The following is a 71,038-nucleotide window of genomic DNA, read 5'->3' as shown; positions in this document are numbered from 1 at the left end:
ATTTGCAAGCTCATTATAAGTCCAGATATCAGCAGTTGAAGTGTTTCCTTCACACCAAATTAATTGAATTCAGATCGATGGATTAGGACTCTGCAGAACGTGATCCACTAAATCAAGGATTGACTTAACCTATTTTGTCTCCATGCTGCATTTGGCTCGCATGATGGTATAATACAAAACATAATTATTATCATAGAATACGTATGTAGATTTTTACCGCCTAGGTGATACCCGGAAACTGTTTGGGAAATGAGGCCTGACCCACACTCGAGAGAAAGTAGAGCCTTCAAAAGAAACAAAACAAAAGAAAAAATTCACTTTACCATGACGATGCAAATTGCGTTCGAAGAAAAAGAGTTCTTAAAGATGGAAGACAATGCTGCACAGAGTCACAACTCATAGAAGCGTTTAGTGTAGACCGAGCTACATGTTAAAACTGGTGCTTTGTAGATTAGTTTGTCCCATTGGAATAAGGATCACAAATCAAGCCACCTGACCACACCAGTCTTGGCTTACAGCTTGGGATGTTGTTCGGTCATCAGGTCAGAGAGAGACAAGGTAGAATCGGGTTATCAGATTTCACATATCGCCCCATGTAAGGTAATCCGGATTCCGGAATCCAGGAAATTTTTGCTTGTGGAGTCCCGAATACTGGGCATTGGAATTCAGAATCCTGCTAGATAATCAATCCAGAATCCATTTGCTGAAGATCATTTTCAAATCGTATTAACGGCTTTCATGTGCATCCATGCAACCACGGTCATGCTAAAACGTAGACTGCAGACCGTGCAGATCAAGTAGAGTGCGCTTTGTTCGCTGCAGAATTTTGACCGCTACAGCTCGCGTGACAACGACAAATTCAGTCATGACCTATCACTCAGTCGACTTCGATACTGTAATGGCCAAAGTTCTTTACTAGCTATTAATCAGTCTTCTACTCCGATTCAAAAATCTTATTCCTAGTAAAGTTCAATTTTAGCTTGCAGCACTTTCTTTACCGTAAAGTTCTTTGGGTTGTCTTGTGAAGATCCTGGTAATCATTTGCTTCGTTCATACAGCGCATTCCATACCTCTAAAACAGCTTCACTGTCCGCAAAAATAACATCTGCAATACACCTAGCCGTGTGGGGCTAATCTCCATGAGCTCGAGAAACTTGAGCCTGTGATTTTGCTTTGCTAGGTAACGAGAGTTCGATATAAACTCGTAAAATTTCGTCATGTGGTGTCCAAAACTTGGAAAAACGTTGCCAAAAGAGCAAGAAAGTGGTGTATACACCTTAATCATATGTAAATCACAGTTTAAAAAAAGCAAACAAAAAATAGCTCAGCCCGCACGGTCTGCGCGGTTTGCACAGTCTGCATGGTCTGCAGTCTGCGTTTTATGATGACTAATGCAACCGCTGTGGAGTGCAGTTCACTCACGTGGTCAATGGGTTGGCAAATTTGGAGAGACAAAAGAAATTGTTTACGTGACAAAAGCACTCAAATTCCCCAGGATATGCTTGGAACACCAGCGTGGCAACGGACCACACGTTTCCAGTTACGACAAACTTTGAACAAAGATATATATGGACACCTATGGGAGCCGGGAGAATTTTCGCTATTGGAACGTAAACCGCTTTCTTTGATATTTGGCATTCGGAATAACAAACTTGAATATTTAATAAAACATCTTATCTCAGTGCGAATAAAATAAGATATTACCAGATTTTAGGGTCAAACTTGAAAAAAAAAAAAGCGACGAGCCACCTTAAACCTTTATAGAATCATTTTTCTGGAGAATTCATAGCCGAAGTAATGTGACTTGACTTGGTTAACCTTTTAAAGAAAAATGAAGTATAGGAAAGAGAACCTGTTATTCTTGGAAAGTTTGTGTAAATGCAGATCTTTTGCGATTTTGCAAAGGTTTGAGTATAGTTGAGCTGGTTGAACATCGTTTTATGCACAATCTCATAATGTCGAACATCATCTCTAATTACACGTAGGAAAACAAGCTTTTCTTGGTCATAGTCTGGGATTTATTTGCAACATACACGGGGTAGTACAAAACTTGTATTTCAGTTTAAATTTTTCCTCAGTCTGGTTTTTGTTTAAAAGGAAAGTTAAAAAGTAATTTGAGAGGGAACCGGAATCTAGCACCTGGAATCCGGAATCCACAGGATGGAATCCAGAATCTAATACTGTCCCGGATTACCTCACATGGGGTGACACATACGACTAAACCTTACGCGTATTCACGTCAAATCGCCAATTTTAACCCAAGTGTGGAGTAGCACACATATATAGTAACATATTTCCATAGCATCGATACCAAAACATCATTCACTCGTTAACTAAACGGCCAAGATACAAGGGAAGTTTAAAGTGAACGAGTCTTGGGGTGAATTCTCAGCAAATGAATTATTCATTGGAAAAAGGATTATTCTTCAAATCTCCTCAAGTAACTCCATGCACACCTACGTGTACTTTAGCCCTCTTACAATAAAAATCTTAGCAGAGTCTTCCAACAATTTCTCTCACATTCTGGGGTCTCAATACATTTAACTCTCGCTAAGAGTGGTCCTCTCAACTTCCCGTGGAAAAAAAAGTTTCTTTTTATTTTTTGCCCATGAAAAGGGTTTAAGACACAAGTTTCAAAAATTGTTTAGTTTTTCTCCAATTCTCTTTTTTTGCGTCGCCACAAGCCAAAAATGATTTCTGGCCAGACCACCCCTGTGGACAACGATCGAAAGCGTAAGTTTCAAAGATTTTGTCCAGCGCGCAGCGACTGCAACAATGTAGCTCACGGAATTCTATCTTGCTCCAAGTTACATGATGTATTCATGAATGAAAGTGATCCTCGCAGTGATGTGCACTACTTAGGCAGTAGTGAAAATAAGGCCAGAAAAAAATTTCAGGCCTGTACGGGATTTGAACCCATGACCTCTGCGATACCGGTGCAGCGCTCTACCAACTGAGCTAACAAGCCAACTGGGAGCTGGTCATGATAGTGGTTCATTTAACCATTCATGGTTGAAAGTCATATATTTGAACTGCGGATAAAGACATGAATGAAAGTGATCCTCGCAGTGATGTGCACTACTTAGGCAGTAGTGAAAATAATATATTCATAATATATTCATAATATATTCATATATTCTTAACCGCATATTCATCACTTCACGGGTTTATTTAGAACCACTATCATGACCAGCTCCCAGTTGGCTTGTTAGCTCAGTTGGTAGAGCGCTGCACCGGTATCGCAGAGGTCATGGGTTCAAATCCCGTACAGGCCTGAAATTTTTTTTTTTTCAGGCCTTATTCTCACTACTGCCTAAGTAGTGCACATCACTGCGAGGATCACTTTCATTCATGTCTTTATCCGCAGTTCAAATATATGACTTTCATATATTCTTAACCGCATGATGTATTCAGTTAGTTCACAGCAAAATATGGAAACTTCAGCTGAAATAGTTTTCAAACCAGCGTGATCAGAGGAGACCCTTCTCTTCGACCTTAATTTGCATTACAAAAATTCACTACTTTGTACGAAAGAATTCTCAAAATGCAGGCGTTAATCAGGCTGAAAAGGCATGTCAGTGCATAGTTAATACACCAATGAGGTTCGGATTGCCTCATCCATCCAACAACTTCTTAAAAAACAACGCAGATCCATGTGTTTGCTAAATTGCGTTCGTGTCAAAGATCATTTGCATGATTCTTAAAATTGACCAACATCTCCTTTTGACCGTTCAAACTTCGTTCGTTTATCTTCTACGTTGAGGATTTTAGGTTTTTACAGCAACTGAATGGAGAATAGATGCCGAGTTGTCCTAAAACGTTGCGTAAACGTGATCGGTCGTAACGCTTGCGCGCTTGCGTGACTTACAAAGCAGACAAAGGTGATCGGAAGGCGCCTTCTCGATAATTTACGTTGAAATATCAGTTCATGAACTACGTAGTGTGGAGAAGATCAAAATTAAAGAATAAAATTTGACACTCTGGTCATAACAGACATATCGCGTCGCTCAGAAGGACACAAAAACAGGTTAAAATAGGTTACAGTGTTTATATTTACAAAACAACCCGCATACACTCTGAAATAATTCTTGCAGTTTCTCTCGAGATTTAGTATACGGAACCCGATGAACTAACCCTCCTTTCCGCAGATTTGTTTCCATAACTAATGATATTACGCTCTTATGGACCACAATGGTTTTAAGCGAGAAACTCGACATTTCCCTGCGATCATCAAAATCAACTGGACAAACCCGGCTTGATATATTGCGTGACGTGATTATGCAAATTTTTCCCCTTGCCATATGGCCTGTTTCGCGGGTTCTACAAATTGAAACCAAAATTAGTTAGTGTAACGGATTAGAATCGAAAGTTATTAACATGGACTGAATTACATTTTAATGAGAATTTTAACTCTTAAGAAGGTTTACTTGATTCATGGAAAGCAAAGATTGGAGCTTTGGGTATTTCAGCCCTGATTTAAGTTCAACCTATACAAATTAGGATTGTAATACTCTGAACAAAAGGGTTTTTATATACTTTGCTGCTGAAGGGGTGTAGATAAAATAAATATTTCACTCCAGAATTTGGTACCACAAAACAATAGAATTTATGTTTGTAGGGATGTGTTTCAGTGCTGACTCATTGTCATTCAAGCTGCCTAAATCTATTTAGGCTACAAAATCATGTTTCCCAAAAAAAATGTAAAAAATACTTTCCAAACAAGAGATAGGTTTACCTTCTGCTCCATTGAAAAAAATAGTATTGAAGGCTCAGGAGACAAAATTGACTTGGGCCAATAAAAATAAAGTAATAATTGAGTTTCTAACAATGGGAAATAGAATCTAACTGTGGAGATGACTTCCAAATTGTCAATTTAAGTACATAAAGTTACCTCTAAAGATGAGTGTTTTGCAGCCTGTTTAGGATGATTTTTTATTTGTTGCCCCAATTCTCTGGTTGGTGTCATTATCAACCCCAGGAGTGGTTTCTTGAGCTTGGATGTTCCATTACCAGTTTCTGTGGCTTCTGTAGCATTATTTTTGGTAGTATTTTCTGTAGTTTCACCTGCTTCTTGACTGGACTTGTGGCCAAGCATATGGGTGAGAATTGGAATCCCAAAGGCTAGTGTTTTACCTAAACCCTAGTAAATACACACAATTTTTTTAAAGTAATACCCTTAAATAATAACCTCCTCAAAAACCAGCCATTCCTGAAATCTAAGCTTCTCCCAAGTGATTTTATCATAACTTCAACAGACAATTTCAAGGCATTATCCAACAAATGATATGAGAACTACAAAACTTGCAAGCTGAAGGGACTTATCTTGATAATCTTATTGTAATGCACATTTTTGTATAAATAAAGTTCCATCAACCAACTATAGGAAGATAGATTACACCTACATATAGAGAGAAGAACTATCAAGTTAGTTCTTAAGATCTAGCAAAATTTAACCTCCAGTTAATCAGTCAGTCAGAGCTCTCTCTCAAGAGGTACACTATACACATAATTTCAGCTCGACAGCTCTCCTCAAAAGTGCTTTCACAAAAGTCATATTTATAATTATTCAAAACTCATGTAGTACCTACTTTAGACATTAATTCAGGTCAAAGACCAGCTCTAAAGTAACAGAAACTGTTTGCTATAATGTGTGGGAAAGTCTTCTTACACGTAAATGAGCTAGGTGTACATCATAGTAAATACATGTACATGTTGAAAAAGTATTTTTTTCTACTCTCTCTCTCTCTCTCTCTCTCTCTCTCTCTCTCTCTCTCTCTCTCTCTCTCTCTCTCTCTCTCTCTCTCTCCCCCTCCAAAAAAAAAAAAGAATTCTTCAAAATAGTAGTAAAAAAAGTAAACAAACAATGCACATAAAAAAAGAGACCTACACCAATCTAACTGCTCTGATTGAACTCACTGTTTCTGCTGCACCAATGATGTCCCTGTGGTGGAATATTGCAGGTGGAAGGGAGAAAGTCTGTATAGGGGTTGGTGTAGTAAAACTTTGTTCACTGAGTCCTCTCTGAACTTCTTTGGGAACACCAAGGACTTCCCAAGCACTCATATCTACCATGGGCTCTAAAGTTTAGTTCAGTCAAAATAAATGATTTAGCTATAAATATAATTGCATCTTAAACTCATAGTGTTAGTAGGAAATATCATTTTATTACAGTTGAATGCAATAAGTTATTTGTACCTGCATAGATATGACATATGTTTATAAAGGTTTTATAGTCTAACTTAATGAATTCTTTATTAATAAATAACAATACAGTAATATAAAACTTATCAGTAAAATTACATTATTTATAGAAAATTATATCTTTGCCAACATAATATTATCTACACAAAATGTGTTTGATTCTCTTCTTAATAATAAAATTCAAGGACAATCGTTGGAGTAAAATTGTACTTTGTTTTGTGCATTTCCCATCCATAATTCATGAAATTAAATCTTACTTGGAGGATCTTCCACCAGTCTATTGTCAGTGACCATTTCTACTCTGTTTTGCTCTTCTGACTGGGCTTTACTTTGGGCCTTGTTTTTCTTTTTCCTCTTCTTTTTTCCCTTTGTCTGTTGGTCGTTCTTTGTGCTTTTCTCAAGTTGTGTAGATGGTGTGGTAACTGTTTGTTTTGGATAATCCATAAGATTTAAATAAAAAGAGAATACTATGTAGCTTTTTTTTTCCTGTGAGCCAAATTTTTGGAGAAAACCGAAAAAAGTGCGGTCTGCTTTCTTTGAAAAATTTAGAACAAATTACTATCAAAATGATTTTGATCACTTGATGTAATTCCATGAAGTTCTTATGAAGAGTGTTATTCCTGTTGTTGTTTTCTTTTTAAATGACTGTGAATATATGAAAGTCATATATTTGAACTGTGGATAAAGACACTACTTGAACAGTTTTGGAAATAAGACCTTGTTAGCTCAGTTGGTAGAGCGCTGCATTGGTATTGGTGAGGTCATGGGTTCAAATCCCATACAGGCCTGAATTTTTTCAGGCCTTATTTTCACTATTGCTCAAGTAGTGTTCATTACTGCAAAGATCACTTTCATATTCATGTTTTCTTTTTGTTTGTTTGTTTGTTTTCTTTTTGTTTGTTTGTTTGTTTCTTTTTTCATTAAAGGTATGACTGGCAGTTATCTTAGTTTTGATTCTCATATCCAATACACCCAATCCAACTCAGGAGATGAGTCATTCCATTTAAGTCAAATCGAGTCAATTGTACAACATTTTCAAGCCTGCCTTGTAACAGGTTGAGAATTATTTATTAAGCATCTTAAAAATCCACTTTTGGTAAGACATTTCCTCCTTAAGAGGCACAGTTTATTCAGATTTCCAGTATCACAAGATGACTTAACCACTAATTGACTTCTGGTGGGTCGATTCGTAAACGATTCAACCAAATGTGGATGTATTGGACAACCCTCAACATTTAATAATTAAAGATGAGTTATGGTAAAATTTCCGCACAGCCCCATACTACATTATGCATTCAGTTCTTGGATAGAGAAAACAATGACAAAATTTGTTTTACAATAGGATAGGACTGTGCGGAAATTTCACCGGGTAATTTCACCACGTGCTTGAAGTGAATCTTATCTTCTGAATTTAACCATGCGGTACGTTTTAAAGCACTTTAAGCAATTCACCTTCTGCAGCGACCGTTCTTTTATTTTCTTCTTCCGAGCTGGTCCACCTGCACCAATTCCTGTTAGTTCTTTTAGATCATAGTCTTCCATGACTTCAAGGGACACAAATCCATCCATTTCGCCCGCAAAGAACGAAGGATCGTCCAATACTACTGGTTCCCATTTTCGCTTCTTCCCTTTCGAATTATCCTCTGCCAGTATAAAGCTATGAGCAAAGAGCTTTAATTGAGAGACTGAATGTGCACGCTCTTTTAAATAACAACAACCGTTCTGGTTTATCCCTAGAGAGTTAATAAAGACACTCTTACGTCGTCCGCCATCTTGGATTACCTGACAGAGAAAGACTGGATATGAAATCGTACTGCGCGCGACCACTGCGCGCATATTCAAACGGGACTCATGCGCTGAGTTATTGCTACATGGCTTTTCTCCCTACGCTGAGTTTGCTGAAACCTTTGTGAAACGTGAATGAAAAGACTAACATGGCGAAAGAACACCGTACATTCAAAGAGGAGTGCTCTTGTATTGAGCGCTTAAATGGAAACTCGTTTCTTATCAAGGAAGGCTTTGTCTCAAACATGAAGGTAAGTGAACGCGCGCCAAACATCGGATCGGAAGCCCAACTCCAGCTGACTAGCGTGCGCGTCAAAATACATGTCCAACGATTTAATACGTGAGAGTGATGATGATAAGCTATGTTCATCGAAATAAATCCCCGTACATCTGCCATATCCGTCAAAGTAATTTCCTTCTTTGAACTAAGTTTTGTTTCAAGAAAAATTGTTTCTGGGACAACTAGATTCCCCCCCCCCCCTCCACCTTTTCAACCCACGTTACGATCAAATGCTATCCCCCTGCCACCCTCTCTCATGTCAGGAATATTTTAATTTTTTTTTTTTGTTTTGATCCAGTCAGTCAATTCACGAACTACAGTCAAACCAGTCTTCAGTGGCACTGTATAATTTTAAGCACTCATCCTGTATTGAATGCCATTCCCATTGGTGACGGCTTAATACAGGTTTGACTGTAATGGAGAATTGTATTTGTCCTCACTTCCTCCATCAAATCCAAATTATATCCATGATTGACTTCATGACCCCTAATTTCTCTCATTTTCCTCAAGTTACTGACTGTGGCATTTTTCTGGAAATTGTCAATGTAAGAATGTTCTAATTAATTAGTACCATGGACAAATTTTTACATACTGTTTCAGATATAAGACTAGTAGAGGTGTACGTTGCAGCTATTCAACTCCAAAGTTTAAACTATTCTTCTTTTTTTTTCCTTTAAAGGTTGAAGGTGTCTTCTATAAAAATGAGTTGCTTGAAAAGCTAATGTTTGATGAGCTGGAGAACTGGGCTGGAACTCAAGGTACAGTACTCTGAACATTTGGAATATAATACTGTTGTATTAGCTGCATTTGTCGTATTTCTTTTATACAATTAAATGAAATTCCTCTCCATGTATTGGTGGTTTCCTTCTTGGTGTAAAGCAGATTGCAAATATTGCAGCTTTGCCTGGAATTGTTGATGTAAGAATGATCATAACTTTTTCTTGTTGAAATTACAACTTAGTTTAATTGAAACTTGTTCGATCCTGGACCCAGTTGTTCAAAGGCTGATAAGTGCTAACCCAGGGTTAAATTTTAATCAGGGTATGTTTAATTCTTTGCTTAAAAGCCTTTTTAGAAAAATTTGCTATAGTTTTTCTAGGGCATCCAATCTTCAAATTGCAGACTAAAAGAATTGTACATACTGAATTTTATTTGAAAGCTTTCAGATATGAAATCAGATTTCACACTGACTATTAGTTATCTTAACTCAGCTTTTAACAAACTGACCCTGTACTCTTGGGAAGCAGAGAAAGTATAAAGTGGAGATGACAGAAGAGTTTCTTGTTATACAGTTTGTGTTTCCATAGTATTTTTACACAAAGATTTCACTTAAAGTGGTGCTAAATAGAGCATCCAGTTATCCAGTCACATCCAGTTATCCCATTATTTCAAAGTTTGGGTTTGCTGAACTCTGTCTGTGGGAAAATTTTATTTCTTTCTCAATACATCTAGAAAATTCTGAAATTGAATTTGTCATCTCTGAAAGAACTTGTCATCTCATCAATCAAACTTTATGAATGACAATATACCCCCAGCCAGAGCAATTTTTAATCATTCTCTTTTGTTGAAAAGTACTTAATTTTGATAACACGCCAAAACAATACCACCAAACAACAATATCAAAAAAGGCTCTGTATCTCAGTTTCTATTCTGAAATGTTTATTCATATTTTTTTTTACTTGGCCTTCAGAGATCAGTTGGACTACCAGATGTTCATTCTGGCTATGGGTTTGCTATTGGTAAGTTACAATTCACACATTTGTGATAAATAAGGTGACATTTTGTCGTGAATATGTTTGTTGATTGTAGTTGTTTGAAGTATGGTGTCATGTTATTAAAAAAAAAAAATCATACTCAATTTATTTGTCAACAATGAAGTTTCCTCGTCATAACTCAAAGTGAGAGCCCTTTGATGAAGTTTATAGTTTCTTTTCAAACTGGTAATATGCTTAAAACAACTTCGGTTGTTCATCATGAAAAATTCACTTTCTGAATTCAGTATAGTTGTTTGTCTTGCTATTAAGTCACTTTGGATGTGGAGCGTGACTTTATGACTGCATATCGTGTCTTCTTCATGCTATAAGGTTGGTAGAAATGCATGACATTATGGAACTCTCTGTTTGGCTGTGATTGGCTGGAATCCCACACAGTTGCATGGTGAGGTTATCGCTATAACTCTCTAGGTGGAGATTAGCAATAACGGCAGAGACCATACTCCTCACAGCTGCGCCTTCTGTCTTTCGTAAATTGGTCCAAGATAATAAGAGTATGTAGACCTCAATGCAAGGTTTGAAAAGTCTGCAATCTGACAAACGGTTATACTTCATATCAAGCGCTAGTGTCATCATCAAACGTTCATTTAGTTACAGCATCTAATGTGTTCAGTGTAAATGATATTGGAATACCTCCGATTTTCCATGGACAAGTTATATATTTACCTCTTAGTTCAACCAAATGTGGACATTTCTGGAGCAAGCAATCTCATCACAGAAGAAATATAACAAAGGAGGAGGAAGGGTGGTACACTTGTAAGGCAAAGAATGCAGCTGGCTTTTCCACCAAAGACACTGAAATTTCTGTAAAGGGTGTGTTTGTAAAGCTCACAACTGTATTATAAATCAATCATGCATTTGATATGTCTAAGGAGTGTGGATCAATAGTCAGTGGGCCTGACTTTAGATTAAGGGGTCTGGGTCTGAGCTAAGGGTAGGGTTGTCGTAGAAAATTATGGGAAAAATTGAAAAAATGCAAGGGCTTTCAACTATTACCTGCAACTGATTCACCAGCGAGGACCAGGTCCTGGATGAGTAATTTGTCACACCACTTGATTAGCTTTTTATTGCAAAAAACTGGAAAGTCTCTAATTACTTGTTCTTTTGTTCATGTTATAAAATATGATGGTTTGATGGGTAAGTTAGTAATATAGCAGCCTGACTGACATGGCTTTTGAAAGCATTTGTTTGATATTATCAAAAAGTGGTCCATTGTCTTCTTCTTCTTCTTCTTCTTCTTCTTCTTCTTCATTTTAATTGTTATTTATTTATTTATTCCTTTTTTTAATATTACTTTTTTTCTTTTTGCATGTGGGAGGGGGGGGGGTGGCTTCTAATTTTGCAATTTTTGTTCATGTGCTTACTTTGCAGCTCCACCCCGTGTTAGTAATAATTTTGTAACTCTTGTTCATATGCTTACTTTGCAGTTCCACCCCGTGTTAGTAATGAGTCTAGAAATCTCACCATTGCATTGAACTCCACATTTACAAAAGAGTGTTATTTGAGAGGTGATCCACAAATCACGTCTGTCAAATGGACCAAGGATGGAGTGCTCCTTAGTAAAAACAACACCTTGGTTATTAGACAAGTGATGTTTAAAGATAAGGGCAATTATGAATGTACTGCTAAAAATGATTATGGCGAATCAAACTCTTCCTTCTGGATTGATGTCACAGGTAAACTTTATATTGTAGTTTATGTCATTTATCAAACTTTTAACTTAACAAAGCTTTTGTTTTAAAGTTTAAGCCAAATTTTAATAGACCTATTTTTTTTCTCTTTTCATCCATTTCCTTTGAAAATGTTGACGACCAAGGAATTAAGGAGTCATGATCTTATGATACATTTTCATTAGAGTTAAAGGTAGTTCATCAACTTGGATATGAGTGTATCATTGCCTAAATATTAATGACTGAAGTTGGAAAGAGATTACAAAGGAACATTCATATAACTTGTTTCAAATTACCAACTTTAGTACTCTTTTTTCTAGAAAAAGGTTCCTGGTCACATACAGTTGATTCTGACTTACACACACCCAGATTGTAAATGAAGCTAAATCCGTAACCAAAGAAATGATTAAAAACACCTTCCGCTTTTAAGAAATTGCAAATCCTGTGGTCCACTCTAACATTTTTATCAGTGAACTCATGTTAAAACGCACAATTTGGATATGTCAAATGACAGATTTTCTTTCTTTCTTTTTTTTTTTAATGCAGAATGCAAATGTTTTACATTGTTTTGATCATCAATGCCTAATAACTTTTGGAATTCAATATAAACTGTTGAAGAAAGGAAACTGGTAGTCATTGACCATGTGAGTTAACATCACACTCAACAACCAAAGAGAAAACGATAGATGTTATTGGGACAACTGGGACAAGTTAAGGTTAAACAGTATCTCTTTATGCTAAGCGCGGAGAAAAACTTTGGAAAAAATTCACCATGGTCAAAAATAGGCTTGAACATCGCGTTTTTTTGTGACTATGCAAACCTTATTAATTTTGGATTTTTTTTTTAAAATTTAAGTCTCTCCCCAGACTATAGAGCCTCCAATAAACCAGTCTGTTACCGAGGGAAACTCTGTGAACTTTAGTTACCGAGCTTCAGGTGTGCCAACACCAACATAATTCTGGGTTTTTAATAATGCTGACCTGCCATCTGGTATCAATCAATTCAATCACGAAGAAGAATCATTCCTGGAATTTTCAAGCGTCACAAAAGGGATGCAAGGGACTTACAAGTGTAAAGCGAAACATAAAGCAAATACAACTAGTTCCTCTGCAACACTGCGTGTATACGGTAAGTGTAATGAAAATGACGATAACGATGACGATGACGCCGACGATAACCATGGCGATGAGGGTGACGAATGTGAACCAGGATTTTAATCAATTTCCTTTTTCTTAACGTAGGAAAAGCTTCTGCTCAAGTTGTTCCAGATCAGTATCCAGCACTCACAGGAGACAACCTGACATTGACCTGCAACGTCAACGAAGAAACAATAAATGTAACTTGGAAAAAAGATGAAGACTCACCACCCGAAAGAGCAAAGATTGATACACGATTATGTGACAGAAAGAGTAAACTTGCTATAACTGAAGTTGTGAAGGAGGACAGTGGTGTGTATTCTTTTGAGGCACATAACAAGCTCGGTTTTGTTGCCCTTTCCTCTTTAAAAATAAACGTCAAAGGTAAGCTGGTGTTACTATTGTGTCTTAAAAAACATGAAACTCTACTGATTAAAAAGTATATTTCTGAGTAGATTGAAACTATTTTCTATTTAAAGACGAAACAACTATGGGTCACCTGACCATACGCATGAAATTACCTTGCCTCGCTCTATAAATTTCAGGTATTTTGCTTTTAAGAACTGATGTCAATCACGGGTTAAAGAATGTGCCAAGCTATTCCAAAGCTATTCCAAAAAACTTGAATTTTATTAGTACTTTTGCTACTGTCGAGATTTGTCTAATGGTCATTTATCTATCTCACAAAAGTAGCTAAGCAAGTGCCACGAGCTATGCAAAGTTTCAACACTTTGTGGTATTACATCGGTGGAACAGTGGCGGCGGCGATTGTCATTTCGCCAATTGCCTGGTATTTCTGCAAGCGTCGAAGGACAGGTGACGTCCATTTTTCTGTGTTATTTCAGATTTCTTTGTCTGAAAGTAAAAGAAGGAGATTCTATAAGAATAACTCGCGTTTGGCCAAAAAATGCCAATTTTTTAGAGTTTTCACTTGTGTATATGGTGTCATCATGATTATCATTTCTGTTATTGCTTGCGGTGTTTTGATAATAATTACAAATTAAGAAAATATCACGTCTCTCCTAATTTGTGCAACTTCGAAGTACGCTGCCTTTACACAGAAATTTTATCAGAATATTCGATTTAATAAATTAATGCAAAGTTTTACCTTCTTTGCCCCCTTTAATTCATCATTTGGAATTGCAGCTATGGCTCTGTAAGGCAACTATTAAATCATCGAAAAATAAAATACATCATTATTACCTTCCTCATGGGTCAGCAGCTTGCATGATGACGATAACAAAAATCATATCGCAGTGACTTTACTTTTATCGTGTGTATGATGCATTATTAACATTCATCAAGTGCTGTTAGAATCGGCTTCATTAGTTCCTTTGTTTAATTTTTTTTATCTCTTTAGTATCTTCTATCTATTTTCGGTTTGATTAATTCATAGATTTAATACTTTGAAAAAAAAATTGAAATACACTAAGCAAACGACGAAGCTATTGTTGAACTTCGTCCAGTAGACAAAGTGTACTTAAATAACAATAATTAATGATATGTTTTGTAATAATTTATGCTCCTGGTTTAGTAAAAACATTGTTTCTCACTATCGGCAAGAGAGATTATCTCGCCAATCAAGTTATCCTGGCAAATCAATTTTTCCTCCTGATTTCTCTTTTCTTTTTATCATTTTTCTTTCTTTTGAACCTGAAAGAATACAATGTTGATTACCTATATTTCGTTCTGACCAAGAGCGGTGAACCGTGTCCTGCTTCAAGACGTTATTGGACGAGGGGCGTTCGGAGCCGTATGAGTTCACCAAATAGACAACCGGGAAATCGGACAGTGGACGCTAAATATTTCACGAGTAAGCCTCCTTCTATTCGTTGTATTGATACATATGTTGATCTCAGGGGCGGTTATGAAAATATTTTATTTGGGGAGAGGTGGGGGGGGGAAAGGGGGCGGTCCCCTCTTCTTCACTCAAGGTTACGCGCGGAAAAAAAAGAAGAGGAGCCGGGGGGACAAAGAAATAAGATAACAACCAGTATGGTAGTAAAAGTGATCTTGACATTGCAGTGATCCTGCAAGTAATTTAAAAGGCCACAGGCATGGCATGGGTTAGTAGGGTGGGGGGGGGGGGGGGTGTTGCGGATACCCTGCATCCTCCCTCCATGCATATCCGCTGCTGAATCCAATAGGGTTTTTTTCTCCCTTTTGGGCCTATTCCCCACTTACCAGTGACTGATTATCCCGGGTTGAGGTGGGCAGTCTAACAGACTGACTACACTGTGGTTTTCGCTGGGAAAAGACATTTACGGAAAAAAAGATCTGAAGCATCTGCAGTGATGGTAAAACTAAAGAAAGCAAGAACTATTGGTAGGATTTAAACCTCAACTGGATCCAATTCGGCCGTTATACTCACGGTCAACTCAGCCATGGCAATCTGCTTGCTGTGAAAATTATCATCCAAACGGAAATAGGAAGATGCAAGGTTTTTAACTCTAACAGATTCTTTCTGGCTTGAACTTGCACGGAACAAATGTATTAATCAGAAGGTGTCTCCATCAATGTATATTTTTGTTGTAGCCACTGCTGGAGAGGAAGGAAGGAAATGTTTGATGAGAGAAATTGAGCTGGGGAAACTTATCGGTGAAAACGTTCCGCCAAACACTGTAAAGTTCATGGGCTTTGTTACGAGACTAAGTAAGTAATATACGTACAGCATCTTTTGTAGGTATAATTAATAACATATTATGTTATTAACGATACTACGAATGCTGAATGAACCCTCTTAGGACCTTTTAATATAAGTTCCGTAACTCGGATGTTCACGAAAGGAATTTTGTCTTTGTCTTCGAGAGCATGTATCCATCGACAGTTCACATGAAGATGCAGGACCAAGTGAGAAAGTTGCAAAGAAGGCCTCAGCTAAGAGATTGGGAAAATGGGCCAGTGACCGTCGTTAGGGTACATAATCGTCACTTCTCGGTGCTAAACTAAGTGTAGGTTTGTGTTAGTTAAATTTCTCTCTATATAAATAGTAGAAGAATATGCGAAATCTTTGTCCTTGAGTAATAAAATAATAATAATTAAAGCACTAAAAAAACAGTTAATTAATTCATAAAGAATGTCAATAATAAATAATTTAATCGGTTTCAGAATAAGGGAAACTGGATAGATATGAATTAAAATTCCGTCATCGATTAAATCAGAAGAGAAAGAAAGGAAGAAACAAAAAACAACCTACTTGAAAAACGGCTCGTTTATGTCGATAGCTGTACTTGGCGAGCTTTCAGTGTTGTATTGTAAAACCATCTAGTAAATTTGTTTGTAGCAGACCTAGTAAGAGATCTCCTAACGGCGATATGAAATTTGGTAAAATTTTGTAGTTTGGTAATGAATTAGTCGTGTGGTATTAACTAGCACTGGGGTATTCCTTAACGAAGTATCTTCTTTAAATTATATATTGCATTACTTCTAGTGATTTGCTTAACTTTCAAGTTACCTTTATTTGAAAACAAGCGATTGCATTGTTATTGATATTTGACGTTTTGCTGTTAGTATCGAATGCTTTTGTCATAAACGGAGAGAACAGTCTTAATAGAGTGTGAGTTAATTCAAATTAAGAATTTTCTTAAGTGTTTTCGATTCGTACGAGAGAAAAAAAACGCTATTTAAAGGGTACTTGCTGTGGATGACGGAAACAATTTTGTTATGGCAAAATGGAATGCTTGTTTAAAAACTGGACGAAATGAGAGCACGTATGAGCGTTTAATTTTGTAAACTATTCAAACACAATAAGTTTTATTTAACATAATGTAAGACACTCTATTTAATATCTGCAATAAAAAGATTAGAGGCTTATCTTATGACTATTTATTGATTACCAAGTCAATTAAGATTAAAAACATTCCGTATCCTCATTAAGATTTTGGATAACGTCATCAGGCTGAAGCGATTGGCACATCTACAAAATAGCATTTTATGTATATCACTAAATAAAATATCTACATTTTGCAGCTTTTCACACTTGAGGACGAAACTATAGGATGTCGTGTCGTTGACGCATGCTTTACTGGTCTGTTTAGAAGTGGGTGTTTGTCTAAGGAAACCTTGAGTTTGTCATCATAATAACAAAGGAGGCAGTAAGGATTTTTCCATGTTTCGCAGTTATGAAATACACTGGCAGTCGAAGAATCAGCAATATGTCTTAACTAATTTGATAATTTCAAGACCCACTTGAAGAATAAGTTGTAAATGCCTCTGTTATCAATGTTCTGATCCACTGTATTGCCGAAGTGTTTCATTCCAGATTGACTGACCATGGCATATATCTCCGCGATTTATCTTTCCTCTGATACAATACTATGCCGGCTGAAGAAAATCACAAATTTTTATTATTTCGTTTATTACCATTATAAGTAACTATCATTATCATTATTACTATTTATATTATTATTTATCTATTCAATATTACTTTTTTATCAACTATAAATCGCAGCTTATTAATTACCACCTCAGACCCAACGTATAGGCTTTTTACCCCGGGGTTTGCATAATGGCAGAGATCTAATTAACCAATTGAGCAAGTGCTTTATGAAATTTCCCACGACCTCGAGTCAGATATTTCAATCTGGACTTGAATTTAAAAAAGTCGCTCTAAAAGTGCGTGCGAATTTAGCTTAAAATTCCAAAGAAAAAAAATCCTAAAAGCGTACTGGGTCTTAAAATAGAAATCCAATGCAAGAGAATTCTGGAAGTGCGCGAGATATCAACGTAACAATTGAAGGAAAGAAAACCTTAAAAGTTTAAGCGATACTTACGTAACAATCCAATGGAAGAGGATCTTAAAGGTACGCGAGATATCAAAGTAATAATCGAATGTAAGCCAAGCCTAAAATGCACAAAATACTAATGCACCTTTCTAACAAAGGAGTATCCCAAGAGTGCATGATAATCTAACGCAATTTCAATAAAAAAGAATCCTAAAAGTGTGCGGAATATTAGGGTAAAAAATCTAGTGGAAGAGAATACAAAAAGTGTGCGAGATATTAACGTAACAATATAATAAAAGAGGGCTACACTCTTGTACTTCCAGCAAGGCCTTCATTCTTCTCTTCTGGGAGCTATACTCTTGCACTTCCAGCCCGGTCTTCATTCTCTTCTTTCGGGGGGTTCCACTCTTGCACTTCCAGCGAGGTTTTCATTCTCTTCTTCTGCGTGGTACACTCTTACACTTCGAGCCAGACCTCAATTCTCTCCTTCCAGGAGGATACGCTCTTGCAATTCCAGCCAGGTTTTCATTCTCTTCTCCTGGGGGGCACATTCTTGTGCCTCCAGCCAGGCCTTTATTCTCTTCACTTCACTCTCTTCTTCTGAGAGCTACCCTCTAGCACATGACTTTGTTCAAAGGGCACATTTTAAAGTCATTAGGAGCATCTGGAATATGATTAACTACGTGTCTGTCGTTTTTCAAACGACAAAAATTCATTTCAGGATCGATGACTTATGATGAATTATGGGATGACCATATTTTTCGAGAAGAGCATGAATTTGAAAGAGGATTATTATTATTATTAATATTATTATTATTAATATTATTATTATTATCATTACCATTATTACTGTCATCGTTATTATCATTCACTGCACAATAACCTGTGTCTTTGATCACCAAAAACGCCCTGGCGTGACTAATTGCCATTGGTAGGACACCCAATTGGGGATCGGAAGGTTCGTTCCTCACAGGGCTCTCCCTATTTTCCTTTCCTCTGTCCTCTCTTCTCTTCTTTCTTTCTTTATTACTCTCTTTGTTTGTTTTGTCCCCATGCTCTTGACGTTAGTGGAACCCCAATTCTAACAGAAGGCGATGCGAGTCAATTTAGCTGCTATCATTCATTATATTTCTTATTTGGAGTCGGCGTTATTTTGCGTAAAAGTGATGGCCGTAATTATTATAACATATGTTTTAATGAAAGCAAAGACAGCATTATCTAATTAGACTAATACAAGCTCCGTTCTGTGATCATTCCGTGGGCTAATTTTCTATATCATAACGCAGCTAAAAATAACTTAATGACTTTGCAATTATCCATACGCTTTGAATCTGTATATTTTTATCATCGCCATTCTCTTTTTCTTTATTTGGTTGTATACACTTGATTTCTCTTGATTACAACTAATATTTTTCAATATGTCATGAATAGAAGAATCTCCGCTAAGAGGTATTAAGCGGTTGAAGCGCTTAAAAACGATTGTAAGACAGATGACCTTACAGCTGTCGTTGAGATGCGAGACAGGCTTTATGGTCTAAAGAGATCTGTTATGACAGGGTGCGAGTATCAGCCAGCAATGATCTCCGTCTCAGCTTCTCAATAATAACGCCGTCGTTGTCGGGATTTAACGCAAAATTAACAAAGTCTTGGCCCCATAATTGACATATCCTTACGCTTTTTGCGATTTTCAATAACTCTTTTCATGAATTAATTTGAAAGAGGGTTCTTAGCGCAAAATATAGGAGTTTTATTCTATACTTATTGACAGGTCACTTTACGATCAGGTTTCACATGCAAGCAACGGAAAGGGCCTTGTCTACCTGCCCAACTTAACTAGAAATTTCGAATGAGAGAACGCCTCTTAACTTTTTTTTATGTTTTACATTTGTTACCCAACTATCACGCGGGTAGTGGACTGATGAGTGCATTCTGTGGCGACAGAGACGTTCCCTATGTATAATCCGGATATTTTCTTTAAAAAATCGAAAATGAATTTATTAGAGGAGTCATGACGGTTGTTAACCTATTCGACAGTGATCTCGTCCACTCGACGTTCAACAAAGGAAGAAATTCTTTCTGTCGCCTCGTCTACAAGACTTAGCGAGCCTTATTCCGGTAACAATCACTTTTTATGTTTGCCTATTTTAGTTTGTTAGCTAATAAATTTATACCTTCGTCATCTTGCCGCAATATCAGTAAGTAAATGATATTTCGGATGAAACCGTTTTTATCGAACTGCTGAACATTCAGTAGCTTAACAATCAGTTAGTGAAAATGAAAGAAAGCTTAAGCTTATATTTCACAATAATATATTTTTACTACATCGTTAAAACTATATAGTTTTATATAGTTTATAGTGAAAACTGCTGTACTTTAAATGGAGAATTCTTACCATGGTTACGCGTGACCACGGTAAGAATTCTCCATTTTACTACCTCAAGATAAAATAAGAATCTGAAACAAAAGGAATAACAAAAATATACTTTAAATGCATCATATTACACGACAGCACATTTACAGCCTAGACAGTCAGAACCATAGCTAGGAAACGTGATAGAGCGATTCATTGTTTTAAGACGACGAAACTACAACTGAAGGGCGCCTAAAAACTATAAAAATTGTAGGGTTGTGACGTAAGACCCCACATAGACTGTTTCATTTCAAGCTTGACTCGTCCATTTCACTTTTGTATTCTTGGCGGTTACAGCGTAAACCAACTGCTGTAACACTACACCAGTTCGGTTTGTACAAGACCATTTGTCGTTACGCTAAACTGTTTCACTTTACGGTGACCAGATTGATGCGAACTAAACCATTGCGGCTTCGATAAACCATTTGCCGATAACTTCAGCCATTTCACACTACTCTGAACCGTTTGTGTCAAGTCACTTAACCAAAGTACAATTAGCTGAATCGTTTGTCATGAACCATTTCATTTAACACTTGGCCACTCGTGTTTTTATTGAATCAGTTCAACAAGGGTGGCTACACAGTTTCTGAATTGTGCAAAACTTTTTTTGTTTAAATATTTCATTTCACCCAAGGCGACTTGTCTATTTGTATTTTAAATAAATCTCTTAAGATAAGATAAACCGTTCTCCAAAAGACAATTAGACCATTTCTGTTTATTACAAACCATTTATTATGCCTATATTTTTAGCGGTGACGGCCGCCTATACATACCACCCGGAGTTCAAGTATTTAAAGCCTCACTGATCTGATGAACCATCGAGGATCGACATTCTGTCTCACGACAATGATTGTTTACAAAGTAGTTTGTCACCCACTGTGTTCAGTTTTCCAGAGATCCTGGGGCGCGATAGTCTATTTTAATTTTAGTTCAACCAATCATCAGATCTCATGTTTTGTTGAAATTTACTTGCTGTGATGCAGAGCGCAATGTCATAGTGCTCCATGTTAACTGTGCCCTGATCCCGTAAGTCGATACAGGATTTCCTCTTAAGGAGATTATTTTTTTTATCTTTTTTTTTTCTGTCGGTCTTGCGAAATCGGTCTTGCGAAATCGTTCCAGATGTTATGTGACAACTGATTTTTACTTGCCAACGAAGGCAATAGGAACAGCTGCGAGTGCTCTAAGGTACTTTTAATTTTTATCTCATGTCACACAAGAACTGCTTTCTTCTTTTACAGCCATAACTACCCTTGGTCAATTCAAAAATGGTGTGATCAACTCTTGAAAACATCAAACACTCCAGAGGATATAACTAACAACAGGTTAGAAAAAACGTCTTCAACTAGATATTATTTGACAGCCGTGTTGAAGTGCTCAGGAGTGCTTACACCCTTCACCTGATCGGATTTGCAGTTTCCTCCAAAACGGACAGACATCGCCGTTGCGGCGCGTAGTGAGTTAAATGCGCCGAAACGTTTTCGCATCAACTATGGGAACTCATTCTGTGACAGAGTCATACTTTTAGCGTCATCACTTAAAATTCCTAGAGGCGCAGCAGTCTTTTGTCAGGGATAACAGTGATATTATCGTCACTCGATCGATTCTTGTAATCGGCCATTCTTCACAATTTTTGTAATACAGTGGTTTAATTCCTGAAATAATTTTTCTTCCGTGTAAACTCTGCTATCAGTGACCTGCAAGCACGAGTGCCCGTGAACTATTTTTTAGTCTTAACATGCCACGTTTCCGTACGTAAGCTAACAATATCCTCTAATAGTTAAGTAACGTGGTGAGGAAATGAGAGAAAAGGAGAGGCAAAAATGTTTATTTTAATGAGTAGATGAGACCAACATGCAAATGCAAATCAGCTGTTATCACAGGTTGGGACTAATGTAATCACCTGAGGAGGAGAGGAGGGGGAGGAGGGTGGACAGGGGAGGGGGGGTGGACAGGGGAGGGGGGGTGGACAGGGGAGGGGGGGTGGACAGGGGAGGGGGGTGGACAGGGGAGGAGGGTGGACAGGGGAGGGGGGTGGATAGGGGAGGGGGGTGGACAGGGGAGGGGGGTGGACAGGGGAGGGAGGAGGGTGGACAGGGGAGGGGGGTGGACAGGGGAGGAGGGTGGACAGGGGAGGGAAGTGGATAGGGGAGGAGGGTGGACAGGGGAGGAGGGTGGACAGGGGAGGGGGGTGGACAGGGGAGGGGGGTGGACAGGGGAGGAGGGTGGACAGGGGAGGGGGGTGGATAGGGGAGGGAGGAGGGTGGACAGGGGAGGGGGGTGGACAGGGGAGGGAGGAGGGTGGACAGGGGAGGGGGGTGGACAGGGGAGGAGGGTGGACAGGGGAGGGGGGGTTGGACAGGAGAGGAGGGTGGACAGGGGAGGAGGGTGGACAGGGGAGGGGGGTGGACAGGGGAGGGGGGGTGGACAGGGGAGGAGGGTGGACAGGGGAGGAGGGTGGACAGGGGAGGGGGGTGGACAAGGGAGGAGGGTGGACAGGGGAGGGGGGGTGGACAGGGGAGGAGGGTGGACAGGGGAAGAGGGTGGACAGGGGAGGAGGGTGGACAGGGGAGGAGGGTGGACAGGGGAGGGAGGAGGGTGGACAGGAGAGGAGGGTGGACAGGGGAGGGAGGAGGGTGGACAGGGGAGGAGGGTGGACAGGGGAGGGGGGTGGACAGGGGAGGGGGTGGACAGGAGAGGAGGGTGGACAGGGGAGGGAGGAGGGTGGACAGGGGAGGAGGGTGGACAGGGGAGGAGGGTGGACAGGAGAGGAGGGTGGACAGGGGAGGGAGGAGGGTGGACAGGCACAAAGCTGAAAAAAGGGGAAAAATAGAGAAGGAAATTCGTCTTAATATTTATAGAAGCAAACCCAGTCTAGAAATTTTCTGAAATTTTACTCGGTCGAATCCCAAAATGCGCTGTGGAACTTACCAGTATGAAACTCAAACATATACCTAGTGTACATAAAATATACATAACTTTCATGAAAATTATTTGCTTCACTTGCGTTTTTGTGCCTATTGTGCATTCCTTCCAGCAAGGCTGTACTCATCACATTGTGGTGTCGGTAAGTCTATAAACCTTTCCCCAAGCCCCCCACGGTTTTCAAAATGGCAGACTGTTTGTTCTGGGTATCATCTCTGTATTTCGACCTGCTATCGATTTGAATGTAAGAGCTACGTCGCTACGTATCCGTTTTACTTTGAGCACATCTAAAAATTAATATCGTTTGAAGAAGAATGTGAATTGAATGGGAAAAACCATAAAAGGAAAAAAAAAACAGTAACAACAACAAAATTTGACGTGACCAGGGCTCAAAACTCAAGTGAAATAGCACTAAGTATGTGTTACACACTCCCAACCAGGTCCCTATTTTTGCATAACAACAACAAAGGACATGGTCTCGCTCTTTTCTGAATCCCAGTGTACATTGCGGTACATCAACTTTCTCTTCTCCTAAAAATCGTCTTTTGCTCTAACTTCGAATATTAACTGCCTCGAGTTTGTTAACACGCTTCATGAGGAATAAAAGTAAAAGAAATAAAAGTAAATTGGCCTCCTAATGAGATGAAAAACAAATACTCAACAAAGATACGACAGAACGAACCATGATTTGCCTCGATGGGCACTTTGCTCTACACGGCTAAAATAAAGCCCCTACGGGCAAACGTCGTTGTAATTAAGTGATCATGCTTAAGCCATGTTAGCAGCCGAAAGGACCCTCGAGATGTAAACTTGGAATGCGAACTCTTGCATCTACGGGATTATAATTGAATCAAGATATCTTTGAAGGTAGAAAACCACTTTCCCAATTTTTTCTTTAGTCAGTCTTAGTTCTCCCTTGTAGGAACGAATATATCACAACGTCAAACCGGGTTCTCAATAGTACAAGGAAAGATAAAGCACTTTTGTTTTATTTGATAATTTGATTTACTTTTATGACTTTTACTGTCCATGTGTTTTTCATCATCTTTTTCTATCGTTATGCGATAAATCCGCTGAAATCGTCTCTAAAATAACTTAGATGACGAAAAAAAAAGGTTGACATAAAATTGGCGCTTCGATCATTCGATAATTTGGGTGGCAAATGGCTTCCCCAAGAGTAAAGTTTCTTAGCTAAGTTTTTATTTTCCATTTTCATCTCTTTAACTAAGCTGTCGTCGTCAATGGGTTTATGACCGGATAATTCCAGCAAAGAACTAAGGAAAAACGGCCAATTATAAACAGTTGATGCACAGAAAGCCAAACTTTATATCCTTCATTTCCATGTGAGGAATAAATCTCGATGCAAAAGACTACGAGCCTAGGAAGTAAGGAAATTACTTCAAGATTCTCAGCACATATATTTGAAAGATGAAAACCCCCGTGTTCGTGGGGAAAAGGTGAGTATAAACGTCTTGCAAACGCTTTCGAAGACTGTTATTCATCACTCAGTAATATTGATTCGAGACCTTTTTGAAAGGGAAACGAGGTGTAACGAGTTGTCAGGATCAAGGTTAAACAAACAAGAAAAGAAACTTGACGGACAATGTACAAGCATCTTGCAATCTTTCACACAAAGCGTTTTTTCTTGACAAAACAAACACAAGAACCTGAATTTTTTTTTAGTTGGCCTTAACCAATTCATAGCAACTTCAAGCAAAACATGCCTCATTATTTATCCTTACCAGAGCATAACGCCATTTGTCGATTCTTTTCTATTATGCTAAAAATCGTAAATAAAGATGGAAAGCTCTCCTGGGGGTGGGTTTGTCTTTTTAAAAGGCAGTTTTCTCACTTTTTTGATTGTTTTATCTATCATTTATTTTTAGGGAGAGAGAATATCTTTAAAATATGATAAGAATATCCAAAAATTGGTTTACGATGATTAAAAAAGACGAAGTTTGACACGTACTGCAAATGACGAGCAAAAAATTCCTCGACTTGACGTCTTGAAATCGAAACTTACCCACTTTTCTTTCAGTGTCACACGATTGCTGGTATTTTTATCTCGGATCTCAGGTTTTTCCCTCATTATCGAAATAACTGATTGACAAAATTTTAGTTCTGAAAAAAATTTGCAGCACATTTTTGACCAATAAAAACAACAAAAACAAAACAAGACAAAAACAAATACAAAAAACAAACAAAAATCAACTGAAAGAGGCTGTTAAGCAGGCTAGCTGAACAGCGCCGTTTGTGGTAAGCATCTAGATTTTTGTAATTTTGACAATGATAACCTGAAATTCTCTTTTTTTCCTGGCAGACCCAATATTCAAAGAACGCAACGTTGAGTGAAATAAAGACTCAGCTTTTTTAGAGCTGAGCTTATCCCGTCAACCAAGTATTCAGATATTTTATGCTGACTTCTTCAAACAGTAGAGACTAGGAAGCTGCAGATCCAAAAATGTTGACGTCCTCGCAGGCTGATAACGGTAGGAAAACCACCTTCACAAATAGCGCCTGAAAGTGTCTCAAAAATAGCTAACGCTACCATTGTTGCTGCTGCAGTACTTGTGAAAAACGCAAAGCACAAACAGCTTTGACATTTTCCTCCTATCAATTGCATATCCCCTTATGACATGATTGATGCACTCTTCAATGATGGAGAAAGCTTGGGTTTAATGGATGTTTTTCCAATAATTATTACTGCATATTGTCACCATCTATGTCGCCTTTCGGTGTACGCGCGCGTTGCAGACCTATTTCCTTTGTTTTTGCTTTAACCATGGTACTTCATTCTCTTTCAGGCTCCACGGCGCAGCCTCCATTCTCGTATCCATCAAGTATTAAACTCACCTTCGCCATCTTATACGCTGCAATCATTTCAATGGCCTTAGTTGGAAACATTTTGGTGATCTATATTCTGTACAAGAGGCCAGAAACAAGAAGATTAACAAGCTTCATGTACGTCAACCTCGCTGTGGCCGACCTACTCGTAACAGCTGTTGTCATGCCTCAGTCGATGGAACTAATCATTTTGGATAATCTGTGGATCGATGGAACATTTGGTGAATTACTTGCCAAGCTCATCATGTTTGTTTTCTTCGTGGCGGTCACAGCGTCCGTCTTCTCTCTAACAGCCGTGGCTTTTGACTTCTTCTTCGGGATTGTCCTTCCCATGCAAAAGTTCCCTCGCTTTAGGAACAAAAAGATCTTGGTTCCCACAATTTGGATCACTTCAATGTGTCTGATGACTCCATGGCTGATCACAATCAAAGTTAAGAACTCCAGGATAGAATTTAAGTTTACTCAGTTTGGTGAGACTCAAGCAGCTTTGAGAGGTATCTTTCTTTATATCGTAGTCACCATCTACTTGTTGCCCCTAGTTACCATGTGCATTCTCAATGGACACGTCTGTCACACACTGCACAAGCACAAACTGCCGGGCATTGCCATCAACAATCACGCAAGAACTCGGGCCCATGCTACCAAGCGTCAAGTTATTCATATGTCGATCGCTGTCGTTGTTGCCTTTGCACTTTGCTGGCTTCCAGCGCATGCGTATCATATGATTTTGGCCATTGACTTTAGTGTGCGGGAATCGCTGCCATATTATTTTATGCTGTTATGCTATTGGTGTGGACATGCAAACAGCGTTGTTAACCCGTGGCTCCTGATATACCTTAAGAAGAAATTCCGTGCCGCATTTAAGAGAATGATAACTTATCCATTATCGAGAATCTCATTTGCTAGCAAGAATAATGAGAGCGTAAGAAGTGTAACTAAACTGCCTATCAGAGACCCGATTTTCCAAGTAACAGAACATTACCAGTTTACAAGTTCTGTGTGAGGATTATTGTTAACTCTTCATAGGTTTTATTATATTCAAGTTCTAACATTTGCAAGCTCATTACAAGTCCAGTGACCAGCAGGCTAAATTAATTGAATTCAGATCGATGGATTACGACTCTGCAGAACGTGATCCACTAAATCAAGGGTTTTGTCTCCATGCAGCATTTGGCTCGCATAATGGTGTAATACATATAATAATATACAATATAATCATTATCATAGAAAATGTGGATTTTTACCGCCTTGATGTGCAAGTATTAAAATGAAGAATTGTGTAGAGATCTAGTTGCCTCTCATTTTCGCACTTTTCTTTTCATTTCGGATGCCGTTTGTCAAACATGTCATAAAAAACCTTAGCGATACCCGGCATCTGTCTGGGAATTGAGATCTGGCCCGCACTCGACAGAGTGGAGGAAGTAGAGCCTTCAAAAGAAACAAAACAAAACAAAACAAAGATTCACTTTACCATGACAATGCAAATTGCGTTCGAAATGAAATAACTCGTAAAGAAGGAAGGCAATGCTGCACAGCGTCACGGCTCATAAAAGCGTACAGTGTAGACCGAGCCATAAGTTAAAACTGGTGCTTTGTGGATTAGTTTGTCCTAATGGAATTAAGATCACAAATCAAGCCACCTAACCACACCAGTCTTGGGTTACAGTTTGGGATGTTGATCGGTCATCAGGACCGAGAAAGACAAGGTAGAATCGGGTCATCAGATTTCACATACGACTAAGCCCTGCGCGTATTCACGTCAAATCGCAAATTTCACCCGGGTGTGGAGTGGTACACTTACATAGTAACATATTCTCATAGCACTGATACCAAAACAACATTCACACATAAACTAAATGGCAAAGATTCAAGGGAAGTTTAGTGTGAACGAGTCTTAGAGTGATTTCTCAGCAAATGACTTATTTATTGGAAAAGGGTTATTCTTCACGTCTCCTCAAGTAACGCCATGCACACCTACGTGTAGTTTGGCCCTCTTAATATTAAAATCTTCGTACAGCCTTCCAACGATTTCTCTCACATTCTGGGGTCTCAATACATTTAAGTAGCTGCCGATGATGTAATAAGCGAATGTGCCAGAAAAGGCGTAAAGTGAAACCTAAACACGAGACCCTGCTCAACAAACGGCGGTAGACCGGCTTTTACTGAATCTCCTGCTTACTACGCATCTACATATTTTTTTAAAATTTTTTTTATAGATATGAACTAGCGAAAGGTTTGTGGACAACATTTGTCAAGCATGTGAAAAATGATTTCCCTTTAAAACAGCGTTTTCAGTTCCTTTCCGACCCATTCTTGAAACCTTCATATGACCAACGGCAATATGTGACTGAAACAATCCTAACTTTTAAATTCGGGCCACTGAGTAAAGAACAAAACATCTGTAAATCAATTCAAATCACAAATCAAGAAAATGCGCAAAGTGGACATGTGTTGTCAGACTGTGACTAGTTGCTTTGTCCAGTCGTATTATACCGCGAGTCTGAAGGGTGGTGTCCCGAAGATGTATGAACGCCATTGCTTCAAGTTACATTGTATTCATATAGCATCGGGGTCAGAGACTTTAAGACGAGATTTTAGTTTATTCTACCACTGACTAGTCAACCTTGCTCAAATCAACTCTTCCTCTTCCAGTCCAGTTGTTACAAGTAAGAATCTTTCTCCATTTCGTGTTTTTAATCTCCCTTCTTCTTTCACGATCAGTTGTCGACCTCGTTTAAAGAATGCAAGTTACGTTTTGCTTTTCTTGTTTCTTTTCTTTCTTCTTACATCTTCAACAGCCCCTTTTTCATTATCTTCCAAATTCGTGTCGGCTGTGAATACCGAAATAAAACGAACATTTAAACAATTGGCACATGACTAGGAAAAGAAAAAAGCAGTTATCTCATTAAAAAAAAAAACATACGGACCAGAAAACCAGCGGATGGCAGCAGGAAAAGAGAATATAAAAGACAAACAAACAAACAAACAAACAAAACAAAACAAAGGAGCCTCAGTTGACACTAGCTCTGTTAAATCACTAATAATACTCTCACTAAAGATCACAAAACGATGTGTTTAGCAACACATCATTTTGTCCCTCAAAATACTCTTGTTTCTCTATTCACTTAATACCTTTGATCCCTGGCATCATAAGGGATCCAGTTTTAGTCGGGTACTTTCCACTAAAACCAGCAGGAATCAGAGGTGTCTTCAGCAAACCAGTAAGTTCCGCTGTAAAATAAAACGGCGCTGATATAGTTTGTATAAAAATTTCACCAATAAATGAAAGGAGCACTTGACACAGCCTAAGCTAACGCTGACCCACACAAGGCTGGAAATCAAGACTGTTTACTACCTTTTCATACTTTCACATAGAACTCAAACGTAAGAACCATGGGAACAATAATCCTCACCCCACCCGACTACTACAAGCTAAATGTAACCCATTTTGATTTCACTAAGATATTATCAGCCTGCAAGATCCATTATTTTTGGTAGGACTGTCAGTACAACCATTGTCTGCCTTAACTGAAGGTTGATTACCTTTCAATTGCTTCAGCTTTACTTGTCGCTCTTTCCTTTCTCCCTGATCTCCGAGATCTTCCAGTCTGTAAAAAACTCTTTTAAGGAAAATAAACTGAACAGGACAGTTTATAAAATGTGACATCAAACCTTCAAGACAGTAAAGTTCCAGAACACCAGTTCCGCCCGTTCCGTTGAAATGTTTTCTGACAATAAATGCATTCAAGCCCAAACCACCTAAGACTGATGTTGAGGCTGGTAGTCTAGTTAGTCCCAGACCATGTGATAGCACACAGGAGCTAAGAATGTGCATGTAAATTATCTCATCGAAAAAGATACAAATCTTCGTCAACTTCAATGTCCATGGCTTTGGCAGAGGCAAGTATCCAGTCATTACTTGACTTTTTGCGCCTAAATCTGTGAATATGGTTCGATGGCTTTCATTAAAGGGGGAGTTTAGACAAAGAGAAAGGGAGGGGAGGGGGGGGGAGGGTTGGAAGGAATTGAGAATGAAGGAGAGAACATCCGTAACTGCGTGAACAATTCTTTGTACGAAAAATGCTGCGCTGTCAAGCTCGATTATCAATTTGGGCCTTTTTCTTACGCGAAAAGACAAACAAACAAAACAAAAAACGAAGGGCTAACCAAAAGATAATTGCCATATTTCTCTTTTCCTTTCTTTCTTTTTTTTTTTTTCATCTTCACCTACTTGTGTTCTTCTTTGTCAATTTGCTTGGCGAGAGAAATTCTTTTCCTAATGGAGGACATAAAAGACACATCAACTGGAAAGGAGTCTAGCTCGTTTCCTGCAACACAAAATTTTAAAAAGAATAAAATCAAGAAAACAAATCTGAACAAAAAAATGAAACAAACAAACGAATGACACGAGAGACTGTAAGTTAACCCTTAAACGCCTATTCATGACTGGCACCTAGTTTCTTCTGACAGCATCACTCCTGAATCAAACATAAAGGTCACGAGAATACAGGGAACGACCACCTAAAGAAACTCTTGATTGTTAAACAAATTCTCTTTGTTAGTTCCATAGAAAATTCATGGAAAATGGTGTGGAGAAAATGCAAACTGATTTTTAAGGGTGTAAAGGGTTAAATTGTCGTCGGGCTCAGTAAACTCCTAGAGTAGATTGCGATGTACCTTTTCCTCCTAAAATATTGGTTGCAGCTAAAAGAAATATTTATCATCTAGAGGGGTATCATCTTCGTGCCATGACAAATTTTCTTAACCATGTGATCCATAAGAGTGACCAGCCTCCAACTTCTCCGAACGACTGTCACCCCCAAGTAAATATTTTTAAAAAGGTTATAAATGTATCAAACACAAGATATTGGGTACTTAAAATTAACCTCTAACCTTGTTATCAAATGGGTATCCAATCATTCTCCTGTTAACAAAGCTATCCGTACACGCATTAGGTAGGATAACCCAACTACGAATGAACGGAGCAACCATTACACGTCATCAACCCAACATGCCTTGCGTACCTAACAAGATGGCGAACGCGGGTAGTTCGAACTTGCCGTGAAGGCCAGTTTTGAAAGCGGAAAATAAAATTAACAAGGTTACAGGTATGGTTTTAAGGACCAGATATCTTGAGTTGATATATTTTGAGCCCTTTTACCAGTATTTGTTTTAAAACTGCAGGTTCCCTTTAAAGTCACGAGAATAGAGAAAATGATCACCAACTAAAGAAGCTCTTGATTGTTACACGAAATCTCCATGTTAACACCTTCAGAAATATATAGAGAACAGTATGCATGGAGAATATGCATACTAACGTAAGGCGTAAAGATTTATCTAACTAAAAAGGAAATTTAGACGAATGGCACCTCAAACTGAGGGGGATTTCCAAATAACCTTTTAGAGTTTAACTGTTAAAGAGATACGTTGGAGATAATAAAGACACATCACCTCCATTAAGCGTCTTCATAATTTTCTTGTATGATCCCATTTCTTCTGGGCCAACAAGAACGACACTCAGGCCTTCCCTGCTCGCTCTAGCTGTCCGTCCACTGCGGTGAATGTAAAGCTGTTAACGAACACAGAGAAAGAATTTAGGAACGCAGGATCACATGAGATGGTTGCGCTAAAGTTAATACTTACATTGTGGTTACATCATTACACAACAGTTCATTATTAAACGAGATACAACTGAGGACGATAAACGAAACAAACTGATCCTTCCATATAAACTGCATTTGGAGAACAGAGTCAATTTTTTTACTAAATCAAAAATCATTGACTGAAATGAATTATGTTTTGATTTCGGTAGGTGAACGTCACACATTAACTCAAATTGGAAACAAAACAAAAACGTAGAAAATGAAGTTTTAAAAAAAAGTAAAGAGATACAATAAAATAAATTTAGAGAAAGAGTTCGGGCGTCAACGGCGTTCGAACTTTGCTATCCACATTCTGGTTGAGCTTCTCTTACAGTTGAGACTTGTAGCCCACACCTTGGTCAACGCATGGTCGGTTGAAGCAGCGTGCCTCTCAAAGCCTTTTGTCAAGTTAGAGTTTCGCAGAGAATGAAAGCACTGCGGCCAAAAAGCAATCGCTTCCGTTCCCGCCTACGGCACAAGCTTACCACCGACACAAGCTAACCAACCGTACACACATACTTACACGTACTTACATCAGGGTCCTTCGGGACTTGATAGTGAATTACATGCTCAACAGCTGGTATGTCCAAACCTCTCGCGGCCACATCTGTAGCCAGAAGTAAGCCACTCGCACTTTGCTTAAATCTAACAGGCAAGAAAAAAAATCAGCCAAAATTTCATGCTGGTGTAAAATAAGTCCTATCCAGCTTTAAATATTCTCTGAGGGGGGAGAGGGGCGGGTTTTAATCAGTCAAGGCGATCCAGTTATAGTCTATATATAAAGGAAATTCCATTGTCAATCAGGATTGGTTTAATAGGTCAGTCAGGTCGTAAACTAAACTCACTGTTTTGATGAAAAAAAAAATAGTAATAAGATCAGGATGATTCTGATCCAAGGCCACATAACACGCGTGTCGCCTAGTGTTTTGCGCAAAGCAAGTTGCAGAATAAAGAACGTGAAAGACGCAACAGGAAAAAGCACGTTATCTACAAAATTGGGTTCCTAATTGTTGCTTTGATCTGTTTTGCTGTTTTTTTTTTCCTTTGTTTCGTGCTTTTTTTTTGTTCTTGGTTTTTATTCTTCTTTTTGTTTGTTTCGTTTGTTTCATTGTTTTTTGTATTTTCCATTTCAATCAGTTTTCACCCGACCTGTCTAAATTCTTTAATCTTTGCCTTTGTTGCATGCTGGCGTGAAGAACCCACGGGTCAAAGTCCAGTAGCCTAAACAAAGAGCCCAGTCTCCTCACACAGTCCACGGTGTTGGAGAAAACCAAAGTACGGCCTGGGTACCGGGAAAGGAAATAGTAGAGATATAGGTCCTAGATAGAAAATTCAAAATAAATCTTAATAAGGTGATTTTTACAACAACTGTATGTTTCGTAGTTCTCCTTCGATTTCACTTGGTACACCTCTGTGGCTCCGTGGATCATGTTCCTAGACAGTGCGGTGTACATGTAGATGCATTTGGCTCAAAACAATAATAAAAAGTAATAAAAAGTGTATCCTGGATCTTGAAGTGTTTCGCTTCCTTGTCAGCTCAACTATTACAAACCTTCTCTTCAATTGCACATGAGATCTTTGCTTCCGTCAGGGTTTCTACGGTTCCTCTCTTGTTAGTGACATCGATAATTTTACAACTGTTCTTCTGCAGCCCAACTTTGTCCATCAGCGACACTAAAAATGTAAAATGCAAAGAGTATTGCTGTTGACGGAAGAACACAAGCCGATAAACTTAATCATGTTTAACTAAGATGTTAGATAACAAAGACAAAAGCAAAAACAACACAATAAAAACTTTGACACACTTGATAAAGCCGCAAATTTTTGGGTTTTAAATGATGGATAATTTAAATCATTTCATTCCTTCAGTAATAGCTGATAAAATACGTTGATGCTATCTCTAGCTTGTATTACTCTGAGTCAAATAAGCCGTGATTTACCTAAGCCTTCTTCACTTGTGATCTTCTTTTCTTTTCCTTTCCTCTTAAACGACTTTGGAAGAGTTAAAGTTGCAGAGAAAATAAACTTCTGTAGATGTCTTTGCTTTGCAGTTCCTTCATCTTCATCATTATCACTGCGAAAAAGAAACACTAAAGTTAAAATTTTATAAAAAGAGAGTCATTTACCTTAGCTTACAGGTTGGCTGTCAAGAAAACCATTTCAGAAAAATGGAAATTGAAGTCCATTGCTAATATAAATGTAGATGTAGTATGTACCTCTTTCTATGAATGAGCTCCAATATTGAAGACAATTCTTGAAAGTGGCCTTGCTCCACCATTCTGTCTGCCTCGTCAATTACAAGATATCTCAAGTGCTCCAAACGGCAGACATGCTCTTCCCCCTGAAATTAAACGCCGCGAGCAGATATCTCTAGAATCATCCATTTGATATAAAGAGGCTACACTCCAATTTGACTGTTGGTTATTGAAAAAAAAAGAAAGAAAAAAAACACGCCAGGTAATGATGTTTACATAGCAGTGGAAAATGCTTACAGTTGTGCTTATTATTTTTACGGCGTTTTACGAACGGAAAAACTTACGCGACATTGGAAATCCAACTTTATGCTAAAAACTACACAGGTCAACCGATCTCAAGAGAAACATACCTACATGTACAAGTGTGTGTCGACTGTTTCAGATCTCTAAAAGAAAGTGAATCAGTACAACTTATGATACATGAGGTACTTACATCGGAAATCAAATCCCACAGTCTTCCCGGGGTGGCTACTATTATCTCAGGACACTTGTTTAAAAGTCTCTGTTGTTTTTGAGGTGCCATTCCTCCAACCACAGCAACAATCTTGGAAAAATAAATTTCAGTTTCAATTGTTTATTGATTCAAATAATTTTGAGGGACTTTGCTTGCTGGGTATTTCTCTGATAAAAGATACACGTTGAAACACGACTAGAAGGGGCGGCAAGAGAGGGGAGGGTAGGGGGTAAATGGTACATCATAAGGGGTAGGATTGTAATTCTCTGAACAAAAGGGTTTTTATATACTTTGCTGATGAAGGGGTGAAGATAACATAAATATTTCAGCCCAGAATATGATACCACAAAACAATACAGCAAGGCGTGAAATTGCGCCTAATACAGGCGCCAATACGATTAAATTTTTCTCTTTGGTGACCAAATCCTGAAAATTAGTCGCCAAATTGGCGAATGAGTTAATAAGATTTGCAAAGATAAATCCGCGGCAAACTTCCTCGTTAAGATTTTTTCCAAAACAGGTGAGCTTGAACGTTGTATATCATCCATCCCAGTGTCCACTTTGTGGCACGTAAAATATCTTTTTCCTAACATAATTTTGGAGGGTCTATCTAGAACGCTGACAGCGGAGAAAAATAGGTTTTGTTTGTCTTTAAAAATGGCGACCAACTTTTTTCGAACTGGCTACCACTTTGAAAGATTTAAGAGCCAAGTGGCCACCAGGAAAAAAAAACTACACGCCCTGTTCAGTTTATGTTTATGTCAGCGCTGACTCATTGTCAATTTAAGTTGCTTAAGCTTATTGAGGCTACAAATTTATGTTTCCAAAAGAAAATATAAAAAACACTTTCCAAACAAGAGATAGGTTTGCCTTCTGCTCTACTGAAAAAAATAGTATTAAATAAAGGCTATCGAGACAAAATTGACTTATGCCAATAAAAATAAAGTGATAATTGAGTTTCTAACAATGGAAAACAGAATCTAACTGTGGAGGTAACTTCCAAATTGTCAATTTAAGTACATAAAGTTTACCTCTAAAGATGTATGTTTTGCAGCCTGTTTGAGATGATTTTTTATTTGTATAGCCAATTCTCTGGTTGGTGTCATTATCAACGCCAGGAGTGGTTTCTTGAGCTTGGATGTTCCAGTACCAGTTTCTGTGGCTTCTGTAGCATTATTTTTGGTAGCATTTTCTGTAGTTTCTCCTGCTTCTTGACTGGTCTTCTGGCCAAGGATGTGGGTGAGAATTGGAATCCCAAAGGCCAGTGTTTTACCAGAACCCTTGTAAATACAAACAATTTTTTAAAATTAATACACTTAAATAACATCCTCCTTAAAAACCAGCCATTCTTGAAATCAAAACTTCTCTCAAGTGATTTTATCATAACTTCAACAGAGAATTTCAGAGCATCATCCTACGTATGATATGAGAACTAAGAAACTTACAGCAATGTTATTGTAATGCACATTCTTGCATAAAGAATATTCTGCCAACCAACTATAGTATTATAACACCTACATATTGAGGGAAGAACTATCAAATTATTTCTTAAGAGATTAAAATTTAACTTTCAATCCATCTGTCAGTCAGTCTGAGTTCTTTCAAGAGGTACACCATACACATACTTTCAGCTCAACGGCCCTCCTCAAGAGTGCTTTTACAAAAGTCATATTTGTAATTATTCAACACTCTCTTAGTACTTAGACATTAATTCAGGTCAAAGACCAGCTCTAAAGTAACAGAAACTGTTTGCTATAATGTGTGGGAAAGTCTTCTAACACGTAAATGAGCAAGGTGTACATCATAGTAAATACATGTACATGTTGAAAAAGGATTTTTTTCCGCTCTCTCTCTCCCTCTCAAAAAAATAAAAATAATTATTTAAAAAAGTTGTGGAACCAAGTAAACAAACAATGGATATAGCAAAAGAGACCTCTACCAATCCAACTGCTCTGATTCAACTCACTGTTTCTGCTGCACCAATGATGTCCCTGTGGTGGAATATTGCAGGTGGAAGGGAGAGAGTCTGTATAGGGGTTGGTGTAGTAAAACTTTGTTCACTGAGTCCTCCTGAACTTCTTTGGGAACACCAAGGACTTCCCAAGCACTCATATCTGCCATGGGCTCTAAAGTTTAGTTCATTCAAAATGAACAATTTAGCTATAAAATATGACTGCAACTCAACCTCATACTGTAGTGTTGGTGGGAAATATCATATTATTACAGCTGTGTGTGTTGTGGTTCAATTTTATCCTTGGTTCAAATTCTATTTTGTTTTGTTTTTGTTTTTTGGGTATTGCAATGTATGATAACGAGTTTGAAACAAAGGAAATTAAAATTTGAACCAAGGATAAAATTGAACCACAATATATGCAATGAGTTATTTGTACCTGGCTGAATATGAAATATGTCAATGAAGGTTACATAATCTAAATCAATGAATACTTTATTAATAAATAATAACAATCATAATAATAACCAACTTATTGGTAAAATTACATAATTTATAGAAAATTATATCTTTGCCAACACAACATTATCTACACAAAATGTGCCTGATTCTCTTGTTTATTGAACATTTCATGTGCAATGATTATCATAGGAGTAAAAAATTGTACTTTGTTTGGTGCATTTCCCATCCATAATTCCAGAAAGTAATTCTTACCTGGAGGATCTTCCTCCAGTCTATTGTCAGTGACCATTTCTACTCTGTTTTGCTCTTCTGACTGGGCTTTACTTTGGGCCTTGTTTTTCTTTTTCCTCTTCTTTTTTCCTTTTGTCTGTTGGTCATTCTTTGTGCTTTTTTCAAGTTGTGTGAGTGGTGTGGTATCTGTTTGTTCCTGATTATCCTGAAGATATAAAATCAAAGGAGAATACTGTGTAGCTCTTTTGTATGTTTTTTTTTCTGTGAGCCAAAATTTTAGAGAAAACCGAAAAAAAGCCTGTATCCTTAAATACAAATAATTGTACATGTATGTGTAAAGACTGAAAAAATGCATGAGCCTTTGGGCCAGTGCAGTCTGCTGTCTTTGAAAAATTAAGGACAAATTGCTCTCAAAATGATTTTGATGACTTGATGTATTTTCATGTAGTTCTTGTGGAGAGTGTTACTGTTGTTTCTTTTTGCTTGTTTGTTTGTTTGTTTTTTTTCATTTAAGGTACGACTAGCAGTTATCTTTAGTTTGTTTTGTTTCTGATGTCAAACACACCCAATCTAACTCAGGAGTCAAGTCATTCCATTTGAGTTGAATTGAGTTGATTGAACAACATTTTCAACCTTGCCTTGGAACAGGTTGAGGATTATTTATTAAGTGTCATGAAATTCGACTTTTAGTAGGACATTTCCACTTTACATGGGATGGTTCATTCAGATTTTCAGTATCACAAGATGACTTAACTGCCAATTAACTTCTGGTGGGACATGGTTTGATCTACTCTGGTTTAAAGATTTAATGAATGTAACTGCAGAAGTTACAATTAATAGACCCAACATTTTGACACTCCTATCTAGTGCCTTCATCAGGGGTGATCTAAACGCTGCAACAAAAGGTCCTGTTATACCATCCCTAATTAGCTACCTTTTTTTCTGACAAGGTGTAAATAGGTGTCAGGAAGTAAGCTGCCATCATCATTAAAGGAGCGCGGGTGGAGTTAATACGCCAGGCTTTCGAACAAAGGCGCTGGTGGTAACGCCGATTAGTGGTGATAATTTTAGAATTATCCCCCCAATTGTATGGTTATTTAGGTATGTGTGCTCCAATAAAGCTGAATTTTCTTTTTTGCAAAAGAAAGCTGCTTTTTGATGTTCTTTCAAATGTGTACCAAGCTGATGTTTGGTCTTCCAGTGTATTCTTTGTCACAGTCATTGCAAGAAATAGAATAAATGGCATCAGTTTGTTGTTCTTTTGTGACAGGATCCTTAGGTTTAGAAAAAATACACCCCAAAGTCTGAGAAGGTTTTTGAGCAACTTAAATGTTGTGGCTATTCAAAATTCTCTTAATGGGTTCCATAACACCCTGAATGTAAGGAATAACAGCAAAACCAGTTGCTGGTTCCCTTTCATCAGGAGTGCTACTAGTTGTAACTGGTTTTTGGTAGTTACGGAGAGGGGTCTGTGTATGGCCATTTGCCTTTTGGACATTTGAAACATATTTCCTCTCCTCAGCCTTCAAATTGAGTGAAGATCGTAGACAGTCAGCCCTCCTGAGTAAAGTTTTGGCTACAGACTTTTTATGGCAAATAGGGTTGTGAGAATCGAAAGCAAATTATTTCTCTGTGTGGGTAGGTTTACGACCTGACGCCTATTTACACCTCATCAGAAAAAAAGGCAGCTAATTAGTGATGGTATAAAAGGACCTCTTGTTGCAGCATTTGGATCACCCCTGATGAAGGCACTAGACAGGAGTGTTGAAATGTTGGGTCTATGAATTATAACTTCTTTGGTTACATTCATTAAATCTTTAAACCAGAGTAGCATCAAACCCTGTCTGATTGTCCACTTGGTGGCCATGTTAACTTTAATATAACTTCTGGTGGGTCGATACATAAATGATTCAACCCAATTTGAATGTAATGGACAACCCTCAATTTTGTGTCAGTATAGACTGCACAAACATACATTTATGACATACATGTATTTTCTAAGATTGGATGATGCACATAAAATTTGCTGAAAATTCTCCCATTTATTACATTTAATAATTAAAGGTGAGTAATGATAAAAAAATAAATAAACAAAAAAATTGACATACAAATATATTTTTTCCAATTTCTCAGTTACATGTACATACTCAAACTTAAGTCAAATACAAAGTAATTTCACCACGTGCTTGAATCTTATTTTCTGAATTTAACAACGCGGTAGGTTTTAAAGCACTTTAAGCAATTCACCTTCTGCGGCGGCCGCTCTTTTATTTTCTTCTTCCGAGCTGTTCCACTTGTACCAATTCCTGTTAGTTCTTTTAGATCATTATCTTCCATGACTTCAAGGGACACAAATCCATCCATTTCGCCCGCAAAGAACGAAGGATCGTCCAATACTACTGGTTCCCATTTCCGCTTCTTCCCTTTCGAATTCTTCTCTACCATTATGGAGCAATGAGCAAAGAGCTTTAACTGAGAAACTGAATATAAACGCTCTTTTGAATAACAGCAACAGTTCTGATTTATCCCTAGAGAGTTAATAAAAACACTCTCACGTCGTCCGCCATTACGGATTACTTGCCAGAGAAAGACTGGATATGAAATTGTACTGCGCGTGATTCAAACAGGAGTGATCATAGGCGGCCCAAGTATGGGCGGCCGTCACCACCAAAAATACAAGGATGTCAAATAGATCAGCAAATACATAGATGGCTTAAGGATCAGTTGCAGGATAGCATAGCTAATAAAGGAATGGCATGGCCAAATTATAGACAGTCTAGTTTTCCTTAGTGAAACAGAACACCCTAAACATGAATAGTTTAGCCAAATGAGTGACGGCCGCCCATACCCAAGCTCACGTCTCGAGAAAAAGCCAACGATGAATTCATGAACGCGTCACGCGTTGTGTGACTCGGTGTTAAGTTACGGGAGGAACCGTTGAAAATTTGAACACGTTATAAGGCATAGTATGGGGAACGAAATATGGTCGATTTATAACGATAAATATTTCGAAATCTGAATATTTTACACGTAAAATCAATAAAAACTTACTCATGCCCTGTGTATCCGTCGAAGTTTCTAGCGATTTCTGCTGTTTTAAGCTTGCTTTACCATCACTGGATAACAGTGATGGTAAAGTAAGCTTAAAACAGCAGAAATCGCTAGAAACTACGACGGATACACAGGGCACGAGTAAGTTTTTATTGATTTTACGTGTAAAATATTCAGATTTCGAAATATTTATCGTTGTAAATCGACCATATGTCGTTCCCCATACTATGCCTTATAACGTGTTCAAATTTTCAACGGTTCCTCCCGTAACTTAACACCGAGTCACACAACGCGTGACGCGTTCATGAATTCATCGTTGGCTTTTTCTCGAGACGTGAGCTTGGGCCGCCTGTGGAGTGATACGCTGATTTACCGCGACAGATCTTTTGTCTCTTCGCTGAATCAGCTGAAACCACAGGCGGCCCAAGCTCACGTCTCGAGAAAAAGCCAACGATGAATTCATGAACGCGTCACGCGTTGTGTGACTCGGTGTTAAGTTACGGGAGGAACCGTTGAAAATTTGAACACGTTATAAGGCATAGTATGGGGAACGAAATATGGTCGATTTATAACGATAAATATTTCGAAATCTGAATATTTTACACGTAAAATCAATAAAAACTTACTCATGCCCTGTGTATCCGTCGAAGTTTCTAGCGATTTCTGCTGTTTTAAGCTTGCTTTACCATCACTGTTAACCATGTCAAAAGACGAAGTCAAGGCTGCACACTCCGATTTCGACCTTGGTCCACGCGGAGGTGATTTGCGCCCCGAAAATCCTCCCGATCGGCATTTTTCTCAGCCACACTTTACGATCTAAGATCGCTGCACCCTGGGACATGTCTCAATACGAAAACTTCACGCGCATTTCGCTGGAAACGAGTGTTTTCTACCTGAATTTCCAAGTTCGCTTCTTTCTGGTTATGCTTTGAACACGAAGACTGGACACGGCCGCGAAAGAGACTTGGGTACGAGGTCAATTTTCTCTCTACCACGAGTGGCACGGTCGATTAATGTACAATACTTACCCCATCCCCACAGAGGCACCTCGCCTTAACCTATTGTCCTAATCAACCAATCAGACAGCGAGTCGAAAGTAAAACAGATAAACAACGTACAAAATTTGAATATTCTGCGGGGTTTTCTGTGAGCATCTAAGCTTCGATTATTTTCGCGAAAATGCTATCGAAGAGGAAGAGATGCGGTGAAATTAACGGCGAAGCGAATCCGAAAGTTAAGCGTGGCAAAGTTTCAAGACGAAAATCATAATATTTCATTTTGGGAACTTTACTGATAAAATCACGGGTGAAAAGCTTATATTAATAGAGAACAAATTTCCTAGTGCGAACCTAGGATAAATATTTAGGTATCATAACTTTTCGCAAGTTTGACGTCGGAATCCGATACGAATATTATTTTTTCCTACACGTAGATTTCTTGTAAAATTCATGGAGAGGTGAAATATTTCGCCACCTGAAATTGACTGTAATTAAAGCGAACGTTGTATGTGAAGTCTTACATACCGCAATGTAAACACCATTGTCCACATGATGTCCTAACGTCGATTGCATCTACCCTTCCATGCATGGCCTATCAAACTACAATGTTTTGCCAGTTGATGTCACTAGACTTCTGGAAAAATGGAAAAACCCTCAAGATTCGACTCACTCATGAATTACTCATGAACTACCCTCCTAATTTACGATGGAGTAAATGTCTATTTAGTCACCGGAAATCCATTGTAAAGGACAATAAAATTTCGATTAGCTCAGCCTATTATGAGCACGCAGATTGTCAAATGAAGTTCATTGTGTTAGTGTTCATAATTTTCCTTCCTGTGAAAACTCGTTCTTTGTAATATTCAGTAGAGTAGTTTGGTGGTTACTGGCATTTTTTGGTAAAGCAACTTAAGATGTTAAAAAAGGTATACATTGGATGTTAATCAGTATCCCCTTCTTTTTTTTTTTTTTTGGTTGCTTTAATTCCTGCTTCAAGGGACAGTTTTGGGTTTCTTATTCCCTTTGGATTGTTGATAACTTGAAGCATAGGTCCATGTAACTTTAAATTATTCCTCACCCTTTGAGGATGCATCAAAAGTAAAGAGGTGAGGGAACTTACTTAGGATGCCACCTGTGACCATTCTTGCCAGCAGTCTGAATATTTTTTTTCTGTTGTTCCCAGAGGCATTCCATTTCTTTGGGAATATTTTCTTTTTTTGTGGCCCAGAACATTGAATCGAGGTCTGCATTATCCTCTTTATCAACCACCAAGGCTTCGCTGTCATATTTGCTGCGCCAATATCTTTCCCTCTCCTCTGCATGTTTTCTTCTCGCTTGTTCCTGAGCGACTTGGTCCACCAATTCCTCTCTAGACAGGAACCGTTTGTTGCATTTGGGAGGAATGACCTGCCTGTTAGAAATTCGTTTTTGACGCCGTCTGTTGAGACTAAAGAGCGTGCGACAATTAAGGCATTGACTAGTGGCCCCAGACTTGCAGACCACTCGACAAAGGTCAGAAAACACTCTCGTTTCTGGCTCCTTGGAACAATCTGCAAGGTCCTGAAGCTGGCCTGTTGTGTATGGGGATAGGGTAACAACTGCTTCACCCTTTTCCAGAACAAATCCAAGGCAGATGGGTAGGTTTTCCAACCATTGCAATAGGCAGGCGATTTGCCCAGGAAATGCTGGAGTTGTGCTGCCAGAATTTCTCAAAACAGAATCCAAATCAACAACAGAACCATGAGATCTAATGGTGTAACTTGCCTGAAAAGATTGAGACAACTTCACCGACAATTCCAGGGTTAGACGCTGAGAATTGTAGTCCATTTTTTCACGTCTAGAAAAAATGTAATGTCCTGGGGCGACACATTCCCTTGTCCAGGTTTGGGGAATTGAAATTTCTTCCAGAGTGAAACCCAACGATTTTCCGATTCCACCTTCGGACCTTCTAATATTTAAGTACGCAGCCTTGCGATCGCTTCGTGGTCCACGTTTCACGTGCTTGACTCTTTCACCCCAGAGATCTTTTATGATTTCGCCTAACGTAATTTTCGAAAACGAAGTTAACGATTCGCTATTCTCTTTGTCAGCCACACTGTGGCTGATCACGTCCCTAGCAAAGGTAAGGCTACCTTCAGCATATTCATAATTTGAAATGAACCTGCAACGAAGAAAAATTATATATTTTAAACTGAATTGAATGGATACTGAAATAAACTACACATGCGGACATTCAATTTGTATACCAAAGAAAGCGTTCGGATTTCGACTCACCAAAATTTCCAATAGTGCAAACTTGAAACTATGCCACTCTTTACTCTCTTCTGATTCGCTTCGCCGTCAATTTCACCGCATCTCTTCCTCTTCGATAGCATTTTCGCGAAAATAATCGAAGCTTAGATGCTCACAGAAAACCCCGCAGAATATTCAAATTTTGTACGTTGTTTATCTGTTTTACTTTCGACTCGCTGTCTGATTGGTTGATTAGGACAATAGGTTAAGGCGAGGTGCCTCTGTGGGGATGGGGTAAGTATTGTACATTAATCGACCGTGCCACTCGCGGTAGAGAGAAAATTGACCTCGTACCCAAGTCTCTTTCGCGGCCGTGTCCAGTCTTCGTGTTCAAAGCATAACCAGAAAGAAGCGAACTTGGAAATTCAGGTAGAAAACACTCGTTTCCAGCGAAATGCGCGTGAAGTTTTCGTATTGAGACATGTCCCAGGGTGCAGCGATCTTAGATCGTAAAGTGTGGCTGAGAAAAATGCCGATCGGGAGGATTTTCGGGGCGCAAATCACCTCCGCGTGGACCAAGGTCGAAATCGGAGTGTGCAGCCTTGACTTCGTCTTTTGACATGGTTGACAGTGATGGTAAAGCAAGCTTAAAACAGCAGAAATCGCCAGAAACTACGACGGATACACGGGGCATGAGTAAGTTTTTATTGATTTTACGTGTAAAATATTCAGATTTCGAAATATTTATCGTTATAAATCGACCATATTTCGTTCCCCATACTATGCCTTATAACGTGTTCAAATTTTCAACGGTTCCTCCCGTAACTTAACACCGAGTCACACAACGCGTGACGCGTTCATGAATTCATCGTTGGCTTTTTCTCGAGACGTGAGCTTGGGCCGCCTATGCTGAAACCGTTGTGAAACGTGAATGAAAGGACTAACATGGCGAAAGAACACCGTACATTCAAAGAGGAGTGCTCTTTCATTGAGTGCTTGAACAAAAACTCGTTCCTTATTAAGAAAGGCTTTGTCCCAAACATGAAGGTAAGTGAACGCGAGCCAAACATCGGATCGGAGGCCCAACTCCAGCTGAGTAGCGTGCGCATCAAAATACACGTCCTACGATGTAATACGTGAGAATGTTCATATTAGGCCATGTTCATCTAAAATAAATCCCCTTACACCCGCCATATCCGTCAAAGTAATTTCCTTCTTTGAAATAGGTTTTGTCACGACGAAAATTGGTTCAACTAGACTTTGTTCACCCCCCCCCCCTTACACACCTTTTCAGCCCACGTTATGATCAAATCCTAGCCCCCTGTCCCCCTCCACGTCTCTTATGTCAGGACTGTTTCCTCTTTTTTTTTTTTTGTTTCAATCAGTCAATTCACGAACTACAGTCAAACCTGTCTTAGGTGGCACCGTATTTAAGCACTCGCACTGTATTGAACGCCTTATTCCCGTGGGTGACGACTTAATACAGGGTTGACCAAATTGTATCCATTATCCATCTCCATTTCCCCAAGTTGCAGACTGTGGCATTTTTCTGTAAATTGTTGCAAGAATGTTCTAGCCAATTAGTACCATGGACAAATTTTTACACACTCTTTCAGATACAAGACTTGAGCTGTGCATTGCAGCTATTCGACTCCTAAGTTCAAACTATTCTTTTCTTTTTCTTTAAAGGTTGAAGGTATCTTCTATATAAATGAGTTGCTGGAAAAGCTAATGTTTGATGAGCTGAAGAACTGGGCTGGAACTCAAGGTACAGTACTCTGAACATTTGGAATATAATACTGTTGTATTTGCTGCATTTGTCTTATTCCTTTTATACAGTTAAATTAAATTGCTCTCCAGGTATTGGTGGTTTCCTTCCTGGTGTAAAGCAGATTGCAAATGTTGCAGCTTTGCCTGGAATTGTTGGTGTAAGAATGATCATAACTTTTTCTTGTTGAAATTATAACTTAGTGTAATTGAAACTTGTTCAACCCTGGGCCCAGTGGTTGGAAGGATGATAAGTGCTAACCCAGAGTTAAAATTAATTTTAATCAGGGTGTGTTCAATCCTTTGTTTAAAAGCCTTTTTAGAATAATTTGCTATAATTTCTTTAGAGCATCCAATCATCAAATTGCAGACTAAAAGAGTTGTACATACTGAATTTTATTTGAAAGCTTTCAGATATGAAATCAGATTTCACACTGACTGTTAGTTGTCTAAACTCAGCTTTTAACAAACCGGGCACCCTTTACTCGTGGGAAGCAAAGAAAGTATAAAGTGGAGATGACAGAAGAGTTTCTTGTTATACAGTTTGTGTTTCCATAGTATTTTTACACAAAGATTTCACTTAAAGTGGTGCCAAATAGAGCATCCAGTTAGATCCAGTTAGATCCAGTTAGATCCAGTTATCCCATTATTTCAGAATTTTGGTTTGTTGAAATTTCTCTGTAGTTTTATTTCCTTCTCAATACTTTTAGAAAATTCTGAAATTGTATGAGTAGAATACCAGTATCCTAATATCCTTCTCAGGGAAAATGCACATTTTTTTTCCAGGCTAAAGAAGTCTTGAAAAAAGTATTTTCAGAAACAATATCATTCATCTTTAGATGGATTTGTCATCTCTGAAACAACTTCTCATCTCGTCAACTATATGAATGACAATAATACCCTCAGGCAGAGCTTTTTTTATCATCTTTTTTTTTTAATGGAAAAATCTGTAATTTTGACAACATGCCAAAGCAATACCACCAAACAACAGTAATAAAAAAAGGCTATGTATCTCCATTTCTTATTTTGAAATGTTTACTCATATTTTTCACTTGGCCCTCAGAGATCAGTTGGACTACCAGATGTTCATTCTCGCTATGGGTTTGCTATTGGTAAGTTACAACTCACACATCTGTAATAAATAAAATGTAATGTCCAATTGATTGTAAAATAATACTCAGATTTAAATTGGATTTTATTTTTTAATATAGGCTAATTGCTCATTGGTTGTTCTAGAAAAGTAACAGTATGCTTCAACCATTCAGAGGCAATACTGAAAGCAATCAAATTTAAGTCATTCTTGCTCTCTCATTCTTAAAGTTGGTTGCATGTTCATAGTTCATAGTCTCATCTTTGTTCTTATTTGCTACGGTAATTACCCTTGATTGGAAGGGATTTTGCAATTCTCTGACAAAGTAGTTAAAAACTGATTTAAAAATTATAATTACAATTCCTTGAGATGGAGTAATCTTTCTTTTTATCAACAGAATTCTAAGTCATAACATTTATGTGACTCTAATGAGACAAGGTGCCAAAAGTGAAGAGGTGCTTGTCTCTCGCAAAAGAAGTAATTTGGAAACTCACCTTTGAGTAGGACTCTATTTCTTTTTTTTCTTTTTTTTCTCTTTTTGTAGGGAATATGGCAGCCTTTGACATGTCTCTTCCGGAAGCAGTTGTTTCTCCTGGTAAAGTTAAAAAAAAGTCTACTTCATAAATGAATTGATGAACAGATTTATTAATGATTGATCAAAATTACAAGCTAGTGTAGCAAGACCAAAGTAGCAATGAAATACCTTATATGCTATTCTTTGAGTTTGTTCTGAATTGGTCATTTTATATTTACTTGTTATGCAAGATGGTGATGACAAACACAAGCCATTTTTTTGCATGGCTTTCAATTGGCCATATTATATGCATATTATTTAAAAATTGTTCAAGTCATTGTGGCACTGATCACAAAATTTTTGACAACTTGTTGTTCTTGAAATGTATTTTTTCATTGTATGATTACTTTAAAAGAAGTCTCCCATCTAAATCTGATTTTAAAGAAGTTCTTATTGTTTATAATCATGAGAAGTACTCATACAAAAGATCATCTGTGTTAGGTGGTGTTGGTTTTGATATCAACTGTGGAGTGCGACTACTGAGGACAAACCTTGATGAGAAGGATGTCAAACCTGTTAAAGAACAATTAGCACAGGTACAGGGTAAAGTACATCATGATTAAATTTCCTCTTCTTCCTTTTGACTGTCATTTACCCCCTTGGTACAAATTTCTTTCTCTCCCCACTCCTCCTCTGCTACAAGTATCTAAGATATAATTTTCACCTAGAGGATACTGAGCACTCACCTGCCATAATTTTGCCTGCTTTAGCTTGCCTCAGGCTGGGTGCATTTCTATATGTACATGTACTTACACAATGTATCTTTCACGTAATGAGCACAGAGGACTTCAGTTATCTGAAACATTTGCAAACCAGCAAAACATTTAAGAGAACTGTTTTATTTTTTGTTTTAGTTTGTTTTGGTTTTTTGTTTGTTGTTTTGTTTGTTTGTTTGTTTTCATGTTTCTTGTTAGTTATGCTAACATTTCCTAATTTCCATAATATTTGTTTCTTTTTTTTTTCTTCTCATTTCAGTCACTTTTTGATCATATTCCTGTTGGTGTTGGCTCTAAAGGTGTTATTCCCATGGGTGCAAAGTAAGCTGAGTTTTTCATCTCTTGTACAACTTGTCAGTCAAAGCTGTTTATTCTGACTTCAGTTACAAGCTTAACCCTTTCACTCTCAAGATTTCATTGGTAATTTTCCTTACTTTCTGTCATACTATCCCTATGATGATAGTTTGGAGAATTTGATATTGGATCAACTGATACCAGCGATTCCCAACTTGATATTTTTCTTTATCCTTATTACTTGTCTGCTTGATAGTAAATTGAGATTGTAAGGAGAAATTGTCTTGGTCACTCCTGGGAGTTAAAATGTTAACACTGTATTGGGTCCATTACTTTTTTTCTGTAGTCATTTTAATATTTCTTATCATTTTATCCAACAGAAATCTCGAGGAAGCTCTCTCAATGGGGATGGATTGGTCCTTAAGAGAAGGTTGACCATTTTCCTAAATTTTCTTTTAGGTTGTATTTTTAAGGGGGTGTCTTATGAAAGCCATGCAGTTAATAGAAGGTGTGAGGATGTTTTTAATTCATTTTCGAGTTGATTTGGGTGATGGTAAGTTAGGAAATTCCAAATAAGGGTGCTTAATGGGTAGTTTTTATCGGAAAGAGGCAAGTGAGAAGTGGACAACAGAGAAAGAGTCACTGGGAAATCTAGATATACATTGTACATGTGCCATCTCAAAGAAGTATTTTAAAAGAATTTAAAATTAAGTTACCTGGTATTAAGGTGAACAAAATTGGAAGTTGAAAATCGTGACGGTCATATTTAAGGTGTCACTGATGTTCATCTGAAGGCTTCTTAGTTATATGTAATTTTGTCTTCTCTTTACAGGTTATGCTTGGGCTGAGGATAAGGAGCATTGTGAAGAGTACGGACGAATGCTGCAGGCTGACCCCGGAAAAGTTAGTGCAAGAGCAAAGAAACGAGGCTTGCCGCAGGTAAATACAGAAGCACAGAAGTTTCATTTGTAGCTCTTACTGAATAAAATAAGCAGGAGCGTTTGATACGAGCGTTGACTGCGCGACGAGGGTAGCGCAATTGATGACTGATTCTTTGCAGCCTGTTGTGAAGGCGCTCTTTTATCGAAAGTCCTCTGTAATCAAAGGGAACGCTATTACAACAAGCAAGTAGAACAAAGTCAGATATGGCAAGGAACCAGTGGGATCTCATTACGAAATTGAGCAAACTCTACAGAGCTAGGGAGGGGGAGGGAGGGAGGGAGGCTACATATAGTACAATGTCGCGACTGATTTTAGAATAAGTTGCGTCTGAGCAGGGCGTGAAATTAACTTTTTTTTCCTGATAGCCACTTGGCTCCTAAATTCTTCAAAGTGGTAGCCAATTCAAAAAAAGTTGGTCGCCATTTTCAAAGACAAACTAAATCTTTCTTTACGCTGTCAGCGTTCTAGATAGACTCTCCAAAATTAAGTTAGGGAAAAGATCTTTAACGTGCTACAAAGTGGACACTAGGATGGATGATATACAACGTTCAGGCTCATCTAAATCCAAGATGACGTCTAGTTATCGATCGAGATGCATGTGCTACGTTTTGGAAACAAACTTAACGAGGAAGTTTGCCGCGGATTTATCTTTGCAAATCTTTTTAATTCACTGGTCAGGTTATGATGAAACGTTCTAGTCGCCAATTTGGCGACTAACTTTCAGGATTTGGTCGCCAAAGTGAAAAATTTAGTCGCATTGGCGCCTGTATTAGGCGCAATTCCACGCCCTGGTCTGATCTTGCGAGAAAGTGGCACGAGTTTCCATCCATGACTGTACAGTGTTAGTAGCCAGTGGCGTCCAGATCACTTTCGCCTTTCGACCAAAATTGTTCTCAAACGTACAGATTACTTCAAGCTCTAAGTAGGCTTTTACTTAACGGTTAAGTAAAATAGTAAGTTTTTAGGGAATTTGCGGTGCTGTATCGTTAGGGAGTATAGCAGGATAAGATGATTTATGAACTGAATTGATGTGTAAATTAGCCACCGTTAAGAGTTCCTAAAGCTGACGTTTCGAACGTTAACCCTTTGTCAGCGTTAGAAACCCTAAAGCTGACGAAGGATAACTGTTATGGCTTATCTTCTCCACTGATTAGCTTGGCACTCTTGGAGCGGGGAATCACTATGCGGAAATCCAGGTTGTGGATGATATTTACGACAATTATGCTGCAAAGAAGATGGGAGTTGATCATCTTGGACAGGTAGAAAAAAGGGCACTTACGTCTTAACCCTTTAACTCCCAGATCAAATTTGTAATTCTCCATACTGTCAACCATACAATTGTTATGATGTTAGTTCAGAGAATTATGTATTGGATCAACTAATTATCCGCAAATTGATATTTTTCTTTATTCTTTTCTGGTTGATATTGTATCGATATTGTAAGTAGAAATTAAGTCTTGGTCACTCATGGGATCTCTGACTTGCAAGGAGTGAGGCATGTGAGCAATTGAAGATCTTTTAGGAAAGCTGCTTGATATTTCTCTTGAGCTTGTAGGAAAGATTTTTTCTTAGTCTCTCTCGTTACGTTTCAAACCTCACAATAATTATCTCTCAGTTCTTGTGTTTATCAATTGTTATTCGTTTAGTTACCAACTACCACGACTACCAACTCGAACAGCTTGAACTGGGTCTCACTTAGAACTCTTTAGTTTAGGGTTAGTTTGGTTGCTAATGATCTTGTCAATAATTATATAATTTATGTTTAAAAGGTTTGTGTGATGATCCACAGTGGCAGTAGAGGACTTGGACATCAAGTGGCCACTGGTAAATGGTTTATATACCGTTCCTCTCTATACGACAGATAAATGAATGTATTATCGACTTAACTTATGTCTCCACAGAAGGCAAAACTTGATTATTTTCCAGGTGATCGCTGTCACCCGAGTCATGCATTCTTGATTTCTTCGTTTTACAGATGCACTGGTAGAAATGGGGAAAGCCATGAAAAGGGACAAGATTGAAGTCAACGACAGACAGGTTTGCTAACAGTGTAGTGCATTTAAGTCTGTGCATTAAGTTTGTATTTTGTCAAGTATTCCACGACAATTGCACTTGTCATGGCCGTCTACTTTGACAAAGAAACTTGTAATGACATCTCTTAAATGGAACTTGTTAAAGTAGAATTTCCCTAAAGCTTTGTTTGTAGTTTCTCCAACAAGTATTTTTATCCAGGCATCTAATTTAGTAGAGTAGGGATAACGAGCCTTGATTAATTTACCACATCTACAGAAATGATATCTCTATACGTCATTACATGAGCAATTGCTCCCAGTGCAATTATAGTGGGATGGTTTTGGGGAAGTTTCGCCGTGATAGGTGTAATATAAATTGACTTTGTCTCTTTTTTCCGTTATTGGTATCTGTTGAGTCGATTTTCACATTGCGATCAATGGTCAGCTGAACGAACGGCCCTGTGAAGGCACGTGGAGAAATAGTGCGTTTTCATTAGCGATGGAATCAGAGAAGTTAAGACTGTTCTCAAAACAATGAAGTTCAAAATCGGATTGGCAAGCTCAACTTAGCCAGGATATAAGAGTTCACGTTAAATCATTCATGTTTTTAGCCTGGTAAATTTTGTCTTCTCCAATTTCCCTTATTTGTCGGTTTAGAACAAGGTAACTTACTGAGACAAAAGTTTTCATGATCTACCGTCTAAACTGCTCGCTTCTCCTAAGGATTACGAGGGAATTAGTAGTACTAAGAATAAAGTCATCAGCTGGTCCAACTTGACCTAGTCATAAACATAGTTCCATTCATGCAGTTTTAATTGTCCTTTCCATTCTCTTTCAGCCGAAATATTGACTATCAAGAAGTTCTCAATGGTCTTAAATCCAAAGGAATCTCAATAAGAGTGGCTTCCCCAAAACTGGTTATGGAAGGGGTAACGAATCAGTAAATGGCCGCCTTTTTTTTTTTGATTCATTTTCATGCTGTAGCTTCCATGGCACTGCATCAAAAGCTGTTGAAATCTTAAAAAAAGAAAATGTGTGTTAATTGTGTGCATTTTTGTTCAGCTTTTTAACAGGCTCCTGAGTCTTATAAAAACGTCACTGATGTCGTTAACACTCGTAAGTATAAGCGTCTCTTGTTGTTCGATGTTACTTGCTTTTCGAGCCATTGTTGCAGGTTTGTGTTGTGTTGTCAACGGTTTACAAAGAAAACAATCCCTCAAGATACATTTTAACTCCAAGAACTTCCGAGACAATGAGATTCTAACCTAAAGACGACAGCTCGTTGACGATGCAGGATTCCCTACCTTAGACACGAACTCGTTCTTCTGCTTATAAGGTGTCCTATCCGGCTGAGATAACTAAGAGTCGTTAGAGTCAGTTTCTTTTCCCTTCAAAGCAAATCATGTTTTTCCTTTCTGCAATCGGTTCACCTATCTTCAACGTCAAACACTGAAGTGCCTCCGTTATCAAGTTTTCACCTCTTTGAACTTGAGAAGCATAATAGAGAATTCCCCTGTGAAATGTTTGCATTAGTTCCGGAGAAAGTTAAATTTGCAAAAAATCATGAAATATTCTGATCACGAAACTGATGATGTCGTTTACTCGATCCAGCGGAATCGATGATCTGATACTATACGCATATTAAGTGCGGTGACTGTACATGTTGGTGTCTGCAATGCTTGACATAGCCTGGCATTTATAAGTATGAAAAAAGAACTATTTAAAATATGTTTTTGGATTTTAATGTCCCTTATCAGATTGCAAGAAAGTAAGCAAGATTTGATTGGTTCATCTTTGCTAAACAAGCTGGTTCAAGTTAGAATCGATAATAAGTCGATACTAGCTCTAAAGATTGATGTTTTGCGGTAGCGATTTGTACTTATCACAAACGATTGGTGGCAGCACTGACGATTGGTATCGTTACAATTTCTGTATTTTACAAATAACACAAGCCATACTCGTTTAACACTATCGACTGACATTAAAACCTATAATTGAAATCAAGCGCTATCGATCTGTCTCAGAACACCAGCGATTTACAACTGGCGCTTTTAATTGGAGTCTTACAACGGTGATTGGTGGAACAACACAAGCGATTGAGGCTTAGGGCTAATGATTGAAAATTTTTTAGAGCGGAGACTAGATTGATTTTAAAACACGATTTGTTGATAGCTCAAACGATTGAGTTTCATCACTAACGAGTGATAATTTTGGCACAAATGGCTCCCCATACTTTCCATGTTGGTATTTGTAATGCTTCACAGAGACTGACAACACCGGCATCGGTGATCTGATTACCACGCAGATTAAGTGCGGTGACTTTACATGTTGGTGTCTGTAATGCTTGACATAGACTAGCAACACCGGCATCGGTTATCTGATTACCAACCAGATCAAGTTCGGTGACTTTACACGTTGGTGCCTGTAATGCTTGACAAAGACTGACAACACCGGCATCGGTGATCTGATTATGACCCAGATGAAGTTCGGTGACTTTACATGTTGGTGTCTGTAATTCTTGACATAGACTGGCAATACCGGCATCGGTAACCTCCCCACCACTCAGTTCAAGCGTGGTGATTCTATTGCATTCAGATTCCTCCTCTGCATTGAGCGCACCAAAAACATGTAATGTAAAAGACACAACAGGGCAGTCCACATACGCCATCCCGACGCGAGAAAGATCAAAACGTCCATTACGTATGCAGAATATGTCGTGAAATCTCCTTACTATTCCCTTAGCAAACTCGATGTCTTCGTATTGTAGGAGACATTTAGAAATTAAAAGCCCCCTTGTGCATTCATCTGCTGATAGGTCGTCGCTGAGAAATTTGTTGATAATCAACTTTTCCACAAATTCGTTGTCTTTTTGCTTGGACAAAATACCCGACATAAATAGAACTACTTCTGTAGACACATGTCTGGGGGGATGGTTCTTGTCTTTACAAACCAACGAGCCACTAAGTACTCTTGGACAGTCAAGTGTGTAAAAAAAAATGTTTAGTCGTCGTAGAAAAAGATTTTCTGAAAGGAGGACCGCAATGAAGAAGACCGCTTCCACACAGCCTTTCAAACTCGTGTAAGTCAAGAGTTTTCAAATCCTCTTTAAGGAAAAGAAACCTCCTCTCCAGAAGAAGTTGAGCAGCCAGCTCTGATAATTCATCCAGAGTCTCTTCGAGAGAGGCTCTTTTCTTTTTATCGTGCTTTTGCACGAACATGTTGACCACTTCATCATAAAGGTCACTTGTTTTCACCGGGAGAGGATTATTCTTCTTTGGTTGCTGTAGAGTATATTCAAAGTAGGAGCACATAAGAAAACAGAGCACAGGAATGTGGGCAAAGCTGATAAGATTGACATTCTTTGTAATGTGGTCAATTACAATATTTTTCATTCGGTCGTTGTTTTTAAAATTCTTTGCAATGTATTCTTTTACTTGTGGCTCGGAAAATCCTGTAATTTCAACGTATCTATCAAAATAGATGTCTTTGGCTTTTATTTTGTCAGATTCATCGGGTCTTGACGTGATCATGACGACTGAACCTCTCAGTATTTTTCCTTTGATAAGCTTGGCACACAGTGCTGCTACTGGCATTTTCTTTTTGGCGTTATTTGGGTACTTTTCATCTGAATCACTAGCAATGTACTCTTGTTGTGAACACTCGTCATACCCGTCGATTATAATCAAAACTTCTTCGGAATGATGAACAATGTACTCAAATATAGAGTCGTCGATGTTTGAGTGGTCGTCTAGCACTGAGGATCGGTTTAGGATATCCTCCAAGGTAACAGGGTCGTCCCCAAGTAGATTAAGCTGACGGAACGTAAGTAAGTATGCGAACTTAAAATCAGGTTCTTCTGCATTTGCTCCGGATCGAAACAATTTGTTGTCAGCCCAATCTCTGATCACCTTTTGACAAAACAGTGTTTTACCAATGCCTGCCTTTCCAGTGACAAGAACAGATTCAGGATGTTTTCCGTCAGTTGGGATGAAAATTTCTTGAGAGCTTTTAATTTGCTTTCCACCAATTTGACCATACTGGCGAAGGCGTTCTTTTCTTATCACATCAAGATCCTCCACTGGTTTTCTTCCATGTTGCATGAGGATGTTGGTGAATATGTGATCTGTTCTCACATTGGACATGGCCAGTGAGGCATTAGCGAGGTACTCGGTTTGGCTTCTTATTGATTCTTTTAACGCATCGGAGTATTCTGCTACAGCTGAAAAGAAAACCGTTACCTCCATTTATTTTCATAAACATTTCATGTACTAACTTTTTCAATGCTCGACGAAGAGTCATTGAAACGCGATTGTTTCATTGACTATCACACTCGCTGAGTTTTGCTTTAATTAGGCTTTCCAAAGGTGCAAGTTAATCTCGAATCCGTTCGCAATTAATTGACACCAAATTCCGACAGACCAATTGAAAAAGCGTAGCAAGGGGTTGGTGTGAAGGTTAAATTATTTCATTCTTAATAATATGCCTGCAAACATTTCAGAACGCTCGTTAGATGAGAACACGTTAATTAATCCCAAACAGCGCAGAAAGTTGAGATTTAGAACAGAAAGTTGGAATTGATTGTAGACAGATGAAACAGTTTGATTGCTAGGAGAGTCACAAAAGCGTAACAAAACAAAATAGCGGAGAGGTTAGGGGAAGGTAACAATCTTTTTAATCCAGAGTTTGATGAAGAATGCAAAAAATAAAATACAAAACAAAGCACAAACAACTGGCCAAAAGTCTAGAAGGTTTGTGCATTGAAAAATATATATCGAAGGCCCTTAACAAACTTCTTGTGGAATTTCACGCAATAGTTTGTAAGAAAGACGAGGAAGATTCCGGAATTCCGGAATCCAGCACTCACAGCGTGGAATCCAGAATCTAATACTGTTCTGGATTACCTTACATGAGGCGTGGGATATCTTTCTTGTACTGATTATTGCTGTCGACCGATACCTAAGAGACTAAGAGTGCAAAAATCCGATTGTTCGTGACGGTGAGTATAAAATCTCGACCCACATTTTTTGGGGAAAAGCCCGACTACTCCAGCACAAGGTAAAGGCAAGCGGTCGAACCAGCGAGCCATGACACGGAAAAAAAAAGGAAAGAAAGAAACAACTAAATAAAATAAATATCGTGCAATTCTGGATAAAGCAGCACTTGTAAATTTTATTTAAATACTAAAATTGCTCTCGCCCGACAGGCTCGCGCAATTTGTTCGCTTTTGAAAAATTTGCTGGCGCTGTTTCATCCTAAATTTTACTCTAAATTACGTGATTACCAGCACTAACCGACCCATTTCGGTTGCGGTTCCAGGAATTTGTGGTACGGGAGGAACTAACTTTGACTTAGAAAACTTTTTGTGTGTGTTTACGCCAGAGGCCTTAGTACACTTAGTGGAGAGAATGCGTCCTGTCGTCTCCAGTTCATCAAGAATTTTAGCTTTTTCCCATTTCTTTCTTTCGACGAACCCGACCAGGCAAATACTGTAGGACTTACTGCAGTTTTTTTGGTGCAAATAACCTTGGCAGGGAATCTATTTGAACTGTGAGTTCTCTTTACTCCTCGCATGAGGAATAAAAAATTAGATAAATAACTCGCTTATCACCCAAAAAAATCATGGAAAAGCCAACACCTGGTCTTTTTTCCAATTTCGGGTTAGAGAGAAAGGGGTCAGTTCTAGTGGAAGATATTTCTCTGAGTTTGAGCTCTTGTTAAAGGTAGGCATTCTATAATACTAAAATGAACTGTTTGTTAAATTGCTTATCACCCTCTGATCAGAGGCCCTTCAATCTTCCTCTTCAAGTTTCCTTTCTCAAGAAAGATCAAAAGGCCGTGCACAGATTTTACCGTCAATACACAATACCTTTGTCTTCTGCTGTCTTTATAGGGTTAAAGATTGCTTCCTTTAATTCATCCATGTTTTTACCAAACTGCTCCAATTTTTGTTTGATGCTGACTTCATCCATGATGCACTGTTTAAGAAGCTCTTTGTAGTGTTCTTCGAAATCAGGGTCCATGTATTCCTTCTTCAGATCATCAATAGCACTTCGATAACCAGTTCCTCCCAGTCTCACCAATGAATCTTGGATGTCCTGCCAGTATTGATTGAATGTTGGGTCATCAACTGAGGAGTTGCTGACATGACCATAAACTGTGTTTCTGTAGCACTTGATACGAACGATATCTGCCTCGAAGGTTGTGTCTGTGGCAGGAGGAAGTGTATCCCAGCCTGTCGCTGGAGGAGCAAGACCACAAATGTTCCTAAGCAAGACCATAAGAAGAGTTATATCGAAATTCTTCGATGAAACTGAGGATCTGACAGCAGGATACAGTTTGCCCCATTGTAGGGGATTTAACACTTTCTTTTTCAGTGATTGTAGCACTGTATGGACTGGAGGACTGGACAAAACTGTGTCTAGGTTACCGGTTGGACGCTTCTTTTCAAATGCTTCTCTCAGAACATCTGATCCGACATCCACCAGAAGCCTGCACAGCCGGGCGTAGTTGGTTGTCTCTTGACGAATGAAACGAAGGTGCTGCAGCGGTGGCCATGAAGAAATACCGGATCGTTACTAAGAAAAGGTCTATGACTTTTTAACCAAGAAATTTGCTTGCTGCTTTTTCGTCAGTCTCCCAGGTCCAGCACTGAAAGAATGAATAAGATATTCGATTTCAAAACCAATTGACTCACACAAATATTTTCACTTGCAAAAGTGTTCGTTACATCTCAAGGTCACCAAGGGTATTGCATTAAACTGATTTTGAATACCTCTAGAGCACTGATTTCTCTTTTAAAATTGCTTGCAAATGCTTCTCGAATCTGTTTTTGCGTGACTTAAAAAAAAGCGTGACATATGGCCGTTTCACTTAGTGTGAAAATCAAACTGGCCTTTTCTTCAGATCCGAGTAGAACTCCTTCCTTTTAGCCGGCGCACTTTCCATACACGTAAATTAGGGGAATTTAGGGCAGCATTGCAGGGTTTTTGGCTGATAGCTTCCTAATTTCAATCACCAGCGTGTTTTACAATGTATTCAAATATTGAAATAAAGTAAAGAGAAGATTAAGGTTGATCGCATCTGGGAAAAAAGAATTTCTTCGGATTCGGAATTCCACCAAAACAATCCGTATGATCATACTCCTTTACACTTCTCTTTTGTTTAACCTGTGGCTGTCGGAAATGAGACTAAAAAATCTGCTATTTTTCCATTAGTTTACAGCAACATTTGCAATTTAGCCTCTGCTTCTTTGGTTAGTTCCTCCATGCTTCGCGAGTCCCGTCGGAGGTGCCACTGTGTCGGAAATGAGACTAAAGGATCTGCTATGTTCCGAAACTTCGCGTTTTATTTATGAAATCAACTTGATATCTTTCTCCCTCCCTCCCTCCCTCCCTCCCTCCCTCCCTCTCTCACGCTCCGGTCTCTCTCATTTTTAAATATATAATATGATCCTATTGTTCAATCATCTGTCACTAATCGCAAAAAATTAACCGGAAATCAATTAACGCTGAATAATCTCTCACATGGCAAAATTCTTGAATTAAACTTGATCTACATCGTAAAAGAGGTTATCGTTCATCGTGATGGTAAGTAATAACAAACTGTGTAATCGTTTGTCTCACAATGTAGTCAGTTCAGATGTAGATCGCGACGTTTCGACTGCTTGCTCCTAGTCTTCATCAGGCGATGGGGTCGACTGCTCACTCGTTACCATTTGTATCAAGGCTATCTAATGCGATTACATCGACCCCATCGCCTGATGAAGACAAGCAGCAAGCAGTCTAAACGTCGCGATCTGCATCCCAAGTGACTACATCGTGAGACAAACGATAAAACAATTTATCATAAACTCAATCTAGTCATATGTTTACTCTTATATCCGTGCGTTTTTGGGCTTCGATAATATTTCAAATGATAAATTGATTTTTTTTCTAAGGAAATTACTCAATACGTATGTTATTATCCTAAGACATAATTATCAACCGAACCCGATTTTTCGCAAAAAATGCTGTCGATGACATTGATAAACATAAAAGGACATCATACTGGTTCGATATTCATCACCGATAAATGATGTTATCCTCACGACAACAACCTTTTTACTTTCAGGAGATAAATTGTGTACATGTAACTTATTCTACAATTCGATTGCCACCTTTATGTGGGTAGAGCCTCATGACAACGAAGTGGCAGCAGATAAACAAGTGAAGCACAATACAGCGTGAACGGGGGAAAAAAATTGCACTAGGTGCTGTCGGTAAACATTATACACAGGAAGCTAAGAATGAGACTACCGTTAAATTGACTTGACATGAGCTAAAAATTACCTCAGCGATTTTTTCACAAATGGTGAATACTGCAATCTTGTGTGATCCAAAACGTATTGTTATCTTTAGTTTCTAATCGTGTCGTGTTTGTGAGTGATCTGTCACTTATCAGGACTATACCAGGACTTCGATTTTAATCGTTGCGCAACCACATGAACCGATTTTAGTCGAATGATTTCGACAAACTCGGTAAAATGGAATCGATCGTTCGACTATATGAGCCATTTTCTTCACCCTTAGTGACTTCTTTTTATGGTTAATTCAGCCTGTGTGTGGGCTAAAATAAAGATGGTCGGGAAGGTAAAATGCTTGCTAGCGCAGCGTAGATTCACTTGAGGTCGTAACAATGTGTTTATTACAAGTTGTAATAGACAAAAAGAACGTATTCAAACTGAAACTCAACTCAATATGGAATAATCTACAAACTCTTATCTGCAAAGGTTGACTTGTGAGCTCCCACTCGGAGGCCCACTAGCAATTGGTTTGCGGTCATGGAAGCATAACGATTTCACCTGGTTATATTATCAGCTCCCTGCAACATGCGTTAATTTAGGTCAGTCAGGCTTCAATGTCTCAGCAGTCATCAGAATAGTAAAAAATTGGTTGAGATAAAGGTTTGTCCATTTGCGGCCTAAGATGAAATCTCGTATTCAAGCGGATTTCGTCGTCAAATGACGCAGACAATTTCAAAGAGGGGTATTCGGTGAGCTCACACTTGCAGTTTCCAAACACTAACCTTTGCTCTGCGCTATCAATAGTTTCCGTCACATCTTAGCGCTTCTATGGAGATTATATATTTCTACTGAACACATTCATCACAGAGTAGTAGCTCCACTTGCCGCAGGTTTTGGGTGAAATTTTGCTTCTGATTGTTTTCGCGTGTCGGACTGCGTGACATGGAAAGACTAGAACTACAGTAACCATGGATACCTTTGACGTAAATGACGCAGACTACAGAACAGGCGTCGTTGTTGCATTTTCGAGTCTTTTTTAGGGCCTGTTTACATGGAGATGGGGGACCCCAGATGGGGTGAGGTAACCCGCCTAGCCGTGGTCGAAAAATAAAACACGTTTATATACAATCTTACAACCCCGGGGTGCTGGGGTGAGGTTTCTTGAGGTTTTTGTTGCGCTTGCAATTAAGGAGTTTGAGCAGAGGCGTCCCAAGCTCACATCTCGAGAAAGACGAAAGATTAATTCTCGGACACACACATATATTTATTCATGAAAGCGTCACGCGTTGTTTTACGCGGTGTTAGGTTACGCGAGGAACCGTTGACTTCATACGTTATACGGAATAGTTTGGGAAACGAAATATGGCCGATTTACAACGCTAAATATTCCGAAATGCGAACATTTTACACTCCTTGTGTGTCTGTTGCAGTTTCTGGCAGGCCCTTAATAAAAAAATTTTAAAAAAGTATGTTAGTGTGTGAAATGGTATGTTGCTCTCACCAATCACCGCATTTGGGTTTGTATCTCGCACCAATCAGATTGCCGCACAAGGGTTTATATCTCACACCAATGATATCACAGCATTCGGATATCTTGCACCAATCACAGCGTTTAGTCATTCACACCAACCACAGCGTTTAGTCATTCACACCAATCACAGCGTTTTCTCGTACCAATCATATCACAGCCTTCATGCAAATGATATCATGTGAAATCAGGTGGCTGTGCACAAAGAATGGCAAAAACAATAACTTTTGGGCTAATTTTGACAAGTGTAATGGTTTGTGGCCTTCACGAGGGCCTCGTTGATTAAGGTCGAGATTTATCGGGATATGAAAGGTTCGAATTTAACCTATTTGTATCATTACCTAGGCAGTGAGGCCTGGGTTTAAATTTCGGCTTTCTTTTTCTTTTTTTTCTTTTCCTCGTTCAGCCAGAAATCGCCGTTCGGGCTCTAAAGCGCATGCGTCAGACCTGCGTATGCGTAGAGTAGGGCAATTGAGCACATGATAAGTATTTCTACGAGTTGTAGTTGTAGAGAGCTAGTACGGATTACATGATTTCTTGGGCGATGAAATCACGTAATCACTCCTGTTGGCAATGTTTTGATGAGGTTGGGCTAGCAAGGCAAACGAAATGAGGATTTTTCAAATCTGGAAACTATCATCATGAAAGCCATACTTGTTCCCGGTAACTCATTCTTATTCTGATAAACTAGTTTTGAGAAGGATACAATATTTTATAACAAAAACTCGATGCATAGGTTGTGCAAAAACCTTTAATTTGACTATACTTTTATAGCCAATACCAGTCCCTTCAAATGGTAAAATGTTAGGTTCAGAGAAAAAATAATCTGCCATACATCTGCAGGATTTGATGTAGTTATTTTAATTACAAGAATATTAACTGATACTAGGAGATTTAATAATATTAAAAAAATAATAAAATTTGGTTGAAAAATTGGAATTCAGCACAGGCTGGATAAACAAGGTTGTTAGAAAAAGAAATATGTACTAATGAAAAAGCTAAGCAAACTTTTTTACAACACCTGCCTGTACCTATATGGCATAAAGTAAAGTCTTTTGAAGAAGTCATAATCCCAGTTTCATATGTTGAAAACACATGCACATGCAGATTTCCTGTAAACCTATAGTTTAAGCCTGTGATGACTTCGAAACTTTGATGCACACCTCGAAAGGAGAACAAATAAATTTCATGTTTCTATTTATTCAGTTTAGGTTGGAGAGGTAAAATTGAGTCAAACATTCAAGATGTACAATGACAGGTTCAAGAAATTTTCACAAATAATTTTTAAGGTTACCCTATCTGGAACAATCATCTTGAACTGATGATGCCCAACAGAACTATCCGTGGTAAGAGGGCGGGCTTTCCTTTCTTCATTTAAAGAAATAATGATTTTATCATCTTTCCACAAGCTCAGTGGAAAGTGAGAGTGAATGAGACTGAGAGTGAATGAGACTGATAGTGTCTTTGTTACTTAAATAAATATCCAGAGCTGGGATAAAAAGTCAGACGCAGTCTGCAAAACCTTCTTTGATTTTTTAACCAATTAAGGTAAAGCTTTACATTCTTGTTTTGTGATTATGTGGATGCCAATTACTGGTAATTTAACTTTTATGCATCAAAATACAAAAAATGTTCTCTTCATCCATGTGCCCTGAACATTACAGGGGAGGAGGCAGGTTAAATTAATAACATGAATTAAAATAAGAGGGCCCACATTAATTTCAGTCCTAATTAAAGGAGGATCCTTGTTTTTCCAGACACTTTGTAAAAGTATAATAAAGTTAAAATCTCGGACTTTACGATATGGCTCATTGTTTTCTTGTAACAGAATTACCAGTACATATACTATATAAACTATGTAGACCAACATGTACAAGCATACTTACCAGGCAAAGACAAAGAACCTGAATTGTATGAATTAGTCAAAAAATATAAATAAGATCCACCTGAGTAACAAGGGATTGTTCTTCAGAACCTTGAGCTGAGGTCTGACTGTGAACGTAGCCACCACCTATGGAATGGACAGCCTCCATCCATTTCTTCTTGATCTCGTCGCAGGCGGATTCTTTTGCCAGCTGTAACATGTGTTTGCTGATGTCAAGGTGCTTTTGAAGGGCAGCGAACGCCTTGAAAACCTTGACGCATCCTTCTTCCTGACAAGAAAATTTCTCGCTTTCTTCTTCTATCTGTGACAGATTGGGTAGTTGTCGCGATGACCTAGGTTTAGACATCTGCGTACGTTGTAGATAACTACCTACTTCTATGTTTGGGTTGCTGAACGTTTCCATTGTGACGAGCCTAGTCGGGCCTTGGGGTGTTCCAAACCGTGCCAGCTGGTCTGCACTATAGAACTTTCCAGGACCAATACCATAAGCACGCCACATTCTCAAGCCTCTATTCTCGTACGAGAAGTTATTCGTTGCCTGTACGCCTTTCATGGTATGTTTGGTCATTGTTTGTGCGGATGGCTGAACTTGATACACTGCTGCATAGCAGCCCTTGACTCCACCGTACGATTCGATGGCGGTTTTCATGTCGCTGGCTGTTCTGATATCATGACCTTCATTTAGAAAGCGGCGCATGTGACTTTTGAGGACAGCGACCCGACGATCGCAGATGTCTTTGCCTGCTTGTGGTTCGCTAAAGTCGTAGCGCGTGATCTTGACACCAGTGCGGTCAACGATGCTGGGGAGCGAAAGCAGAAGATAACCGCAGTGGTAACAACCGGCGTTGTCTGATCTCAACTACACTTGGCTGAGATTTGGCTTCAAAGCCTTCAGTATTGTCAACGTGTGTTCGATTATAGACGCTACCGCAAACCAGTTCTGAGTGCACTCATCAAATATATGGCTGTAGGTTCGTGTCTGAAGAGAATATTAGAGTGGTTAAATAAAAAAAACAAACCAAAAATTCAACCCGGAATCTCTGACACATTTTTTGGTTTTGGCTTCGGGGCAGTTAGTTGTCCGAGCTCGAATAAACTCGCCTTTTCATATTTTCGCGTTCGTGCAGTCAGTGTGCAAAAAAAATTTGCACTGAATTTTCCTTCAGATTTTATTAAAGAGTTATATGCTAACTTGGAAAAAAGAATGACTCTAGTACTGTTTCAACATTAAACAAACCTCAATTTCCTCGTTGTCTGCTTTGTTAATGGTAACAGTAATGTGCCAGGGCTTTCCTTTTTTGGCAAACCAATCGCGCTGCGTCTCTCTATAGCCTATTGGTAAGAACTTCATAGCCCAATCCATGATTAACAACACGCTGCTTTGTGAAAGGGCATCGACTGCAGCGGTCTTTGCAGCATCTTGGTGAACAGGTCGCACAATGTGCGACTTCCATTCTTCAAGTTTTGGTATGGCCGATTGGAGATCATGCTCGAGTTCCTCCTCTTTCTCCTTGTTGCTATGGAGAGAAAGAGAATGTAAGTAACAACAAAATTCATTGTATATGACGGCATCCTACTAGGTGCTGCTAAAATTCAATTTTTGATTGCAACATGTGGGATACGCAAGTTACGTTAAGTTTTGCTTTTCTTGTTTCTTTTCTTTCTTCTTACATCTTCAACGGCCACTTTTCCATTATCTTCCAAATTCATTTCGGCTGTGGATACCGAAATAAAACGAACATGTAAAATAAAACGGCAGATGTAGATTCTATAAGAATCGTATTAATAAATGAAAGAAGCACTCGACTCAGGCTAAGCTAACGCTGACCCACACAAGGCTGGAAATCAAGACTGTTCTCTACCTTTTCATACTTTCCTTTCACATAGAACTCAAACATAAGAACCATGGGAACAATAATCCTCACCCCACCCTACTACTACAAGCCAAATGTAACCTATTTTGATTGAACTAAGATATTATCAGCCTGCAAGATCCATTGTTTTTGGTGGGACTGTCAGTACAACCATTGTCTGCCTAACTAAAGGTTGATTACCTTTCAATTGCTTCAGCTTTACATGTCGCTCTTTCCTTTCTCCCTGATCTCCGAGATCTTCCAGTCTGTAAAAAACTTTTTTTAAGGAAAATAAACTGAACAGGACAGTGTATAAAATGTGACATCAAACCTTCAAGGCAGTAAAGTTCCAGAACACCAGTTCCGCCCGTTCCGTTGAAATGTTTTCTGACAACAAATGCATTCAAGCCCAAACCACCTAAGACTGATGTTGAGGCTGGTAGTCTAGTAACCATAACCGCGTGAACAATTCTTTGTGCAAAAAATGCTGAGCTGTCAAGTTCGACTGTCAAATTGGGCCTTTTTCTTAAGCGAAAAAACAAACAAACAAAAAAACAAAACAAACCAAGGGCTACCCAAAAGATAATTGCCATATTTCTCTGTTTTTGTTTTTGTTTTTTCATCTTAATTTACTTGTATTCTTCTTTGTCAATTTGCTTGGCGAGAGAAATTCTTTTCCTAATGGAGGACATAAATGACACATTAACTGGAAAGGAGTCCAGCTCGTTTCCTGCAACGCGAAATTTGAAAAAGAATAAAATCAAGAAAACAAATATGAAAAAAAAAATAAAACAAACAAACGAACGACACGAAAGACTGTAAGTTAACCCTTAAACGCCTATTAATGACTGGCATCTAGTTTCTTCTGACAGCATCACTCCTGAATCAAACATAAAGGTCACGAGAATAAAGGGAACGACCACCTAAAGAAACTCTTGATTGTTGAACAAATTCTCTTTGTTAGTTCCAGAGAAAATTCATGGAAAATGGTGTGGAGAAAATGCAAACTGATTTTTAAGGGTGTAAAGGGTGAAATTGTAGTCGGGCTGGGTAAACTCCTAGATGTACCTTTTCCTCCTAAAATATTTGTTGCAGCTAAAAGAAATATTTATCAAGTAGAGGGGTATCATCTTCGTGCAATAACAAATTTTCTTAACCCTGTGATCCATAAGAGTGACCAACCTCCAACTTCTCCTAACGACTGTCACACCCAAGTAAATATTTCTCAAAAGACTATAAATGTATCAAACACAAGATATTGGGTGCTTAAAATTAACCTCTAACCTTGTTATCAAATGGGTATCCAATCATCCTTCTGTTAACCAAGCTATCCGTACTCGCATTAGGTATGATCTATGGAAGCAATGGTCCTCGAAATGCTCCGAACGCACACGCAAATCTTTTGGAAGAAATGTCCTTCCAATGACATGAATCCATGCACGTCAGTAAATGGGGTATTTTGGCAAGCTAAAAAAGCGAAGCTTGGGATCCTGCTTGTTTTTTACCAGACTAATGCCCTCGAACGCTTCGCAATTAGCCATCTTACTAGGGAAAACCCCAGGATAACCCCAACTACGAAAGAACGGAGCAACCATTACACGTCATCAACCCAAAATGCCTTGCGCACCTAAAAAGACGGAGAACGCGGGTAGTTCGGACTTGTTGTGAAAGCCAGTTTTGAAGGCCGAAAAAAAATTAACTAGACCCTGTGAGCAGGGTAACTGGGATACCTGGATGGTACTGGATCCTTGGAATCAAGTGTAGTGATACTACGGGTGTCGGATTAGTATACTGAAATAGTGAGCTCAAGTCTGGCTAAGGGCATACACCTATTTCAAAACATAGGCATGCTATGCATGCAAGAGTTATTTTTTGTAGGGTGGGTGGATTACTGGTGGTCAACATTCTTACAAAAGGAAAGAAGAGTATTAACGTGGAAAAGAACGAAAACGTCGAATTACCTCACACACAGGTATTTTGTTGTAGGTTATGTGTGTTGTGCGAATAAATGTAACCAAAAATAAACTGTATTGGTGCCACAGATACCTGTTGCAGTCAGCAGACCGGATACAAAATATAGACTGGAGACTGCAGAGTGGGTACAAAATGCAGACTGAGAATCTGAAGAGTTTTTACGTCTGGTAAATAATAACATGTCATCTTACAGCTTACCGAGCGTCACGCAATCGCTTTTCCTCGATCAGCCTTCACGATTATTTGCACTATTGTGGAAAATTCCTGGCCCATTTCTTGATGAAAATCGATCGTAATATAATTTCAAGCCTTCAATATACTCTTCTTACTTTGTGCGCGAGTTGGTTTGTGTGATGTCTGTACAGATTTTACCAACGTAACAAAAGTAGATGATGTGAGTAACAGTGATGGTAAAGCAAGCCTAAAACGGCAGAAATCACCAGAAACTACAACGGATACACAGTTCGCGACTCAATCCGGTCCAAAATTACCGCTCAATAACATCTTTTAGTGTGGATTGGCGGCGAACAATACGACTTGTGTATGCGTCTGTAAGTATTTCGAGCGTTTGCGCTATAATGCTTCAGGTGATCGTAATCAGAACACGTTGAAATACAAAACGACCGACAAAAGAGTTTTCTAAGCAAAAATCTCGTGTTCGTCATGTGACCCGGACCTGTCCGTGCATGACAACGTCAATCATCATCAAGATAACACGTGATCAGCATGTGAACACCTTCACCCTCATTGGATCACAGTTAGTTGTCGTGGTGTTGAGGGTGCAATGACCACTGGCTACTATTGCGCAATTTTTCCATTTTGTGGCGGAGGAAAAAAAAAAAAAAAAACTAGACCCTGTGAGCAGGGTAACTGGGATACCTGGATGGTACTGGATCCTTGGAATCAAGTGTAGTGATACTACGGGTGTCAGACTAGTATACTGAAATAGTGCGCTCAAGTCTGGCCAAGGGCATACACCTATTTCAGAACATGGGCATACTATGCGTGCAAGAGTTCCTTTTTTGTAGGGTGGGTGGATTACTTGAAACATTGTGAGTGATGTCTACATTCTTACAAAAGGAGAGAAGAATATTAATGTGGGAAAGAACGAAAATGTTGAATTACCTCACTCACAGGTATTTTGTGGGAGATTATGTGTGTTTTGAGAATAAATGTAACCAAAAATAAACTGTATTGGTGCCACGGATATCTGTTAGTGAAAAATGCAGACAGCAGACTGCAGACCGGATACAAAATATAGACTGCACAGTGGGTACAAAATGCAGACTAAGAATCTGAATAGTTTTTAAGTCTGGTATATAGTAACATGTCATCTTACAGCTTACCGAGCGTCACGCAATCGCTTTTCTGCAATCCGCCTTCACGATTATTTGCACTATTGTGGAATATTCCTGGCCCATTTCTTGATGAAAATCGATCGCAATATTATTTCAAGCCTTCAATATAGTCATCTTACTTTGCGCGCGAGTTGGTTGGTGTGATGTCTGTACAGATTTTATCAACGTAATAAAAGTAGATGATGTGAACAACAGTGATGGTAAAGCAAGCTTAAAACGGCAGAAATCGCCAGAAAATACAACGGATACACAGGGTATGAGTAAGTTTTATTGATTTTACGAGAAAAATGTTCATATTTCGAAATATGTATCGTTGTAAATCGACCATACTTCGTTCCCTATACTATTCCTTATAACGTGCAGTTCCTCTCGTAACTTAACACCGAGTCACACAACGCGTGACGCGTTCATGAATTAATCGTTGGCTTTTACTCGAGACGTGAGCTTGGGCTTCTTGTGACAAGACAATTGCGTAAACAATATTTAACATAACAACATTATACACAAAAAAACACTGGGTTTTGGATCACGTATTTATTAAAAAAGAATATCCATACAACTACAATGAAAACAAACATAAGATTCACCTTTCTGATCGTGAAATTAATACCATTCGTACTGTTATCGTAGCTACGTTCCTTGCCATCAAGTGAATCCAACATGTCGTCTTTCTTCACAAGCAGTTTGCATCCCATATAGTTATGTTCTTCAGTCTCGGGGTAGTAGCGTTGTTCAATAGATTGCATAGAGTATATGCAGTTTGGTTTCAGATTTCAGATTTTGCTTTTTACAACAAGTGAACGTTTTTCAACTAAGACATTAGCATACTTAGCATACAAGGCATTCAAGGCCATCATGGCTTTCAAGCGTTCGCGACTCAATCCGTTCCAAAATTACCGCTCAATAACATCTTTCAGTGTGGATTATATGCGATTAATACGACTTGTATATGCGTCTGTAAGTATTTTGCGCGTTTGCGCTATAATGCTCCAGGAGATCGCAATCCAAATACGTTGAAATGGAAAACAACTGACTAAAGAGTTTCATGACCAAAATCTCGTGTTCGTTATGTGACCCGGCCCTGTCTGTGCATGACAACGTCAATCATCATCAAGATAACACGCGTGATCAGCATGTGAACACCTCATTCGATCATAGTTAGTTGTCATGGTGTCGAGGGATAACACGCGTGATCAGTATGTGAACACCTCATTGGATCAAAGTGAGTTGTCATGGTGTTGAGGGCCCAATGACCTTTCGGTACTATTGCGCAATTTTTCCATTTTGTGGCGGAGGAAAAAAAAAAAAAACGACAAAAAAACAAAGGCATTTTATGACTGGGCTACCACAGGTATCCCAGTAACAAGGTTAGAGGTATGATTTTAAGTACCACATATCTTGAGTTGATACATTTAGAGCCTTTTTCGCAGTATTTGCTTTAACACTGAAGGTTCCCTTTTGATCGATTTTGATTGATCGGTCTGGTCTCCATGGACTTGTCAAAGGCTTTCAACACCTTACCTCATGAACTGGTTGTTTTGAAATTAAAAGAATATGGAGCAGATGAAGCAACAACCTCCCTGATAAAATATAATTTATCAAATCGATTCCAAAGGGTGAGACTGGGGGATACGCTTTCCAATTGGCAACCTATATGCAATGGTGTACCACAGGGATCCATCCTCGGCCCTCTATTATTCAACATCTTCATGAATGATCTTTCATATGTCATCAAGAAGTGCACTCTGTCCACTTACGCTGATGACACTCAAATCTTTTACGCCGACAATCAACTCTCCAAAGTTGAAGAAACAATCAACAATGATCTTATTAGTGCTGATATATGGTTTGCGCGTAATGGTATGAAGAGGAACAGTTCAAAATACCAGGCTATGGTGTTGGGAAAACACAAGGGAACTGATGAACCAGTGTTTAAGTGTGAGGAGTCACAACTTCCCATATCCAACACAATAGAACTTCTTGGCGTGACAATCGAGGATAAATTAAATTTTGAAAAGCACATTGCTAAAATATGTAGAAAAATCAGTCAACAAGTCGCCGTATTAAAAAGGATGCAGAAAATGTTGTCTTTTGAGACTAGAAAGGATCTTTATAAAGCTTTCATTTTACCACACTTTAATTACTGCTCCGAAACGTGGCACTTCTGTAATAAAAAGTCAGCTGACAAGTTAGAGTTGGTGAACAAACGTGCGCTCCGTTTTGTTTTTAGAGATAAGTACTCGCCTTATGAGGAACTTTGTAAGCGTATCGGTCTCTCAAGTCTTCGTGAACAGCGATTAGGAAAAATATATTGTCCTCTGTCTTTATGATATTAGCCAGTGATGCAGGTCCAAAAAGCTTACGTGATCTTATAACAGTAAGGTGTTCCACTTATAACCTTAGGGGCACCACAATACTGGACCTCCCAAAAGTAAAATCAACAACCTTTGGGTTAAGATCATGGAGATATGCTGCATCGAAATTATGGAACGCTTTACCGGACGAGTCTCGAAAGATACAAACATTTACTACTTTTAAAAATTACTTAAAAACATTAGATCTCACAGGACTCTAGTGCGGTGAGGATCTATCCTTGATTATATTTACTGTTTTTAATGATTACATTTTATACATTTTACTTGGTGACTACATTGTTAAATTCTTATATTTTAATATTAGCTAGTTCTTAATCTTAATTTATTTAAATTTATATACCTTCATAAGGCTTTATAATTTCCTTTTCTCTTTTTATTTCGTGGCGTACCTGTAAACTAGCTTTTAGCTAAGCGTTCTGACCCCGTTAAATAAATTGATTGATTGATTGAGGTCTTGAGAATAGGAGAAATGATCCCCAAGTAAAGAAGCTCTTGATTTTTAGACGAAATCCCCATGTCAACACCTTAAGAATTATATAAGGAACAGCTGCATGGAGAATTATTTGCATACTAACGTTAAGGCATAAATTTTTTATGTAACTAAAAAGGAGATTTAGACTATGGCACCTTAAAGGTGGCCTCATGGTTAGTGCGCTCGAGACGTCTTCGCTTTGCAGTTCCCTCATCTTCATCATAATCACTGCGAACAGGAAACATTTAAGTTAAATTTTGATAAAAAGAGAGTCATTTACCTCAGTTTACAGGCTGACAGTCATGAAAACCATTTCAGAAGGAGAAGCCTGAAAGAAATTCAAGCTCCGATGGAAATTGAAGTCCATTACAAATATGCTAATGTAGATGTGGTATGTACCTCCTTCTATGAATGAGCTCCAATATTGAAGATAATTCTTGAAAGTGGCCTTGCTCCACCATTCTGTCTGCCTCGTCAATCACAAGATATCTCAAGTTCTCCAAACGGCAGACATGCTCTTCACCCTGAAATTAAAGGCCGCCAGAAGATATCTCAAGAATCATCCATTTGATAGAAAAAGGCTACACTCCAATTTCACCGTTGGGTATATGAAAAAGAAAAAAAACGCCCGGCACTGATGTTTACAGAGCAGTAGAAAATGCTTACAGCTGTACTTATCATTTTTTACGGCGCTTTACGAACGGAAAAAACTTACACGACATTGGAAATCCAAATTCATGCTGAAAACTACACAAGACAACCGATCTCATGAGAAACATACCTACATGTACAAGTGTGTGTCGACTGTTTCAGATCTCTAAAAGAAAGTGAATCAGTACAACTTATGATACATGAGGTACTTACCTCGGAAATCAAATCCCACAGTCTTCCCG

The 71,038-nt window shown here is 38.5% G+C and overlaps 4 protein-coding genes and 4 pseudogenes across 10 annotated transcripts; 5 read left to right on the top strand and 3 right to left on the bottom strand.

Annotated features, from left to right (window-relative positions):
• Positions 1–34, top strand: part of LOC149045251 (QRFP-like peptide receptor) — a 1,109-nt pseudogene extending 1,075 nt beyond the window's left edge.
• Positions 35–10,775: 10,741 nt separating this feature from the next.
• On the top strand, positions 10,776–16,658 carry LOC149045250 (uncharacterized). 3 transcript variants are annotated; one of them, XM_089208130.1, is made up of 6 exons: positions 10,776–10,851; positions 11,466–11,714; positions 12,565–12,837; positions 12,951–13,229; positions 13,539–14,658; positions 15,381–16,658. In XM_089208130.1, exons 3-5 carry the CDS (start codon positions 12,762–12,764, stop codon positions 13,847–13,849), a joined length of 666 nt encoding a protein of 221 aa, XP_089064256.1. In that variant the 5' UTR covers positions 10,776–10,851; positions 11,466–11,714; positions 12,565–12,761; the 3' UTR covers positions 13,850–14,658; positions 15,381–16,658. The 3 variants fall into 3 exon arrangements, with proteins under 3 accessions (XP_089064256.1, XP_089064257.1, XP_089064255.1); XM_089208131.1 differs by having other exon boundaries at positions 10,779–11,714; positions 15,381–15,497; positions 15,654–16,658; XM_089208129.1 differs by having other exon boundaries at positions 10,779–11,714.
• Positions 16,659–25,686: 9,028 nt separating this feature from the next.
• Positions 25,687–26,979, top strand: LOC149045249 (tachykinin-like peptides receptor 86C). Its single transcript, XM_089205878.1, has one exon. It carries the CDS (start codon positions 25,687–25,689, stop codon positions 26,749–26,751), a length of 1,065 nt encoding a protein of 354 aa, XP_089062004.1. The 3' UTR covers positions 26,752–26,979.
• Positions 26,980–27,651: 672 nt separating this feature from the next.
• Positions 27,652–39,330, bottom strand: LOC149045248 (ATP-dependent RNA helicase DDX24-like; annotated as a pseudogene). Its single transcript, XR_016187187.1, has 16 exons — positions 38,991–39,330; positions 36,765–36,948; positions 36,066–36,225; positions 35,131–35,379; positions 34,079–34,189; positions 33,607–33,731; positions 33,331–33,464; positions 32,943–33,064; positions 32,540–32,709; positions 31,924–32,035; positions 31,200–31,317; positions 29,980–30,076; positions 29,610–29,687; positions 29,292–29,356; positions 28,881–28,979; positions 27,652–28,579 (listed from the first exon to the last, which is right to left on the bottom strand). The product of XR_016187187.1 is annotated as an ATP-dependent RNA helicase DDX24-like (transcript).
• A 4,604-nt stretch (positions 39,331–43,934) lies between these two features.
• LOC149045247 (RNA-splicing ligase RtcB homolog) lies at positions 43,935–45,129 on the top strand. The gene is made up of 2 exons (XM_089208171.1): positions 43,935–44,071; positions 44,714–45,129. Exons 1-2 carry the CDS (start codon positions 43,970–43,972, stop codon positions 44,804–44,806), a joined length of 195 nt encoding a protein of 64 aa, XP_089064297.1. The 5' UTR covers positions 43,935–43,969; the 3' UTR covers positions 44,807–45,129.
• An 844-nt stretch (positions 45,130–45,973) lies between these two features.
• LOC149045246 (RNA-splicing ligase RTCB-like) lies at positions 45,974–52,018 on the top strand. Of its 2 annotated transcripts, XM_089208138.1 has the most exons (8): positions 45,974–46,476; positions 46,897–46,991; positions 47,431–47,492; positions 47,846–47,895; positions 48,298–48,404; positions 49,562–49,666; positions 50,177–50,231; positions 50,383–52,018. In XM_089208138.1, exons 1-8 carry the CDS (start codon positions 46,431–46,433, stop codon positions 50,451–50,453), a joined length of 591 nt encoding a protein of 196 aa, XP_089064264.1. In that variant the 5' UTR covers positions 45,974–46,430; the 3' UTR covers positions 50,454–52,018. The 2 variants fall into 2 exon arrangements, with proteins under 2 accessions (XP_089064264.1, XP_089064263.1); XM_089208137.1 differs by lacking the exons at positions 45,974–46,476; positions 50,177–50,231; positions 50,383–52,018 and having other exon boundaries at positions 46,590–46,991; positions 48,298–50,131.
• Positions 52,019–52,138: 120 nt separating this feature from the next.
• On the bottom strand, positions 52,139–56,974 carry LOC149045245 (NACHT, LRR and PYD domains-containing protein 4-like; annotated as a pseudogene). The gene is made up of 2 exons (XR_016187184.1): positions 56,286–56,974; positions 52,139–54,638 (listed from the first exon to the last, which is right to left on the bottom strand). The product of XR_016187184.1 is annotated as an NACHT, LRR and PYD domains-containing protein 4-like (transcript).
• A 3,987-nt stretch (positions 56,975–60,961) lies between these two features.
• On the bottom strand, positions 60,962–65,258 carry LOC149045244 (uncharacterized; annotated as a pseudogene). Its single transcript, XR_016187112.1, has 3 exons — positions 64,168–65,258; positions 63,351–63,630; positions 60,962–63,092 (listed from the first exon to the last, which is right to left on the bottom strand). The product of XR_016187112.1 is annotated as an uncharacterized LOC149045244 (transcript).
• Positions 65,259–71,038: the final 5,780 nt, after the last annotated feature.

Source organism: Pocillopora damicornis, chromosome 5, assembly GCF_964200805.1.
Source record: "Pocillopora damicornis chromosome 5, jaPocDami1.2, whole genome shotgun sequence".
Lineage (NCBI taxonomy): Eukaryota > Metazoa > Cnidaria > Anthozoa > Scleractinia > Pocilloporidae > Pocillopora > Pocillopora damicornis.
Note: the sequence above shows the minus strand (reverse complement) of the source record. Positions and strands in the feature narration are given on the sequence as shown.

Excerpts from the sequence above, each read along its gene's own strand:
- LOC149045247 (XM_089208171.1), top strand. The coding sequence starts at position 43,970 with ATGGCGAAAGAACACCGTACATTCAAAGAGGAGTGCTCTTTCATTGAG. Across the intron at positions 44,072-44,713 it reads GCTTTGTCCCAAACATGAAG|GTTGAAGGTATCTTCTATAT; the intron begins GTAAGTGAACGC and ends TTTTCTTTAAAG.
- LOC149045246 (XM_089208137.1), top strand. The coding sequence starts at position 46,590 with ATGCTATTCTTTGAGTTTGTTCTGAATTGGTCATTTTATATTTACTTG. Across the intron at positions 47,493-47,845 it reads GTTATTCCCATGGGTGCAAA|AAATCTCGAGGAAGCTCTCT; the intron begins GTAAGCTGAGTT and ends TTTATCCAACAG. Across the intron at positions 47,896-48,297 it reads GGATTGGTCCTTAAGAGAAG|GTTATGCTTGGGCTGAGGAT; the intron begins GTTGACCATTTT and ends TTCTCTTTACAG.
- LOC149045249 (XM_089205878.1), top strand. The coding sequence starts at position 25,687 with ATGGTACTTCATTCTCTTTCAGGCTCCACGGCGCAGCCTCCATTCTCG.
- LOC149045250 (XM_089208130.1), top strand. The coding sequence starts at position 12,762 with ATGCAAGGGACTTACAAGTGTAAAGCGAAACATAAAGCAAATACAACT. Across the intron at positions 12,838-12,950 it reads TGCAACACTGCGTGTATACG|GAAAAGCTTCTGCTCAAGTT; the intron begins GTAAGTGTAATG and ends TTCTTAACGTAG. Across the intron at positions 13,230-13,538 it reads TTTAAAAATAAACGTCAAAG|CTAAGCAAGTGCCACGAGCT; the intron begins GTAAGCTGGTGT and ends TCACAAAAGTAG.